Source organism: Apium graveolens, chromosome 8, assembly GCF_009905375.1.
Source record: "Apium graveolens cultivar Ventura chromosome 8, ASM990537v1, whole genome shotgun sequence".
Taxonomy (NCBI): Eukaryota; Viridiplantae; Streptophyta; class Magnoliopsida; order Apiales; family Apiaceae; genus Apium; species Apium graveolens.
This window is the reverse complement of record NC_133654.1, coordinates 20,428,226-20,500,314: the sequence shown is the minus strand read 5'-3', so window position 1 is coordinate 20,500,314 and position 72,089 is coordinate 20,428,226. Positions and strand designations below refer to the sequence as shown.

Here is a 72,089-nt window from a genome sequence, read left to right as displayed (position 1 = left end):
ATGATATTTTCGACGATCCGAAATTATTCGAATATTTTCCGAAAATCAGAATGTATTGTAAATCAGGTTCTATGATTTTTAAATCATAAATAAATCCTTTAATAAATAACAAATAATTAAATATTAATCAGTAAATAATTAAACCTCGAATGAGTTTACTTGAAAAGAATATTTAAACAATATTTCTCAACTAATTTATGTTTACGTAATATAATAATCTTTCATATTTAATAGAGTTTGAAATAAATAAACATTGGAGAATAATTCTCCCAAAATAAATGAATAGTTAATAAATATTTCTTAATCGAACGATAAAGTATAGTTGAGGGAATACGATCTTTGGAAATCATTTTAAAAGTTCGAGGTATTTAATATATCGTAAGTGGACGTTGAGTCCTTCAAATCATACTATTATAGACTTTTAATTGTCCTAATAATATCACCGGAATGATTCTCGGATTTTCATCTTAAAATCCCGACCGACTCTCGGTCTTATAATTATACGTCACGCTTAAAGCGGAATTAAATATTTTATGATATATACTTATCGTACAACATCGCAACATTATGTGAAAAATTCAATTATTGTGTATCATGGCAAGCGTGGTATTTATGCAATGATAATAAAACAATCCTTTCACAACACAAAAGTAAGTGGAGTTGGGTTCATAAACTTGCCTGGGTATCTCGAGGTGGAAGATGATCTAGGTTCCGCTCGGAAATCTATAACCATAAACACAATTCATTTCGTTAGGTCCCGTTCTAATTTACGGCGACTCGCACTCACGTGCTACTTATTACGCACCCTCTCATCTTATTTTACCCTTATTATTACTTTAAGTCCTTATTCACATTATGATCGCTTCCTTTTTCTAAGTAACTTAAGTTCATTTTCATTTTCGCCGTCGGCTCCGCTTATGGATTCTACGGTTTCTAATCGCGCGATCTCGTCTCTGATATTTTTAAAAAATGGAAAAATAATTATTTTCACTTGAAATTTTTATGGAAGTTAGGAACTCAAAATAATACTCTCTGTAAAAATTTCATGATTTATGAACATTCTTAAGTCGATCCTTTATATTTTCAAAGTTCGTAATTCGTAGCAGTTTTTGTCGTGTAAATCACTTTTAGTAAAACGGCCATAAATTTTGATCCGTAAATTGGAATCAAGCGATTCAAGCGCCTAAACGATCCTTATAACATTTTCTATCATAAGAAAGGGTTATTTTTCAAGAAACTACAGTTTAAATCTTTGGGACTTTCTGCAGAAACTTAAAGTTATGATTTGTTCGTTTTAGCGAGATTACGGTTACGATCGGAGTTTTATTTATACCTTAAATCTTTATACTACCACCAACAATCAACATATCATCATCAATACACTAACTACTCTCAAGAACATCATTTTCTTGAGGCAACAAAAATAAACCTTAAATCTACTTAGCTAAACATCAAGATTTCAACAATACCACCACTAAAACTAGGTTTACAACTACATACAAAAAGGATCTTGAACTTAAATCTTAAATAAAGTTGGGTCAAAGATTTTTACCTTTCTTGAGAGCTTGAGATGTGTTCTTGATGATGGTGAAGTCTTGGGAGTGCTTAGTATGGTTTTTGGAACCTAAAACAACCATTGAAATCAAGAAACCAAATAAGAGTTACTATTCATACTATTCATTCTCAACTTTCTTGATTTTATTTCATCCATCAAACCTTGATAAAAAGAGCTCAAAGATTTATCTTACCTTAGTTTGGTTGTTAGGAAGCTTGAGAATTAATGGGTAAAGATTTGATTTTGATTTCTTGGCATGAAGAAGAAAAGCCGAATGGGAGGTTTTAGAGAGATAGAGTGTGTTTTTATGCTTGCTTCCTTGGTTGCTTCTTGGAAATGAGGTTGTGATATCTTATATTGATTTGTTATTCTCTAGTTTAGATCCTAGGATTTTATTCTTGTTACAAATCTTGGGGACCAATCCAACTAGCTTCCTAGTTTACAAGCTAAGCCACTTGTTAAGCTCCCTTTAGCTCACTATTTGCTTAGCCTTGGTTGATCATCCTACACCTTAGCTCACTATTTTATAAAGTAACCATGGTTACGTTCTTACCATGGTTAGTTAGTGCGTTACATCTATTTAATCGTTTACGCGTTCGCTCGGTCGCTTAAATGTTTTCGTATTACTTCCTCGTAAATGGTTCGCGACGTAATTCATTTCGTATTTATTTCTTATAATTTAAATTACCATACTTGGATATAAATCCGTAGGGTTTTAAATTCTTAATTATATTGTGATTCCTGTAATCCTCGATGATTCATAAATATGGTCGTTTTTTCAAAGTTTGTTTTCTTCGAAAACTAATAGCGTTTATATACACTCATTTGGTACGTATAATCATAATATCAACTCCGAAACTCATTTTCTCATGCACTACATAGTGTGGGCTAAAAAGTTTTCTCCGTCCGTCAGAGTTACTATACATTAAACGTTTTACAAGGTCTCAAAAATTCGAGTTATTACACGTATGGAGATTATACATAAAATGTGGATATTGAAGAGAGTGGGTGTAGGAGATGAAATAGAGTTGTAATCCAAGTAGAATTGTGTAAGTGTGTGTATATATAGATAATGATTATCTCCCCATTTTATCTTGTTTAACCATCCTCATATAGCTCACACGGTTGCTACAATTAAGCCACATCCTTGCTGCTTGTTGGAAAATAGGAGATGTAGTTTAACCTCCCTCCTATTTGTAAGGGTTGTTATTTGACTTAATTTAGCTGATGTTTCGTTCCTATCCGTCTGCCCCGCTCCCATCGTGTCGACTGTTCCCATCGGTTCCTTTTCTGTCAGCAAAAACTCTTTATGCCGCAGTCGTCATGTTTAATAATCTTCATGTCCTGACGAGTGAAAATCCGGTACCAACAGATACGAACCGCACTTTACCCACCTCACTTCGTTCCTTTTATACGCTTAAGCGCACCAAGGTTATCATCACCGTCCTTTCCCTTGTCAGCGTCTTCATCTTGTCCGGATCTTTTTCCTATGCCTCCATAAATAGTTTCTGGAATATCTTTCTGGCTGATCTCAATATTACCTTCATCTTCACTAACACTTTCATCAGACAGCTGTATATCTTCTTTATTAGCATCAACCGTGTGCTATCCTTGGCAATAGAATCATTTGTAGGAGGTACTAGTTGCCTCCCAAGAGCAGCCATGTCATCTCCAAGAATTCCATTCCTCTTCTAAAGATCTGTTGCTTCATCTGAATTGGGCTTTGTTATGTGTGGAATTTCACGATGTGACAGGAAAGCTTCACAGAAAGGGCATGACGAGATGCCAGGACGGGAACTCGAGGAAGCTGTCATGAATGACACCAGCAAAAAGAGCAGACGACTGAGAGTATAACTTTGTCCAGCAAATCCCGATTTATGTGGAGGAAGACTAGGTAAGCCTATCTGTATCAGTAACAGCCACGATTTGAAATGGAGAGAAAGAAGGAGAAGTTGGAGAAAAAGGAGGAAACTTTAAGGATAAGAGAAGAGAAAGATAGTAAGATCAACACAAGATCCAATCAACAAAAAACAAACACACCAACCTCGAGAAGAAGAAGAACAACCACAAGTGATTCAACATCGAAAAAAAACCACGAGCTAAACACTAATGTCAATCTCAGTTATTCATGTAATTCATATTCGAGTAGTATAAGATTCAAGATCATGTATCCATAATTATCATTCTAGTGAAACTCATTTTGGTTGGGTACATATCCCCACCCGCGGTTTTTTCCCGTTCTCGGGTTTTCCGCGTCAACAATTCTTTGTGTTGTTTACCTTATTTTTCATTAGAAACATATTAACGTTCATAGTAGAATACGATAGTCAAACTTAGCATTTAACCCATAAAATCCAGCGAAAACAATTGGTGTCGTCTGTGGGAAACTTGCTAACGATTTGATTAACACATTACAATGGAAAGCGGCAGAGAACAAGTCACGAACCAAGAAGGAGAAGCTGAGAATAGCAGAGATACGACTGTGACATTGAAACAGTTGCAAGAAGAAATGGAGAAGATGTGTTCGGAAAATGAAGCATTGAAGAAGGAACTCGCTATGCCGAAATCGAGAACCAAGACTACGACAAAGAAAACCATCCCAAGCGTAATTAGACGTTTGGACATGGGTGAAGCAGAAGATTACAACCAAAATGGAGGGCCAACAAATGGAACAGACAATGTTATTGGCGTAGAAGATATGAAGGATGTACCAAATAACGAAGATGACATGGAAAGGAGACGTGACGAGCAACGATATGATGATCGTGATGATCGACAAGGAGAGACTGACAGGAGAAGATCGCGTCATAAAAGAACAAGATCCAAAATCAAGTCACAAAAGAATTTAGAAAGGAACTATAAGAAATTAGGGATTTGATTGAAAGGATACCTGGTGTCCCAAAACCGTTGGAAAAGGCAACCCCAACAAGCTACGCTGATTCCCCTTTTCATGATAACATCGCTTTGGTAGAAATACCAAAACGTTTCACAGTACCACAAATGAGGCCATATGATGGAACTAGTGATCCCCTGGAGCACGTTGCACAATACAAACAACGAATGTTCACAGTACCAATTACACGAGACTTGAAAGAGGCCTGTATGTGTAAGGGTTTTGGTTCAACACTATCGGGACCAGCTTTGCAATGGTTCGTGAACCTTCCACAAGGAAGCATCAATACATTCGATGATCTGATAGATGTATTCAACTTATAGTTTACAAGCAGTCGGGTGTTCGAGAAGACAACCAGTGATTTGTACAAAATTGTCCAACGAAGTAGGGAGCCTTTGCGTGATTACCTGATGAGATTCAACAGGGAGAAGGTGACCATCACCAATTGTGACATCCCTATAGCTATCGAAGCATTCAGGCGGGGATTAGAACGAGAATCTCCACTCTATGAAGAACTGACAAAGTACCTGTGTCAAATAATGGATGATGTGCAAGCCAAAGCCATGGCACAAGTAAGATTGGAGGAAGACAGAATGGAGGGGGATGAGAAGTACTACAAACCATCAAGAAAAATTACGACATCAAGGTCCAGAGATTACAAGTCATATACTAGATCAAACATAGCTGAAGTACATGTCAACTCGACACGAGAGTCTAATGAATGGAAGAGAGAGGAACGCAGTGACTAGAGAAAAGACCCCAACCTATCACCAACATATGACAGCTATGGCTTCACGATCACACCTTCATCCATGATTAAGGAGTTTACCAAGTTGGGAGGAGTGGTAAAATGGCCAGTAAAAAGCAACAAACCTAAAGCCAACCCGAATTTTAAACTATGGTGCGACTACCGTGGAGATTACGGACACAAGGCTAATGATTGTGTGGCCTTGCGTAAAGAACTACAATTTCTGACGAGGAAGGGGTATCTTACGGAATTCATGACGTCAAAGAAGACATCTTATGTTGGAAAGGACGTGTCTCCGAGAAGTAACAACGTGACGCCACTAAGACAGCCACCGCCTCCACCACATCACAAGGTGATCAACTTCATCTCAGGAGGGTCAGAAATATGCGGAGCAACATATTCACAGGCTAAGAGAGTATCTAGAGAAACAGATATATGAGTCACACAAGTGGGGGTTAGTAATGACAATCTTCCATCCTTAATGTTTGATGAATCAGACAAAAAGAACATACGAGAACCACAACAAGACGGACAAGTCCTCTCACTACCCGTGGGAAATTGCGTAATTAAAAGGATATTGGTGGATAATGGGAGTGCTTCCAACATCATGATGCTTAGCACGTTGACACAAATGGGGTTGGCAGAAAGCGACATGATCAAGAAGTCGACAACATTGGTTGGGTTTAGTGGTGAGACAAAACGCACATTGGGGGAGATAACGTTGCCAACATATGCCCAAGGGGTCAATCTCCTGGAAAAGTTTTGCATAATTGATGTGGACTCGAGTTACAACATAATCATGGAAAGACCATGGATACACAACTTGAAGGCGGTACCATCAACATATCATCAAGTATTAAAATTCCCAACGCCATGGGGAGCTCAAGAAATAAGGGGGCATCAAAACATGGCTCGGGACTGTTACATGACGTGTCTGAAGCCAACTGTCCAACATCAGGGAAACAAGACGCATGTAGCCATGGTAGCAGGGCCGGAGCAATTAGCTGAAGTAGATTTGACAGCAGGGGACAAGAAGGTATTAATTGGTGAAGACCTTTCTCCAATAATTGAAGCCAATTTGATAAATTTCTTAACCATGAGGCTGGACGCTTTTGCATGGGAACATGGTGACATAACGGGAATCGACCCAAATGTCATTACACACAAGTTAAATGTGGATCCTAGCTACACACCCGTCCAACAAAAATGAAGGAAGTTTGCAGCTGAGAGAAACAAGATAATAAATGAAGAGGTGGAAAGACTCATCAAGGCTGGCATGATTAAAGAAGTTGATTACCCTGAGTGGCTAGCAAATTTCGTCATCGTGCAAAAGAAAAATGGGAAATGGAGAGTTTGTGTCGATTACACAGATTTGAACAAGGTTTGTCCTAAAGACCTCTATCCATTGCCTCACATCAACACCATGGTGGATTCGACGGATGGTCACGAACTACTCACATTCCTGGACACGTCAAGTGGCTTCAATCAAATTCAAATGGAACCATCTGACTGTGAAAAGACCGCGTTTATAACGGACAGGGGGATATATTATTATTTGGCCATGCCATTTGGATTAAGGAATGTTGGGGCTACATTTCAAAGACTTGTCAACAAAATGTTTAAAGATCAAATAGGATAGACGATGGAAGTGTACATTGATGACATGGTCGTCAAGTCCGTTAACGCAGAAAATCATGTACGTGATCTTTAAGAAGTATTCGGCATATTAAGGTCATACAACATGAAGCTGAACCCATCCAAATGTAAATTTTCCGTGTCATCGGGAAAGTTCCTTGGACATATGGTGACGAGGAGAGGAATTGAAGCAAGTCCATTGTTAGATATATTTGATAATATCATGGCTAATATGATTTATGTTTAGTTTTCAGATCTTACTTAAACAGGATAAATCAGTACTTACTGGAAGTCAGGACTTAAGGATATCAGTACTTATATTATCAGGAGATAATCATCAGAAGATGGATATCAGAACTTAAGTGCTGAAGGACGTTCAGATAAAGATAGTAGCTGATTAAAGGAAAGAAGATCGAGATAAACATAAGAAGAGATATGCATGAAGAAGGAGTTCTATGAAGAATAGAATACTTGGAAGAAAAGATATCTGATTGATATATTTTAGGAAGCAGAAGTATATTCCATATCAATTAGCAATTATCTTGTAATTGTGTATTATATAAACACAGACATAGGGTTTACACTATAAGTGTTATCATATTCGAGAAGATTATTCATTGTAACCCTAGCAGCTCTCGTGATAATTATTCATCACTGAGAGGTAACAGTTCCATACTGTAACAGAGTTTATTGTTTCAATAAAGTTTGTTTTCTGTTACTTGAGATATTAAAGTTCGATTTGATTGTACTTTACACTGTATTCACCCCCTCTACAGTGTGTGTGACCTAACAAGTGGTATCAGAGCAGATCTGTTAACGCACATACAGTTTAAGATCCAAACACAATCATGTCTGACACAGAAACTCCAACTAAGCCTACCAAAACTGAAGAACCAACAAAGACACAAATTTAAAGTCGGTATGAGACCATCAGAGTTCCCATACTGAGACCATCTGAATATCCCATATGGAAGGTGAGGATGACCATGTTCCTGGAAGCAACAGATCCAGAATATCTTGATAGAATCAAGGAAGGGCCTCACAAACCAACCAAGCTCGCTGTTGCAGTTGCAGGTGAAGCAGCAAAGACCGTACCAAAGGAGAAGAGTGATTACACTGCTGAAGATATCGCATCAATTGCTAAGTATGCTAAGGTACGACACTTACTGCATAGTGCCATTGATAATGTAATGTCAAACAGGGTAATTAACTGCAAGACTGCTAAGGAGATATGGGATGCTCTGGAAACAAGGTGTCAGGGAACTGATACAATTAAGAAGAACAGGAAGACAATACTCACTCAAGAGTATGAACACTTTGACTCAAAGTCTAATGAGTCATTGACTGATTTATATGATAGATTTGTCAAACTCTTGAATGATTTGTCATTGGTTGATAAGGAGTATGATCTTGAAGATTCAAACCTTAAATTCCTGTTAGCTCTTCCTGAATGCTGGGATTTCAAGGCAACAACAATAAGAGACAACTACAATCTTGATGAAACAACTCTTGATGAAAATTATGGAATGCTCAAGACTCATGAACTTGAGATGGAACAAAGAAGCAAGAGGAAAGGAGGAAAGTCAAGGACAGTTGCTCTTAAGGCTGAAGAAGAATCCACCAAAGCAGCTACCTCAAGGAAAGACAAGGGTAAAGCTCTTCTCATAAAATATGATACTGAGTCATCAAGTTCTGAAAGTGATGATGACTCAGATTCTGAAAGCTTGCCTGAGACTGATGCTGATGAGGAGATGATGAAGTTGTGTGCTCTTATGGTGAAAGGGATCACAAAGATTGCATACATAAAGTTCAGGAAGGGAAAGAAGTTTTCCAGGAAAGGCACAAGTTCTGATAAGAAGAATTTCAGAAGATCTGAGGGCAGAGGAGGAAAGTCTGATAGAGGAGATTATACCAATGTCAAATGCTATAACTGTGGTGAGAAAGGCCACATATCTCCTGATTGCAAGAGAGTGAAGGGTGACAAAGGCAAGGCTCTTGTCACAAAGAAGAAAAGCTGGACAGACACCTCAGACTCTGAAAGTGAGGAGAATTATGCTTTGATGGCAAATGCTGATAAAGAAAGTGCTGAGAGCAGTTCTGAAGCTGCTGAAACAAAGGTACCTCAGACTACTTATGCTTTTCATACTTATGATATTAATGAGTTGAGAAGATATCTTAAAACCATGTTTGTTAGTTATAGAGATCAAACTTTAACATGTGAAAGATTAACTTCTGAAAATCTTGCTTTTAAGAAAAGAAATGATTTCTTAGAAAAAGAGTTAGTTATGTTCCATCAAACTCAGAAGGATAGAGATGATGCTTTTTATGTTAGGGATGAAGTGCTAAAAATGAATGAATCTCTAAAAACTGAGTTAGAAAAGGAAAGAGAGATTATCAGGACTTGGACTAACTCTGGCAGAACAACTCAAAATTTGCTAAGTAGTGAAAATTGGAAAGAGGGCTTAGGTTATGGAGAGGATAAGAATGATAAAGGAACTGTAGAAATTAAGCCTGTTGTTGTTAAGCAAAAGCCAAAGTTAAAACCTGCTAAGTTTGTAACTGTAAAGTCTGATAATGAGAAATCAGAAGTTAAAGTGTAATTAACTTCTGACAAACTAAAACAGGAAAAGAAAGCTGAAGTAAACATAGGCTTAATGACTATGAAGCAGCTAAAGCATAAGCTGAAAGATGTTAAGAATGCAAACAAGGTAAAATCACCTAGGAAAAATAGGAATGGAAAGGAAGGTGTGAATAAAAGCAATGATTATAAGCCTGTTCCTGATGCTCCTAGGAAAACGTGTCATAACTGTGGAAGTTCTAACCATCTGGCTTCTTTTTGCAGGAAGAATAAGAACATAAACTCCTTACCTTCAAAATCAGGAGTTAAGAGTCAGTCTGTTAGATATAAACCACAAAATCCTTGTTTTCATTGTGGTAGTTTATGGAATTCCATTTATACTTGTAAGGAATATCATAGTTTGTACTATGATTATTATCAAATAAAACCTTCTTTGAAGAAAGTTTCCATTGTTCCTTCTAGTGTAAATTCTGATTCAAAGTCTGACAGTATAAGTTCTGATAAGAATAATGTTAACATAAACTCTGATACTAAATCCGCTGCAAATGTTAACAAACTTGATAAGGCCAAAGGATCCAAACAAGTCTGGGTCCTTAAAACTAATCATTAGTGGTCTTTGTGATTGCAGGGCAACAGGAAAAATATTCTAGTTATGGACGGTGGATGTTCAGGACATATGACTGGAAATAAGGCCCTGCTATCAGACTTTGTGGAGAAAGCTGGCCCAAGTGTTTCTTATGGAGATGGCAACATTGGAAAAACATTGGGATATGGCAATATCAATCTTGGGAATGTCATCATTAAAGAAGTAGCTCTGGTCTCAGGACTTAAACACAATCTGCTGAGTATAAGTCAAATCTGTGACAGAGGTTATCATGTTGATTTCTTTGAAGAACACTGTGAAGTTGTGAGTAAATCTAAAGGCAAAGTTATTCTGAAAGGATACAGGTGTGGTAACATTTATGAAGGTAAGCTTTCAACAAGTACTGATGGTTCTGCAATCTGTCTGATGAGTAGAGCATCAATTGAAGAAAGCTGGAATTGGCACAAGAAACTCTCTCATTTAAATTTCAACAATATAAATGAACTGGTCAAGAAAGATCTTGTGAGAGGACTGCCAAATTCAGTATTTGCTCCTAATGGCCTGTGTGATTCTTGTCAGAAGGCCAAACAAAGAAAATCTTCATTTAAGAGCAAGACTGAATCATCAATTCTTGAGCCTTATCATCTACTACATGTTGATCTATTTGGTCCAGTGAATGTCATGTCTATTGCAAAGAAGAAATATGCGTTGGTCATAGTGGATGAGTTCACCAGATACAAATGGGTGTATTTCTTGCACACAAAAAGTGAAATTGCATCTATCTTGATTGATCATGTCAAACATCTGGATAAATTGGTCAAAGATTCAGTGAAAATCATAAGGAGTGATAATGGCACTGAGTTCAAGAATTTGATAATGGAAGAGTTCTGCAAAAACCATGGAATTAAGTAGGAATTTTCTGCTCCTGGAACTCCACAGCAAAATGGAGTTGTTGAAAGGAAGAATAGAACTCTCATTGAAGCTGCACGTACAATGCTTGAAGAAGCAAAGCTTCCAACCTATTTCTGGGCTGAAGCTGTGCAGACTGCTTGTTTTACTCAAAATGCAACACTCATTAACAAACAAGGAAAAACACCATATGAGATGGTGAAGAAAAAGAAGCCAAATCTGAAGTACTTTCATGTATTTGGATGCAAGTGTTTTGTTCTCAAGACTCATCCTAAACAGCTATCCAAATTTGATCTAAAAGCTGATGAAGGAATCTTTGTTGGATATCCAATTTCCACAAAAGCCTTCAGAGTCTATAATTTGAGAACAAGAGTGGTCATGGAATCTATCAACGTCTCTTTTGATGACAAGAAGATTACTGGTCTTGAAGATTTTATTGATCATGATCAGCTGAGATTTGAAAATGAAGACTCAAATTATGATACTGAAAATCCTGACAGTCTAAGTCCTGAGACTGTAAACTCTGATGTTATTGAAACTGTGGTAACTACGCCAAAGGAAGATGCACCTATACAGGGGGAGCATACTCAAGAACAAATCACATCTCAAGAAGCATCAGAACATACATCTAGCTCTTCAAGTTCTGATTCCTCAAGTTCTGATAAGCCAAGTTCTGATAGTTCTGAAAATCTAAATTCTGAAGAATCCAACTCAGAGAACATAGTTTCAGGGGGAGCATCGGAAAATGAAAATGAAGACAGCATGGATCATGGGGGAGCATCCAGTTCTAGAGAAAAACTTCCATCTGCAAGGAAGTGGACTAAATCACATACACCTGATTTGATAATTGGAAATCCTGATGCAGGTGTCAGAACTAGAACAGGTACTTCAAACGAATGTCTTTACAATTCTTTTCTCTCTCAGACTGAGCCAAAGAAAGTGGAAGAAGCTCTTCAAGATGCTGATTGGGTGCAAGCAATGCAGGAAGAGTTAAGTGAATTTGAAAGAAACAAAGTCTGGACCCTAGTGCCAAGACCAAAGAATAGATCTATTGTTGGTACAAAGTGGGTATTCAGAAACAAAACTGACAGTGATGGCATAATTACAAGGAATAAGGCAAGGCTGGTTGCAAAAGGATATTCTCAACAGGAGGGAATTGATTAAGATGAAACATTTGCACCAGTTGCTAGGTTAGAAGCCATAAGGATATTTTTGGCTTATGCTGCTCACAAAAAGTTTACTGTCTTTCAAATGGATGTGAAAAGTGCTTTTCTCAATGGAGAATTGGAAGAGGAAGTATATGTTGAACAACCTCCAGGCTTTGTAGATTCCAACCATCCAGATTATGTCTACAGGCTTGATAAAGCACTTTATGGACTTAAGCAAGCTCCTAGAGCATGGTATGAGACCTTAGCTCAGTTTCTTCTGGAAAGTGGATTTAACAGAGGAACTATAGACAAAACATTGTTCTACCTCAACCATGGAAAGGACTTACTTCTGGTCCAGATTTATGTTGATGATATCATTTTTGGGTCTACAAATGACAGACTTTGCAAGAAATTTGCCAAACTGATGCAGTCAAGGTATCAGATGAGTATGATGGGGGAACTTAGCTATTTTTTGGGGCTTCAAGTCAAGCAGAATGAAGAAGGCACTTTTATTTGTCAAACTAAGTACACCAGAAATTTGCTAAAAAAATTTGGAATGCAAGATTGTTCAAGAACATCCACTCCCATGGCCACTGCAATAAAACTGGATAAGGATACTGGTAAATCAGTAGATATTACTGATTACAGAGGTATGATTGGCTCTCTACTCTATCTAACTGCAAGTAGACCTGATATCATGTATGCTACCTGTCTTTGTGCAAGATTTCAAGCAGATCCAAGAGAACCGCACCTAACAGCTGTGAAAAGAATTTTCAAATATCTTAAGGGAACAGCTGATCTGGGATTGTGGTATCCTAGAGAATCAGATTTTAAACTAATAGGTTACTCAGATGCAGATTTTGCAGGTTGCAAAATTGACAGGAAAAGCACAAGTGGAAGCTGCCAATTTCTTAGAGGCAGATTGGTTTCTTGGTTTAGCAAGAAACAAAAGTCAATTTCCACATCAACTGCAGAAGCAGAGTATATTGTTGTAGGAAGTTGTTGTGCACAGATTCTTTGGATGAAGAATCAGTTACTGGATTATGGGTTAACATATTTCAAAATCCCTATTTACTGTGATAATCAAAGTGCTATTGCTATGACAGGTAATCCAGTTCAACACTCTATGATAAAGCACATCAGCATCAGGTACCACTTCATCAGGGAACATGTGGATGAAGGTACAGTGGAATTGCACTTTGTTCCAACAGATCAACAACTAGCAGATATCTTCACAAAACCATTGTGTGAAGCTACTTTTACAAGATTGGTAAATGAACTTGGAATGGTTTCAGGTTCTTTCTCTAAATCTACTTAGTTTTGTTCTGATGCATCAGACTTTATGATCAGTATTTACAGAATTTAATCTCTTTGTGTATTCTGTGATTAATTGAAAAATGTGTTTAAGTACTGATTGTTGTCTGATATATGTTTTTAAACTCTGATAGTGATATGTCTATTTAAGTAACTATTCAATCCTATGAGGATAACTGTGCTAGATGCTGACCTAGTAGTCTTCAATAAACAAGGGATCTCATGTAAGAAGTAATTATTTATGTGGAAATCTATTGACACAAGCAAATTCCGATAATTGAGCTTAGTTGAGTTTACTTTGTCTATCTTATTACTAAGTCACAAACTAGAATATTGTTTCTCATCTGTTAAGTTCTGATGCTAGTAAATCTGTTGAATGTACTAAGTGCTGATAAACCTCACTTATCAAAAGAAAAAGCAAACGAATCAAGGATTAAAATTCAGGTACTCCTTTGAGATCTAGAGTAAAAAATGTGGAAGGGACGACCCAAGTGCATGGCTGGTATTAAGTAAATATGCATTAGAAAAGCAAAATATTTTCTTGGTGACTTTTCAAACTCTATGATTACTGGAGAAATACTCTGATAATAGCATAAATTCTGATAAGCAGTCGTGACTCACTTACACTGAGAAGCCACTGTAAAAAAAGGGAATTTAAAAAGATGCACAAAATTAGCACAAAATAGTTGAGGTGGACTCAAGCATGAACTCATTCAATAGTAGGTTTCAGAATAATGACAGCTCTTTAGCAAACTTTTACTTATGCCTTATTTCTAAGATGTACTGAAGTGAATCAGACTTTACTCTTTGTCTGATATTTAGCTTAATGCACACACTAACCACTCCATATGAATGATGAAAATCACTGTGGTGATCTATGTTGTTTTAGATGAACAGTCATTGTGTCATATTGCACAAATTCTGAGGACAAGTTCTGATTGCATGTTCTGATGATTAAGTTCTGAAGAAAATAAAATCAGAATTTGTGTGAGTACTTACTAAAATAGGCATTCCTTTTTCGAGTTAAGAAATTATGTTCTGATGACTATTAAGTTCTGATATAAGCCTAAGTTCTGATATTAACGTCTGATTCTTTACTTGACTTATTTGTGGATAAAATTTGGAAACAGTCTTAGTTTAAACCAGAATACGTTGAATTGGAAGATTAACAGTCACTATAATTAGGGATAGTGGTACTCGTACATGAACAGTCAACTTTTACTTGCTTCTTGTGCGAATTAAATCATGTTTTCCTTTTCCAATGAATGTTTTTCTTTTTCCAAGTCTGGGGAGACGAGGTAGAATTAATTCTACCTGTAAGCATTAAATTTCTTTGCGTCTCCTGGCATTCTCTTGCCTATATAAGCAACCACTTCACATCAGCCTTCCCATCAAATCTTTTATCACAAACTCACCTTCATAATCCTTATATCAAAAACACCATGGTCAATTACAATATGTTTTTGAACTATGAAACATTCAACATGGAGCTGAGCTGTGCCGATTGGCAGTAGGAATGGCACGTTACTGCCATTCCTGATGAGATATAGAACTCCGTTCCCCAGGAGGTACTCACCCACCTCCTGTTCTTCTACATGGACTACCATCGCCATCTGGAGCGATTGGAGGAAGAAAGGCTGGAAGCTCTCCGCCAGCAAGAGCGAATCATTCGACTCGCTATTCTGTTTGTCGAGAGTAGGAAGAAGAAATGATTTATTTTCTTCTTCCTATTTTTCTTCATCATCAGCCTTGCCCTACTTCTTGAGCTAGGACAAAGGCTGTTGACGTTAGGTTTAGCAGCTTAGGAAAATCTTGTACAAGTTCTGATGTAATTTAAATTTCATGAATGTATTCTCTTGATATATTAATGAAATTTGTTTTTGTTTCAAGATCTTGTCTCTGAGATATTTTGTAATGCATTGATAAATCCTGATACATATTCATATTCTGATGACCATATAAATTTTGTTTTAACTTAAGTTCTGATTTTATTTTATCAGTACTTGCTCATCTGATTTATTATGGTCATTTTCACTCGAATTATTTTTTTTCAGAATATTGATGTTGCAGTGAAAAATAACTTGGTAAGTGGGAACGGTTTCAATTTTGAATTAAAACTATTTCACCTTGATTAATGGAATAACTTGGTAAGTGGAACGGTTTTTTTTCCTTGAAAAACTGCAAGTGGGTAAGTAATGACTACTGTTTTCTCGTGCCCATTAACTATTCGTTTTTACTGCATGTCTGATAGGTGTCCAACGGTTACATTTTTTTTTCAAAAGTATAAGTAAGACAGAGAGAGGATTTTTTTTTAATCTTTTATTTCCTTTCACACTTTTTCTCTCTATTTGCTTTTACTCTCTTTCTTCTTCTAACGTTGGTTTTTCATATAGACATTCTATCAAACACCTAACAGGCACTTATACATCTCGATTAATTTCATGGCACCTAAGGATTTAATCATTGATGGAGCTAAATTTGTTCCAAACAACTATGCTGCAATTCTTGATAATGCTGAAGCTCCGTCTGAATTGCATTTTGTGCAAGATCTTCTTGCACACAGTGAAATCGGGTATGCATTGACCCAACCTTCAGTATTCTCAAGCCAACAAGTTCTGACACTTTGGAGGACTGGAAACTTTGATAATGGTGGTCAAAATGGTACTCCTAGTATTGTTTTCGAAGTGGGTGATTCTCCTTATGCAGTCACTCCTGGTACAATACGCAAGGCTCTACATCTCCCAGAAGGATGTACTTTTTCAATTCCAGAGGAATCGGCTCTTCAGGAGTTAATGGCCAGTTTGGGGTATGAACAGAGTTTGGCAAATCTTGGGCAGTTGAAACGGGCTCATATCATAAGGGAATGGAGTTTCTTCTTCGACTGCATCACTAAAGCTTTTGGGAACAAGTGTTCGAATTTTGATGTCATCCCCATAATGAGTCAGCACATCTGGTATGCCATTATAAACTAAACTCATTTTGATTTTGCAACAGCTATAATAGGTTTTATTGGGGATAGGATGACAGAGGATAGGAATGTTGTCTACTTTGCTAGATTCTGTCAACTTATATATACTTTTTGAACTGATGAACCTCACTTAGTCAGTACCTTAACTCCACCTTTTAAGGTTGCAAAACGATACTTTAATGACCTGGTAAATGCTGATACTAAGAAATCAGTGGTTAGACCTTTACAGATTCCTCAGTCTGTAAAACAGATCTTAGTAAATGCTGATACTGATTCCTATAGATCTGTTTATCCTGATGTCCAACCAACAACCACCTCCCACACACCACAACAACCATCAGAACATACCACTCATTCTACTCAACCAACCCTCAGGCAATATATCAAATCCTATCTCTCCACTTCACAGACAGTTCAACCCTCATCCTCAGCACCTACTGTGAAGCCTTCATCTTCCAAGCCTAAGAGGACAAAGACTGTTCCTCAAACACCTCAAAAGAGAAGGAGGATTGCTTTGAGAGATGAGTCAGACAGTGAGGAACAGGTTTCTACATCAGAACATGTTGTCAAAGAAGCTGAGAAAGGGACTTCTCAGAAGGATTCTGGAATTGGGGGATCTAGGCTTCTTAAGAGGCTTAGAAGAATGATTATTCCTGAAACTCCCAAGGAATCCATACCTACAAAGAGATACAAGAAACAGAGGGCAAAAAGGCCAGTTTCAGATGATGAAGAAGCAGCAGCTAAGGAAGGGGATCAGGAATCTCTGATCTCACAAGAAAAGGAATCTGCTCCAGTCACTACTTCTCCATCAACTCCAATTCAGGAAGCTGTTACTGAAAAGGCCAACACACCATATGTGTCTCCTGTTCAAAAATCTGTATCTCCTGTTAATACAGGCACAAGTGCTGATATTGATATTCAGACCTTGGTTGTGCCTGAAGTAATTCTCTTAGAAGCTCCAACAGCAACTAATTTATCAACAACACCTGTTACTGATGCTGCTCAAACTCCAGAATTATCTACTACACCTTCTCTGCATCTAGATGCTGATGATCAGAATATAGGTGAGCATCAGGATATGACTGTTGATCAAGACTTAGAACCAGATCAGCAATTAGAGGATGTCGAAGCCTCCATTGCTACTCACACTGTTGTTCTATCAGAAGACTCTGATTCTGTAAGTTCTGATGCTGCAAATGCTGGAGATACTGGTGATGCTGCTCCAGATGCTGATAAGCAGGTCCTTCAGGACATGCCCCTCAACAGACTGTTCTTAAAACTGAAATTGTTAGGAAGTTTGTTACAAGAGAAGCACCAGTGCCTTGGAGTGAAACTCCTGCAGGACAGGAGTGGACTAAGGAATGGAACTCAGTTACCTGTGCTCCTTCTGCACAGAATCTGGCTGAGCACTTGACAAAAGCTGATGAAATGTTAAATACTTATGATTTCAAAACACAGCTTAGAGTCACTGCATTGAGTACTAAACATTTACAAGGTCTTCATTCAAATACTCATGCAGAGTTACATCTCTTAAGGGAAGAATTAATGAAGCAAGAACAAGTTCAGAAGATTGACAAGAAAAAATTCTTCCAACCTACCTTTGACATGATTGCTTATATTGAGAAGACTCAAGAGACACAACAAGCTCAGATTGATGATATTCTGAAAAATCAAGCTTCTCAGCAATCTCAACTTACTGAAATTCAAGCCTCAGTAAAATTGCTTGTCTCTCTTCTACTACCTGCTGATGCCAAAAAGGGGGAGAAAGTAATTAAGTCCAAATGCAAGACTGACAAGACACTGAAAGGGAAGGATGATGAAAAGGATGATCAAGGAAACTCTGGAATGGGTAGAGGTCATAGTCAAGGTACAGGTTTGTCATCAAGAAAAGCTGAAATCACAAGTCACAGGACAAGTTCTGATACTGGGAAAAGAATTAGTTTTGCTACTGGTAAAAGGATAAGTTCTGATGAACTTTTAGATCTTGATGAAAAAATGTCAAGACAGTTATTTCTTCAGGAAAATCCAGGAATGGACTTAGAGAGTTTAATGGAAGAAGAAGTCAGACTTAAATCAGAGAAAGTCACATCTAAATCTGAAGTTTCTGGTAAAAAGACACTTCCAAAACTCAAAGGCATTGTGATAAAAGAAAGGAAAAATACTGAAGCAACATTGGCTAAATCACAACCGCAGATAGATCCAAGATCCAAGGGTAAAGAAAAGGTTGGTGAACCTATCAAGGTTTATGTGCCTCCTGAGACTGAAGAAATCACTGATGAAAAGGATGATCTTGCTCTGACTTCAAGAAAAGTTCTTAAAACAACCTCTGACATGGCTCAAGTTGTTCAGACTCAAGAGACAGTAAGTTCTGATATTCCAAAGAAGCAAGTAACCTCTGACACAGCTCAAGTTAACTTGATATCAGAAGATAGATCAAAGACACTTCTACCAGGATTCACTAAAGCAAAACAGACTCAACCTTTGAAGACTGCTGCAAGTGGTTTTGAAGCAAGAGTAGTTACTGGAAAGGAAGCAAGAGATAAAACTGGATTGGGAAGTGCTGATGAAAGAAGAATACAGAACACTGCCAATGATCCAACTTCCTTGAGTGAACCAGGTATTGGAGCAACTCCTGAGAGATTGAATCAACTAGAATCTGTACAAATGGTTTACCATACTTACTTGAAAGAACACATCTTGTTGTACTTCATGACAGATGGTAGGGTTTATCATATAAGGCAAAATGCCATTCCATTGAAGTATTTTGAAGAATTGGAGCATGTATTATTCTTACTTCAAGTGGATGATAGATTGACAGGAAGTGCTGCAAACTATTTGAAGGATCAGATTCAGAGACAGAAAAGGCTTTATTCTGTTAAGTCTGACAACACATATGTTCCAAAGTACAGAGACCACAAGGGTGATATAGTTGAAATGAAGCCCAACACTGCTCAAATTATAACTACCTTTCTGGGTTACAGGGCTGTGGAATTCAATCTTGAGTCTGATAAAGCTTATTTGATCATACTAGATCAGGATATAAGAAAAGCAAAGATTAATGATCTCAGGGCTGCAATCTTTCAAATTGGTGAAGATAATGCAGAGCTTAAAGATGCTAAAAGGAGGATGATTGATGAACTTACATATGCTGAGAGATGTTTGTTGAAGAACTATCTCAGAACAACTCCTAACATCAGAGAGATCAGAAGATGAAGCCAAGTCAAGATCTACAACTGCTTAAATTCTGATATTTGTACAGACTGAAGTTGTTATCAGAAGTTAAATATTGGTAAAGCTTTAAGGACTGTAAGTTGTAGTTATCTAGTCTAATTCTCATGCATGTGTACTTAATGTTTTTGACATCATCAAATATCTATTAAACTTGTATATTATGCTAATTTTCAAGTTGGGGGAGATTGTTAGATATATTTGATAATGTCATGGCTAATATGATTTATGTTTAGTTTTCAGATCTTACTTAAACAGGATAAATCAGTACTTACTAAGTCAGGACTTAAGGATATCAGTACTTATATTATCAGGAGATAATCATCAGAAGATGGATATCAGAACTTAAGTGCTGAAGGACGTTCAGATAAAGATAGTAGTTGATTAAAGGAAAGAAGATCGAGATAAACATAAGAAGAGATATGCATAAAGAAGGAGTTCTATGAAGAATAGAATACTTGGAAGAAAAGATATCTAATTGATATATTTTAGGAAGCAGAAGTATATTCCATATCAATTAGTGATTATCTTGTAACTGTGTAGTATATAAACACAGACATAGGGTTTACACTATAAGTGTTATCATATTTGAGAAGATTATTCATTGTAACCCTAGCAGCTCTCGTGATAATTATTCATCACTGAGAGGTAACAGTTCCATACTGTAACAGAGTTTATTGTTTCAATAAAGTTTGTTTTCTGTTACTTGAGATATTAAAGTTCGATTTGATTATACTTTACACTGTATTCATCCCCTCTACAGTGTGTGACAACAAATTAAGGCGATCTTCGAGTTGAAAAGCCCATCGAACGTCAAAGACGTACGAAAATTGACGGGATGAGTTGTAGCCTTGAACAGGTTTATTTCATGTTCGTTGGACAGGTGCAAGCTATTTTATGACGTGTTGAGAAAGAATAAAGGATTCTTATGGTCTGAAAAACATGAGATTGCTTTAAGTAACTTGAAGAGGTATCTGACTACTCCACCACTTCTGTCCAAACCCACTCGAGGAGAGGATTTGTATGTGTATCTGTCTGTAACTGATCATGCAGTAAGTGGCGTTCTTGTCAAATAAAATGAAGGAGTCCAGTCGCCTGTGTATTATGTCAGCAAGAGTTTAGTAGATGCAGAAACAAGGTACAGATCTCTTGAAAAAATAGTACTTGCATTAGCCATGACTTCCATTAAGTTGAGACATTATTTTGAGTCACATAAGATACACGTCATGACGAACTTCCCTTTGGGGAATGTGTTAAGTAAACCTGACTTGATGGGGAGAATGGCAAAATGGGCAATACGACAAGTACTTATAACATAATGTATGACACGAGAACTGCAATCAAGTCGCAAGCTTTAGCCGATTTTTTGGCTGATTTCAGTCCAAGCCAAATGACGGATGCTGAACAGGAATTTCAGCAAGTCCTTTCAAGAGTAGATATGAAGCCTTGGACATTGTATATAGATGGGGCATCCAATATAAATGGAACGGGATTAGGGCTTGTCCTCAAATCGCCATAGGGGGATATGATAGCCCAATCGATATGTTGTAACTTCAAAGGCACGAACAATGAAGCTGAATATGAGGCACTAATCATGGGACTCACAATCGCCAAAGACATGAAGATCAAAAACAATGATGTCAATTGTGATTCATTACTTATTGTCAATCATGTCAAGGGATCCTATGAAGCCAAAGATTCTAAAATGGTTGTTTACCTCGACATTAATCAACTATCTCGACAACTTCAACATACAACAAGTCCCAAGGAAGAATAATGTGCAAGCTGATGCATTGGCTAGAATGGGAGCTGTGTTCAAAAACTTAGACCTCAACAACATCCCAGTAATCCACATCGTGAAACCCGCTATGGAAATATTAGCTTTTGGGACAGAAACGATGACTCTTGATCAACGCAATGATGACACCAGTGAGGATGCAGACAACTGGATAAAGAGGTTCAAGGATTACTTACAATTTGGAACACTGCCAGCCAACAACAATGAAGCAAGGGTTCTTAGGATGAAGGCGTCAAGGTTCACGATTATAAATGGGGAGTTGTTCAAAAAATCTTCCACGGGGCTGCTACAAAGATGTTTGTAAAAGCATGAATCAGACATGGTGCTAAGGGATGCACACGAAGGTGAATGCGGGAATCATACTAATGGAAGAAATCTGTCTTTGAAAATTTTACGCTTGGGTTACTATTGGACGACACTAAGATAAGATGCCCTAGACTATGTAAAAAAATGTGACGCTTGTCAACGACATGCACCTGTCATACATCAACCATCTGAGCAGCTTCACACGTCCATTCCATCTTGGCCTTTCATGAAATGGGGAATGGACATTGTGGGAAAAATGTCACCAGCACCAGGACAGAAGGTGTTTATGTTAGCTATGACTGATTATTTCTCAAAATGGATTGAGACGGAGGCATTCAAGCAAATAACGTCGAAGGAAGTGATTTCATTCATTAAAAGAAATATTCTATGCAAGTTTGGCGTACCATCTGAAATCATTTGTGATAATAGATCACAATTCATCAGTGACAAGATAGAAGCATTTTGCAAACGTTAGAACATTGATTTGATTAAGTCGACGCCAAGATACCCTCAAGCCAATGGACAAGCTGAGTCAAGCAACAAGATTATAATCAAAACTTAAAAAGACGGTTGACGACTTGCAAAGGAATGTGGGCTGAAGAGTTGCCTTGGGTGTTGTGGTCGGATAGAACAACCCTAAAGACGTCTACAGGACAGACACCATATAGTCTAGTCTATGGCACCGAAGTTGTGTTACCAACAGAGGTCATGATACTGATGGCAAGATATGGACTCTTGACAAATGATGTGAATAATGTAGAATTATCACATGACAAAGACATAGTAGATGAGCTGAAGGAAATGGCAAAGATTAGAGTGGCTGCTTATCAATAAAGAGTGGCCAATGTCTACAATAAATATGTTCACGTAAGGATTTTCCGTGTTGGTGACATGGTACTGAGAAAAACATTCCAGAACACGATGAACATGACGGCAGGGAAGTTTGTTGACACTTGGGAAGGCCCTTACTTCATAGATGTTGTCGTGGGACGTGGGACTTACCGACTGTCCAGTATGGATGGAACGCAGATACCAAGAGCCTGGAATGCTTCGCACCTAAAACTTTATCATGTGTAAAGTTTTCTATCTCATCTTTTCAAATTTCTGTTTTTAGAAGTCGTGAATCAATAAGTCGATTAGGACATAGTTAGTATTCGATTAGTCATTTGTGTTTGGCATGACATTGTGTGCTACTTGGTGTCATTTGCTTTTAGTAAATCATTTATGCAAGATCAATTCTATGATTCAATTCACTGCAGATTACTTTATTATGCAATGTGATTATGCTCTTGGATTGAGAATTATTTAGGTAATATATATAAGTTTATGCTTGTAGATTCTATTTGCGTTTGCACTTTAATTTTATAAAATTTTACAACATCACTCTACAGTTGCGTAAAATTAAATTCTCAAAGGGCTGATCACCCAGTTATAAATCTTTGCTGATTTGCAAGTGTCGTATGCACTTGACAAATTCAGTTGACGATAAGAGCGCTATAACGTCCCTTATGAAAATTACAATATTAAACTACAATATTTACATGCCTATATGACATTCTACGAATTTATAAATGTAATAATTTGGTGTGTTTCAAGAGGGAATAAGGCCTTTTAACCACCCTAAGAGTGCATGCACCAACGTATGTTAACGAAATGACGTGTTAACGATTCTTATCAACCAAAGTATACAATTTTACAGTGAAAAATGATGACATATATTAACATTTGCAATTACTTGGAGAACAATGAACAATGATAAACTAAAACAACAAGTTAGGATGATTCTTTTTCCTAAGAGACCATGCATCGAAATTCTATGAGACGAACATGTATCAAAGATATCTACATGTGACCTTGACGACGAGATTCAATCAACGTCAAATGATCTAACCAAATGAAAAGATCTGAAACTAAATGAAATGAAAAACCCAGGATAATAACGATTTAACAGATGCAAAAGTTATGATTAAAATATGACAAAATAACACAGAATTCCCCGTCTGAAAGACGAAACAAGAATTCAATGTAGCAACTTAAGAACCAAAGTACGAAACAAAAGTCCATAAAGCAAAAATCATTAAACAAAGCAGCAATGTTAAAATTACTCCTCATCATGACTATCATCTTTAAGGGACTTCATCTCAGTGTCTTCATTGGGAGTCACAAACTCGTCTAGAGGGAAGGCATCGTCGGGAAAGTCTTTATTATAGATCTTCACGGTCTCAAGCATGTCCCAGGTCTTCCACTCTCCTCTATGAAACTCCAACATAGTGTCAACCATAGTCCTCATAATCTGCTGGTGTACAACCTTTTCAGCATCAGAACGCATGTTCTGTTCAAGGGATTGCACCTTAATGGCAAATTCATCAAATTCCCTCTGAAGATCATTCATAACAGTCAACCTCTCTTTGGAAACTCTCTCTGCAGCTTCCAACTTCTTGACACAGGACTGATGTTCCTCATTAAGCTCCTTAGCCTTCTGCATCTTGTGATTATAGACCTCACGGGCAACCAACACGCTTTGGAGGGTCTACATGAAACAAGGAGAAGCATGAGTCTATAGATATCTACAGAGAGTATAGAACAAAGAGAAAATGAATACAGATCTAAAAGAGTAAAAGCAGACTTATGTGAAAGGAGTAGCCTGCTGCGTTGTCAAGAATGTCTTCAAGATCCTTAGCAGAGAGTTCCTCCATTGATTGAGGGAGCACCATGTCATCAAGTAAGTGTGCGAAGGTGTGGGGGTCGGCACGAACAGAGTAACTTCGAGTCAGGAGTGGCATCAGAGCTAATGGTAGTCACAGATGGGTTGACACGAACCTTCTTAGTCAAAGGGCTAATTGGGGGACTGAATAAAGGGCTAGACAACATTGAAGCCTTGGATGACTCAGTCTCAGTAGACGTTTCCTCACGGGATCTCTTATTGAATAAATTTTTACCAGAAATCAAAAAAGGCTTAATAGTTGGGGGCTTAAATTCTACAATTAGAAAACATGGTTCAATCAGGGATAACAAGAAAGTCCACACAGATAAAGCCAACAAGACGTACATCAAGAAAGAAAGGAAACGACATATACCTTTGGTGTATTTCCGTCCTGTGCTCATCCCAGCTTCTTGGTCACTTTTGGGGCTCTCCAAAGTCTCGGAAGACAGACTCTGGATTGACGCAGAAGGCTTGACAGCAGCAGATATGACCAGTTTTCCTCTAGTCCTATGCGCAATATTCCTGGACCCGACTTTCTTCAAAATACTACCTTCACCTCCCTGTAATTTCTTCATATTGGCCACAAACTCCTCGACATTGACCTTACCAGCGTTCCGAATTGGACGTCCAAGATAGTTAGGCCAAAGCCTCTCAGAAACATGCAGAGACCGGATCTTGTCCACAATGGCCTTAGTGGCGGTATCATTATCATCAAATTCAAATTCACAATCTATGAGAATAAACAATATATATAAGCACCTCAACAAATTAAGTCTACGATTAAAACACCTAATTACGAAGGGATAAGCATCATATAGTGCTAACGGTGGTGAGACATGAAGGGTTTTTAGCACATAAACGCAACGAAAACGTAAATTTAAATCTTAAAAAAAAACGAAACCCTCCGCAGGATCCATGCGAAAAATAATATTTAATTCGTAGTTCAGTATGTTTACCTTAAGAAGCTTTACGTTAATGGAAAGATGGAGGTCTTTAATGGCGATCCAAAAATGATGAACGGAGATCCTTAGCAGCTACTCCTCAAGTGTGAAGCACTCCACCGGTATCCACCAAGAAAACGATGTAATGAAGGAGGAGGAGATGGAGAGAATTAGGGTTTTGTAAATCTTTTTGGTTGAGGCAAAAATAGGGTCTATAATAGTATATTTATAGGCAAAATTTTCAGCTGAAAATTTTCCCATAAAATATTATTATTATTAACCCTTTATTATTCTCACTAATAATTAAAACACCTTTTAATTATTAATCCTTTTTCTAAACACTTTAGAAATAATTCTCTCACTTGATTTAATTTCCAAAAATTAAATTCTTAATTAATAATATTAAGAACTTTTTCTTAATTAATTTATAATCAATTAAATCTCATTTAATCAATTATTAAATTTGCCAATTAATTATTTATTTCATAAATAAATAATTATCAGCCATTATTAATTAATTTCTCCACCATTAAATCATTCTCTTTTATGGTGTGACCCTGTAGGTTCAATATTAAGTCATTACTAGAAATAAATAATAATAAAACTATTTATCATTATTTATATAAATTCTCTAATTCATTAAATATGATTAATTAATTAATCATATTTATTCTACATCGTGAGGGATACTTCTCAGCATATCGCGACTATCCGGATAATACGAATTCACTGCTTAGAATACCAAGAACCTATTCAGTGAGTAGTTACCGTACAATTAATTTCTTCTACCCTGCAATGTAACGATTAAATACAAGGCATGGAACTTGTGTCAAGCCTATCTTATTTAATCACTTGTTTTCCCATTCACTATGCTTAGTTCTATTTAATGTAAATTAGAAACTCCTTTCTAATTTCATTCACTCTGGCTAGAGATTCCTGAACTAACATAAGTGGATCAGCATTGAACATTCTCTTCCTATACTGGAAGGGGTAGATCCTTTATTGATCATACACTATCTTCGTGTACAAATTTCTATACCCGGTAGAGCCCTTATAATTGTCCCTTGAGACTAAGAACTAAACCAAAGCATAGTTCAGTGTACACAAGATGACTATAATGACCCCAAGTCTAAGGATACTTGTACAACGATCACTATGTGAACAACTGCTGACACGTGAGTGAACTCCATCAGTTGTTCAGCTGTGTGAGTCATGTTCCGTGAACTTATTCTATAATAAGCACCTACATACTAGATATAGTGTCACCACACAAATGTCTATGAGAACAGACATCCTTCATAATGAAGCATGCATAGTATGTACCGATCTTTGCGGGTTATTAATTACCAGTTAGTAATCCTACGACCAGGAACTATTTAAGTTTAGAGTTATCATCTTTTAGGTCTCATTATTATGATCTCATCACAATCCATAAAAAGCTTTACTCTAAACTGTGGTATATCTTATTTAAATATTTAAATAGATAGAGCCCGCAATAAAAATAAAACAAGTCTTTTATTAATATCAATGAAATCAAAACAGATTACATAAAAGTTATTCTTAAATCCTCATACATGATTGGACTTAGGACATATCTCTTTCAATCTCCCACTTGTACTAAAGCCAATCAGTCTGGTATCTAATACCCATCTTGTCTTTATGACGATCAAAGTGACTCTGAGAAAGTGGCTTTGTGAGTGGGTCTGCTACGTTGTTATGTGTGCCAACTCTCTCGACGTTGACATCTCCTCTATTTTCTACTCAGATTCACCACCAAAAACAAGAAAAATGTCCTGAGTCCTTCGCAAGTACTTAAGGATGTTTTTCACTGCTTTCCAGTGGTCTTCACCTGGATTGGACTGATATCTGCTCGTCACACTAATTGAATAAGCAACATCAGGCCTTGTACACAACATCGCGTACATGATAGATCCTATTGTTGAAGCATAAGGAATCTTACTCATACGCTCTTTTTCCTCAGGTGTCTTAGGAGACATTTTTTTGAAAAGGGACACTCAATGGCTAATCGGTATGAGACCTCTTTTGGAGTTTTCCATGCTAAACCTTTTAAGCACTTTCTGGATGTATGTACCCTGGGTAAGACCTATCATTCTTCTAGATCTATCTCTATAGATCTTCATACCGAGAATGTAGGATGCTTCTCCCAAGTCCTTCATGGTGAAGTTCTTCGATAGCCATACTTTGACTGATTGTAGCATCGGTATATCATTTCCTATAAGAAGTATGTCATCCATATACAATACAAGAAATGTTACCGCGCTCCCACTAACCTTCTTGTAGACACATGGTTCATCTATATTTTTGATAAAACCAAACTCTTTGATTGTCTCATCAAAACGGATGTTCCATCTATGAGAAGCTTGCCTTAAACCATATATGGTTCGCAGCAGCTTACACACTAGGTGTTCATTTTCCTTGGAAAGAAAACCCTCTGGTTGTGTCATATACACTTCCTCCTCAAGTTCCCCATTGAGGAAGGCCGTTTTCACGTCCATTTGCCAGATCTCATAGTCGTAGTAAGCAGCAATCGCAAGCAAAATCCGAATTGATTTTAACAGGGCTACAGGCGAAAAAGTTTCATCAAAGTCAATCCCTTGCCTTTATTTGAATCCTTTTACCACGAGCCTGTCCTTATAGGTCTCCACCTGTCCATCTACTCCAGTCTTTCTTTTGTATACCCACTTTCACCCAATAGGCTTAACACCTTCAGGCGCCTCAACCAGAGTCCATACTTGATTGGTATACATAGATTCCATTTCGGATTCCATGGCACTATGCCATTTCTCTGAGTCAACACTACTCATAGCCTCATTATAGGTCATAGGGTTGTCATCATCAATGATTGACAACTCATTGTCATTCTCAATGACAAGGCCATAATACCTCTCAAGTTGGCGAGACACTCTCGCTGTCCTACGAATGGGATGTTCCACAGAAGGTTGTTCAGTCTGAACAGGTGTTTCCACTTGATCCGTAGTAGTTTGTGCTTCTTGAACTTCATCAAGTTCAATTTTGCTCCCACTGTTTCCTTCAAGGATAAACTCCTTTTCCAAGAAGGTAGCATGTCTGGAGACAAACACCCGATGATCGGTGTAAAAGTAATACCTTAAAATCTCTTTAGGATATCCCACAAAATTATATTTTACGGATCGAGATTCCAGCTTATCTGGGTCAACTTTCTTGACATAAGCTGGACATCCCCAAATCTTAACGTGGTTAAGACTCGGTTTCCTTTCTTTCCATATCTCATATGGTGTTTGAGGAACAGATTTGGAAGGCACCTTATTCAGTAAATATGCTGAGATTTCCAATGCATAACCCCATAGGATTACTGGAAGATTCGCATAGTTCATCATGGACCGAACCATGTCTAACAAAGTTCGATTTCTCCTTTCAGATACCCCATTTAACTGTGGAGTATATGGAGGAGTCCACTGGGAGACTATACCATTTTCTTTGAGATAATCTAGAAACTCTCAATTCAAGTATTCACCACCTCGATCTGATCGAAGAGTTATAATACTGTGTTTGGTTTGTTTCTCCACTTCATGTTTATATTCTTTGAACTTTTCAAAGGCTTATGACTTGTGTTTCATCAAATACACATATCCGAATCTAGATCTATCATCTATGAAAGTAATGAAGTACGAAAATCCACCCATGGCTTGCATAGACATTGGTCCACATACATCTGTGTGTACCAATCCTAGCAAATCTGCAGCCCTCTCTCCATGTCCACTAAATGGAGATTTGGTCATTTTACCCAATAGACAAGACTCGCATGTAGGATATGATTCAAAATCAAAGGGGTCAAGTAACCCTTCCTTATGCAATGTCCGCAGTCTATTTTCACTAATATGACCTAGCCTATAGTGCCATAAATAGGTCAGATTTTCATCATCTCGTTTTTTTTTATTAGTTTGTTCAATCTGAAGTAAATCATGCTCTACGTCACATACATACAGACCATTATTTAAAATGCCACTTCCAAAAAGAACATTATCTCTAAGGATAGAACATTCATTATTCTTAATAATAAATGAAAAACCATCCACATCCAACATAGGAATAGAAACAATATTCCTCACAATAGAGGGAATGTAATAACAATTATTCAAAATAATAGTCTTGCCCGTAGGCATATGTAAACTAAATGATCCTACAGATATGGCTGCAACCCTTGCTCCATTGCCCATACGTAGAATCACCTCATCTTTTTCAAGAGTCCTACTTCCCTTTAGTCCTTGCAACGAATTGCAAATATGAGAACCACGTGCGGTATCTAATACCCAAGTAGAAATTTGACCTAGTGACATATTAACTTCGATCATGAACATGCCTGAATCAAAAGCGGTAGTCTTACTACCCTTCTTCTTCTTCAATTCTGCAAGGTAAACCTTGTAGTTCCTCTTCCAGTGCCCCAACTTGTTACAGTGAAAACAAACAGCTAAATTAGGACCAGTCAACTTGTGAGCATCTAGTATGCTCCGGAGTGATAGTGCATAAGACATGACGAATATAGTAAATCTGTAAATGATAAACACATAACAACACTTAGCAAATATTCAATTTCATTTCAAAACACTATATGAATCGGGTCTTTATTCATAAGTGTCTCCCACTAGTTTATCTAATTTTTTCAACCCCCTAAGTGAAAATTAAGCATTCATAATGCTAGTGGGAATAGAGATCCTACATTCCATCACACAACCTCGGCTGTGGCACGAAACGTCATGTGATGTTCAATAGGCAGACAACTCTTATCAATTATATCTTATGTTATTCCCTAATATAAGTTTAGCCTCTTGAATAATTGAGTCACGGCTGTGGCACGACAAACTCAATATTCTAAGTCAAGTCTAACCCAACATTTTGTACAATTGAATCAGTCTCCAAGGCCCACGGCTGTAGCACGTACCGACCTTTAGATTCTAATTCAATGTACACATCTCTATGTAATAGACAAGTATTTCTTATTTTAAAATCAAAGCCCTCGGCTGTAGCACGAAACGACAATGATTTAAAAATAAGAACCACTTTCTACCATGTTGGAAGGCTATGACCGACACAAGCCCGTTGTGTCATTGGCCAATTACTACTTGATATTATTTAATTTTAGAAGGATTATATTATGTTACAATCATAATCATATTATAAAGAGATTCTTCCTTTTAAATTAAATATTTCAAATCAATAATCGATAATCAGATGATTCTCAGATCGGGTGAAGCATTGTCAAGAGGCGTCACTTAATAACCCTTTCTTACAGATAGAAATCTGTTGTTGACAGAATCATCCTTTCTCTCAATATTGAAAATTCATATTCAATTACGTGTTTCATAAACACAAGAATCTCGTGATCGTATTCATAATATTTATTGTTAAGGCAAGAAATGATTCATATTCTAGATTTTCTAGAGCACGCCTTATATTGATTTAAGTTCACATAAATCTATCATCGCGTGGTAAACATAGGCATATATCTCATATATAAAATTAAATAAACAAGTAAATGTAAAGTGCAATAAAGTAAATGTGTTTGGTTATGGCCCCATCCTATGTGATCTTTATCAATCTCATGATAAAGATCAAGGTCAATCTAATATGGTGATGGAAATAAATATAACTACTTATTACATAAGTCTTCTTCTTTGTTTAGACTTCTTGTATGCCTCGTCTTCTTCTTTGTATCACCTCCATTGGATAGCCTTCTTGAGTCTTCAATTACATTACATGATTGAAAGTAAAACTAATCTAATGAACTTACAAGAATAACTCGAGTTACATTCGAGATTTATGATTACAAAGATTGACGACATGCAAGTCGCATTTAAAACCAAAACCAAAACCATTACACTAAGGTCGAAAGGCCATAACCATCCACCATCCTCATACAACACATAAAAGCATGTTAAAATACATAATCTGATCTTAACATATCATATTATCCATGATCTAATCATAAAAAGAAAATATGACAAAAATCAGAAAAATCATAATCAAATCAGAAAAATAAGAATCACTGTTTACGGGCAGTAAACGACGTCAAACGCCTTATAGAAGAGTCGTTGATAGCTTTAGCTATTAGTTTTGTTCATACGCTCGTTTACCTATGGAATAGGGTATTCGTTTGCGTAAATCGGACACCACACCCAGATTTCAGCAAATCTGCAGCAGCCAATTCAGAATCCGTATCTAATATGATTCTCATAATTAGAACAAACATAAATCATGTATATATCGGTATATATACAGATTACATAATCATCTTATGATTATACAGCTCACATGAATATCATATATTCAAAACCATACATATATAAGCATATTATATCAACATCAAATCATGACGAATCACGTACATGCTCATATATCGAAAACAGTTAAACACATAAACGAATTAAAAACTTTTCGCAAGTAGCTCTGATGCCATTGAAGGGTTTTTAGCACATAAACGCAACGAAAACGTAAATTTAAATCTTAAAAAAAATGAAACCCTCCGCAGGATCCATGCGAAAAATAATATTTAATTCGTAGTTCAATATGGAGAAAATGACAATAATAGCTTCTTTTTAAAAATTTTAAATAAAAATAACCTCTTTTCAAACTGTTGGCCAATTATGGCCGATTTATTACATTATTACTAAATGTGTATTCTATTTAATTTGTTAATGTGTCCCAGAGCCTCGAAGTCCGTGCAAGTGGGGGTGGAGGGATGAAATTGAAGTACAGAATATGGTCACGTGGTGATGCCAGGTTACCTACTGGAGACCTATAGTTATGTTATAATAGTAATACGCATTTGATATATACATATTGAGTTTAATTAGCCTGATAAAAAATGCGTATTGTGTACTAAATATTGATTAATACTCCAACTTGAAATGCGTAATGATTAATACTCCAACTTCAAATGTGTATTGACAGTTACTCCGGTGTAATATGCGTATTCTTTCGGCCATAATTGGCCAAGTTTTTGAAACTGGCTATTTTGGTTATCCTAATACTCAAATTCGGCTATTTTTGTCACTCAGCCTTCAGTATGTTTACCTTAAGAAGCTTTACGTTAATGGAAAGATGGAGGTCTTTAATGGCGTTCCAAAAACGATGAACGGAGATCCTTAGCAGCTGCTCCTCAAGTGTGAAGCACTCCACCGGTATCCACCAAGAAAATGATGTAATAAAGGAGGAGGAGATGGAGAGAATTAGGGTTTTGTAAATCTTTTTGGTTGAGGCAAAAATAGGGTCTATAATAGTATATTTATAGGCAAAATTTTCATCTGAAAATTTTCCCATAAAATATATTATTATTAACCCTTTATTATTCTCACTAATAATTAAAACACATTTTAATTATTAATCCTTTTTCTAAACACTTTAGAAATAATTCTCTCACTTGATTTAATTTCCAAAAATTAAATTCTTAATTAATAATATTAAGAACTTTTTCTTAATTAATTTATAATCAATTAAATCTCATTTAATCAATTATTAAATTTACCAATTAATTATTTATTTCATAAATAAATAATTATCAACCATTATTAATTAATTTCTCCACCATTAAATCATTCTCTTTTATGGTGTGACCATGTAGGTTCAATATTAAGCCGGTATTAGAAATAAATAATAATAAAGCTATTTTATCATTATTTATATAAATTCTCTAATTCATTAAATATGATTAATTAATTAATCATATTTATTCTACATCGTGAGGGATACTTCTCAGCATATCGCGACTATCCGGATAATACGAATTCACTGCTTAGAATACCAAGAACCTATTCACTAAGTAGTTACCGTACAATTAATTCCTTCTACCCTGCAATGTCACGATTAAATACGAGGCATGGAACTTGTGTCAAGCCTATCTTATTTAATCACTTGCTTTCCCATTCACTATGCTTAGTTCTATTTAATGTAAATTAGAAACTCCTTTCTAATTTCATTCACTCTGGCCAGAGATTCCTGAACTAACATAAGTGGATCAGCATTGAACATTCTCTTCCTACACTGGAAGGGGTAGATCCTTTATTGATCATATACTATCTTCGTGTACAAATTCCTATACCCGGTAGAGCCCTTATAATTGTCCCTTGAGACTAAGAACTAAACCAAAGCATAGTTCAGTGTACACAAGATGACTATGATGACCTCAAGTCTAAGGATACTTGTACAATTATCACTATGTGAACAACTGCTGACACGTGAGTGAACTCCATCAGTTGTTCAGCTGTGTGAGTCATGTTCAGTGAACTTATTCTATAATAAGCACCTACATACTAGCTAAAGTGTCACCACACAAATGTCTATGAGAACAGACATCCTTCATAATGAAGCATGCATAGTATGTACCGATCTTTGCGGATTATTAATTACCAGTTAGTAATCCTACGACCAGGAACTATTTAAGTTTAGAGTTATCATCTTTTAGGTCTCATTATTATGATCTCACCATAATCCATAAAAAGTTTTACTCTAAACTGTGGTATATCTTATTTAAACATTTAAATAGATAGAGCCCGCAATAAAAATAAAACAAGTCTTTTATTAATATCAATGAAATCAAAACAGATTACATAAAAGTTATTCATAAATCCTCATACATGATTGAACTTAGAACATATCTCTTTCAAGACAAACATGAGAGATCCACAACATACAACACATACGGTGAATATAAGAATAATACAGTGAATTAAAAGAGAAGAAAAACTCGCGGAGAATAGTTGAGAGTCATACCTGAGTTGTTCCAACGTTCCAGAAGGTAATCAGCATCTTCACCCAGCGTTTTCTTCTGAGCAAACACATAATCTTTCTTCCAATTTATGTCATTGACGATTTCATTGTTGAGTATCAAGGGGTTTTCGGTATCTCTATTTGTGAAACCAACTTTGCAATTACTAAACTTCTTGAGGCTGTAAGAATGTTTCACGACGCCTACATCGATATTCAGTCCATGTTTCTCTTCAATAGCGTCAAGACACGCCAAAATTCTCCAAGCAGACGGAATCAATTGACCATGGGATATGTTCAATGCAGTCAACACACCAGCAATAAACTTAGAAAAAGGGAAAATGAGTCCAATGTCAAATGGGTAGTAGTAAAACCATACCCATCATTTCCTGAATGAATCAGCACGAACACTCGAGTCTGGGACGATAATATTGACGTCAGTGTGGAAAAGCAACTTCAACTCTTCAAACCGTTCTGATTTGATTAAACTGGGTTGGCTATCACAAGTATCAAGCAGATTGGTCATAATCCAATTAGGGTTTTCGAGAGAAGTTTTGGGGGACTCACTGTGACCTTCGGAATTACGAGCGGATTTTTTGGCCATGCTGAGGGAAGGGAAGTGTTTTCGATTTGAGGCAAGAGATGGAGAAAGATTGAACAATATGTGATGAATAATGTTATGGGAATAAGAGTTGTGAGAGTATATAGGGAAGAGGAAGAGAAAAGATAATCACAAGCAGGGGGTTTTTTGGAAAATGGAGAGCCAATGCATGCATATCCGCGTTGCAACACGGAGCGATTACCTAGGGGATGAAACGTCTTCCCAGATACTTCTAATTATGACAACATATTTTGTTTAACCAATATTCTAGCTAAAAGATTTTATAAATTTAATCTTTACATTTATAAAATCTGGGGCTATTGTTATGTGTGAAATTTCACGACGTGACAGGAAAGCTTCACAGAAAGGGTATGACGAGATGTCATGACGTGAACTCGAGGAAGCTGTCATGAACGACACCAGCAAAAAGAAGCAGACGACTGAGAGTATGACTTAGTCCAGCAAATCCCGATTTATGTGGAGGAAGACTAGGTAAGCCTATCTGTATCAGTAACAGCCACGATTTGAAATGGAGAGAAAGAAGGAGGAGTTGGAAAAAAAGGAGGAAATTTTGAGGATAAAAGAAGAGAAAGATAGCAAGATCAACACACGGTCCATTCAACAAAAAACAAACGCACCAACCTCGAGAAGAAGAAGAACAACCACAAGTGATTCAACATCGAAAACAAAACCACGAGCTAAACACTTATGTCAATTTCAGTTATTCATGTAATTCATATTCGAGTAGTATAAGATTCAAGATCATGTATCCATAATTATCATTCTAGTGAAACTCATTCTGGTTGGGTAAATATCCCCACCCGCGGTTTTTTCCCGTTATCAGGGTTTTCCGTGTCAATAATTCTTTGTGTTGTTTACCTTATTTTTCATTAGAAACACGTTAACGTTCGTAGTAGAATACGATAGTCAAACTTACCATTTAACCCATAAAATCCAGCAAAAACAGGCTTTAGATCCTTGTGCATCATATACTCTTGAAGAATAATGTGTGACCGACTATACTTTGCAGTAACACTCCTTTTAATACGCAGCATCTATCTCTATCAAACTTTTCTCAAGCTCTGCATATTTTATACACATTGTTTTTGCATTCCGTATCACTTAACAAATTTAGAGAGACAAGTCACCTATGAATCCTATACATGTGGATAGTTGAATATCTTCATGCCTTGTTCATAGACCTTAAAAGCATCCTCAAAGTACTTATGGTCTTCCAAGAGCATTGCGTAATTGATTATGATATGGGGTGTGGCGATTCTTAGATCTAGCAACCTCTCATACACAGCACGAGTTGACTCCTCTATTACAATTTTCCAATGCAATTTCAGTTTGCTCAGAGCGTGTAGATAAATTGTTTTTTCTCATCCAAAGTGTCCGCGCCTGGACTCATTTCCAATAAAGTACTCGGTTGTAGTCCGTATATAAGGATAACTCCTTTTTAACTATCTAAGCTCTTTATATGGCGTAGCTTCATTCTAGATGCACCTTCATCGGCAATTATAAGAGGTGGACAAACTCGACCATCACCAGTCCGTGCATCGCACTGGTTATAGGCTAGTATATATAATAAATTAAAAAATATAAATTGATACAGAATAGAAAATACTCTCTATACGAATCATCATGAGATATAGTTAAGTGTCATACTTCTACTATCATATGTAATTTTAGATCATAAAGAAAATCTCGGTACATTTTTAAGTTATTGTTTGAGTAATTAGTTACACATTCAATTAAGCAATAAGCTTACTTGCTTTTTTTTCTTCTTTTTTTTTGCCAAAAGCTTACTTGCTTTACTTTAAGGAAAATGCTAAGAAAAAAGCTAATTTCACCACTTCTCCGCAACTGTCTCATTTCTCCGATAAATTCCTGAAATGAAAAGAAAGCAACATGTAAATAGACAAACACAAAATTGAATGAGAAAAATGGATAAAATAAAGTTAAATTAAATAAAGTACAAGCCAATTACATGCCTCTTTTTTATAAAGTTAAATTTGTTACTCGTAGTTGACCTGTGTTAGACTACGAGACTACAAATAGCTTTGAAGAATGACGAGTTTCAATACTACGCCTATTTAAAAACACGATATATAAACCTTGCATATAAGGTCCCGAGAGTAATTCCACGTCTTCAAAACCGATAATATGACAATGGGCAAAATTTAAGTACATGGTCCTATTTTTTATGTTCAAAAATTGTAATACTTTTTCTTTCTTTAAAGGATTACAGTTGAGGGACAGTCAAACTATAGCCCGTAAAAAGAATTTAAATTCATTGGCTATACACATTTGCATATTATTATTATGGCGACCAGTCTCACTGGAGAAAAACATAAACAACACTGTATTTAAGGATCTGTTGGTCATACCATATAAGTCACTTATTGACTTATAAGCTCACGATTACTTATCGATTAGTGTTTGTGTACTTAATTTATAAGTCGGATTTTTAACTTATAAGTTGATAAATTGAATGTTGATAATAACGTACTTTTTCTCAACTTATTTTGATTTTTTATATTTTTATTAACTTTAATTTAAAAAATATTTTTTTAAATGTTAATCTAATCTAAAATTCATGGAATAATAAAATTATATTTAAAAATTATTTATTTTAATTTATTTAAATAAAAAAATTCTGACTTATAAGTAAATTATCCAAACACTTATATAACTTATAAGTATTTATCTATTTATCACTTATAAATTACTTATTTTAAGATTTTCCAAACGGACCCTTATTTTATCATTTTACTTAATAGAAACACACGTCAAATAGGAGAATCGTTGAACTCAAGAACGCGGCAATTTTAAAACGGGCAGCCTGAGAAAATTATCGAAAAAATGTAGTGATGAGAGAACACTAAAGGGAGGACACATGAGAGTGATTTTAAAAAGGAAAAGTGAGTACATTTTCAATCAAAAGTTTCCGGGAGATAGAAAGTACCTGTAGGAAAATTTGAATAGTACAAATGAGTATTCTAGTTATAGTGAGATAATAGCATATGTAGCTTCGGGGGAACGGGAATCTATTTTAGTACTCCCTCCGTCCTAATTAATTTTTTATATTTTTTTTTCTTGTCCCACCAATTTTTTTACATTACACAAACTTACCTAAAATAGTAAATTTTATACATTAAATCAACGTTATCATCTTTTATTTTATTATATTTAACCCACCCACATTTCCCTCCCTCTATAATCACAGTTAGGTCTGAGTAAAAAATCGAAAAAATCCGAATCCGTAACCGAAATCGCTAAAAACCGATAAAAATCAAACCGCAAAAACCGATCCGAAACCGAAAAATTAAAAACCGAAACCGAAAAATTAAAAACCGAAACCGATTCTTCGGTTTCGGTTATAAGTAGAAACCGAACCGCAAAAACCCGATCTGAGCCGATTATTTAAAATAAATAAATTATTATTGTTATTATTATTATATATAAACTTTAAATTAAATAAACACCAATATTTTGTATAAACAGAAAGTAAGCCGATAATTACTGTTTGGATATTTGGTGTTTAACCTTACACAGTAAACCAGGAGATTGATATTTTTATTAAAAGTTGGAGAATGGATTGCCATATTGTATGGCAGTGAGCTATCCTTATGACTCCCAGGTCTTTGTGAAATAATATAGCTGAAGAGTGAAGTGTATTAATCAAAATGAGGCACCTGTGCACCTTGTTTTTACATTATTTTTTGTTGCTGTTCTGCATGTCCTGCTAGGAATTATATATAATGTTTTAATTTTCTGCAGGTCGTACCAGCAATTGAGTAGATTTTAACGACATAGTTTAAATTTATTTATGCATTTTCTTCTCTTCTTTTTATAGTTTACAACTCATATCTATTTTATTAATTTTGTGTGATGCGGTTTTAAATCCGAAATCGATCCGATTATAACTGAACCGAAGTTTTTTAAATCGAAACCGAACCGACGGTTGCGGTTGCGGTTTCGGTTTCCGATTTTAAAAACCGAGGATACGCGGTTTCGGTTTCGCTTTTAACCTAAAATCGAACCGATCCGCCCCACACTCTGCCCTAATCACAGTCTAGTAGTAATTTAATATAGTCCACTTTCTTTTTTACTCATTTTCTTGGTTTCCGTGCAAATCATAAATGCTAGGAACTGAAATAGACTGAGCGAGTATATAAGTGATGGATTGAGAATTTTATATTTCATTAATATTGTTATTTATAAATTACCTTCTATTTTATAAAAGTTTAAATTACAATTAACACCTAACACATTGATTACAGATTCACTCAACCCCCTTGTATTATACAGTTGCTACTCGCTATTCACTGCTCTCTTCGGCCGTGAATTGTCTAACATTACTGAATCATATCATTGATTCCTTTCAGGGACGGAGCCAGAAATAGGTGAGTGGGGTGGCTAAATTTTTTTTGAAGTAACTAATATATATTTTAAATTTATTATATATTAAATAAATTAATAAATATTATTTTTAACAACTTTAATGTACATAATATACTTAAATTCGTGTATTTAAATTTATAATTAGTGTAAATATCATTAATTTTAATACTAAATTCATGAAATTTATATATTTTTGAGGGGGCGAAAATTTAAATATATAAAAAAATTATAAATTTTAATACTAATTTCACGAATATACGGGAGTTTGGGGTGGCGGTCGCACCTGCCGGCCACCCCCCGCCTCTGTCCCCGATTCCTTTGATTACCTTTTTATTTTATTAATATATTCGGTTTAAAATATTTAAATAATGTATATATTTGGTTTCGTTGCCAAATTCTAACCCTCTACTGTGAACTTATCTTCACGTGCAGTCGTGCAGATTTGCAAACCAACAACCCTATTAGCCTACAAAGTAAAACGTCAACTTTATCTTCAAACCGCAAGTAAAATTCATTTGTATCATTATTGATTAAAAGCGTTTGAAAAACATAATTTACTATTGGAGAATGTTTGGTGTGCAAAATGATGTATAAACTTTTGTATATAATGATAGGTGATATAACCTAATAAACCAGTTTATATATAAATTTATTTATACTGAAACTTAATTATTATAAATAGTTATTAATATATAATAAAAAATATAGTCAATTATACTTATTCAAACATACCTAATTTTTTAACCATTATAACCAATAAAATATTAAAATAAAAATAAAAATTATTCAAAATTAATGTGACTGCACGTGTTTTAGGCTAGTAAAACTTAATACTAGTTCGGTTGCATTAGACAAGACTAATGATCAAGTAAATAAATTTATGTAATTTAGCTCATATTCAAAAGTATTAATTGTTAAAAAAATTAATATTAATATATTTATAAAAAAGGCCAAATAGCCTATATTCGCTTGTAATAAACTTCATACGTAACTTCAAAAAAAAACTTCATAGTTAATAGTACCAGTATTCTAAAAGTTGTTGCTTAATTGAGATTAATCGACAATTAATCACTGTTCAATAAAAATTGAATTGATTAAGCGAAAATCGGGTCAAAAATCATTTTTTACGAAAATCGGTCAGAAATCGGAGAAAAACGGTAAAAAAATCGAGTTCTTTAGTCAAAAATCGGCTTTACTGGCAATTTTTTTAAAAAATATTTAGAAAATAAAAAAATATAAATTTGTAAAAATATTAAGAAAAATAATAATCTCGTATACATATTTATTTTTAAATGATTAAATAATAAACATTATTAATTTTTCATCAGATTGGCCTTATTTCATAAGTTGGACTTTAAGAATTATATTTACTTTAATAATATTTCATATTTCATATTTATTTATATAAATATTTATAAAAATTACATTTATAATCAAAAAAGTAAAATTAATTTTTATAAGTAAAAATAATATTATATTAGTTCTGATTAATGACCCCATTAATGATACAATTAATCATTCCGATTAATTTTCGATTGCTCAATTAATACCCTGGGCACCGACTAAGTCCGATTTCCTGTTTTTTACAACACACTTGTTACAAAAATAAATAAACTTAATAATTCGGCGCGTCGAACCAAAGTATACAGTGTATCATTAAATTAACAATTTGGCAACGGAAGTATATAACTGAAGGTGGAGCAAAAAAAATCGAATTAAAATTGAGACTGAAATAAAATCGGAGAAAATTAAAAAAAAATGAACTGGATAAAATCAAACTAAATCGAAACCGAAAAATAAAAAAATCTAACATATATATCCTCCACTCTTTAACATCGTCTGGGCATCTACTTAGGGATGGTCATCGGGTTATTTCGGGGTCGGAGAGTACTATCCCCGCCCCGTCGTCTCCGATCCCCGAACCAAAAATTGATCTCCGAACCCGCCCCGATCCCAGAACGGGGATTATTTTACTCTCTGTTCTCCGCCCCAAACAGGGAACAGGGATCCCCGCTGGGATTCGGGGAATTTCTTTTTCTTTTTTTATTTAATAAAAATTAAATTTTTAAATAATAATTTTTAATAAAAATTTACATAGGAATCATAATATATAGATTTTTTTTAAAATTTAATATTAAAATTTAACCTTAATTTTAATTAATATTTATTTATATTATAATAATACATATAATAATATTATTATAATAAAATAATATTACGATAAGTAAATTTAAATCATTTAGGAGATAAGAAATTGAAAATAATATTATATTCTATATATTTCAATATTTATTTGAGATATTTATATATAAACAATATTATTTTTATTAAAAATACGATTCGGGGTCGGGGATAGGGGCGGGGGAACACTAATCCCCGCCCCCACCCGATCCCCGAATTTTTTACACATATATTCCCGATTCCCGCTTCGTACCCGAAAAAATTCCAGATTTCCCGTCCTGTTCGGGGCGGGGATCGGATCGGGATCAGATGGGGGGAAATACTCATCCCTGCATTCTACTGCTGAATTAAAAAAAATTAGCAGGTAACAAGCTCCGGGTAATGCATAAATTGCAGAAATGGTGATGGTCTACCCCATTCTTACTATTTATGTTGAACTCGCACTGTTAGTATTAATTATTATTTCCGAATTACTCGTATTAATTTGTCTCGTTTGTACATTATTTTTTATTTTTATATATATTGATTTGTAAACAAAATTGAGATCATTATCCTGAATCAATTCAAATTTTTTAAACAGAATTTAAATTCGAGCCGACGATTGTTATTTTTAAATTTTAGAAATCAAAAATATATAGTTGTGATTCCGTTTTTTTAGAAACCCAGCACAACCGACTCATGTTTTCTTCGTTACGACTGTAGTATCTAACTATATATACTCCAAACACAGACACGCGCATACAATTATACCAATCCTAAAACCCTCCTGTCGGAAGAAAAACAAATCCTAAAACTCTAATTCCCCAACCTTGGCGCCTTTGTCTCCCTAACTCCCAGTCGTACGTGAATCCGACACTTTGTTTAATCTATTACAACCATATTGTGTATTTATTAAGTTATTTTGTCTTTTTTCGATCTTCTTATATATGTTTAGGGTAAAATTCCACGGTCACGGTTGGCTCCACGTGTTGGGAGCCAACAGAAAAAGACTTCCGCAATGAAACAGTGCGGAAGAATTTTTATAATTATTTAATAATATGTGCTTTAAATGTGTTTCTGATTTAATATATTTATAATTTAAAACAAAAATAATATTTATATTTTAAAACAATTATGTTATTTTTTAAAAATAAAGTACTTAATAAAATTTAAGAAATAGATTTATATTAAATTAAATATTGAATAAAATTTAAAATAAAAAAAGAACCACTTACCTTACTTACCATCATATTAGTTCGAGGGACGTATACCCGGGTTTTAAATTTGAATTTATAGTTTTAAATTTGAATTTATAGTTTTAAAAAATATAAAAATCAAACATAAAACTATAAATTCAAATTTATTTATCATCAAATTTAATAATGGAGATTTAAATGTTGAAGATAACATGAAACATTCAATATTAGAAATTTCAAATGAAATGATACAACTTACTAATAGACATTGTACTCCATTAATACTTATCAAGTGCTTAATATATGTTCTCAACAAAATAATATTTATTTATTTATTCACATACCTATATATTATAAAAAAACAAATTAAAATTAAGTATTATATGTTTAGACAATTTTTTTAAATATTTAATGTATTATTTTCAAAAAATAAGGCAAAATATACAATAATAATCAAAAAACTAATAATTTTTTGATATAAAAAATTTATGTAATATTGACAAGTAACATGAATGTTATTATGAATTTTAAAATTTTTTTACTAATTATTTTCTTCACCAAAAAAAAACAAAAAATAAACAATTATCAAAACTGCTTCCGCAATAAATCATAGCGTAAGCTTTTGCTTCCGCAATGAATCATTGCGGAAGTAACTAATGTTTTGACAATTTCTGCGCGTTTTAGCGCGTGGGTTGGCTGAAGCATTAAATACACCTTCCGCATTGAATCATTGCGGAAGTGTGCATTAAATTTACCTTACCAGCTTCGTTTTTTGCTTTATAAACTCAATTTCACCATTTTTCTCTATCATTTTTCAATTTGGAGCCAAAAAGAGGTAAGTTTTTTTTACTATGGCATCTCATTTATTTAATTATTCAAGTTCATCTAGTGAGCATGACGATTTTGATTATTTTATACCCGTTGGGAAAAATCCGGTTTATCGTAAACTTATTGTAGATGATGTTAATGAATTGATAGATGTTTATCATTATATATGTAAAAAAAATTTGGATATGGATGATGATGATATTGAGTATATGGAAAAAAAGAATATGGATGATGATGATATTGAGTATATGGAAAAAGAGAAATATCATAAAAAAGAAGAGGGAGATTTTAAGGGAAAAGGAAAAATGAATGATGATGATTTTTGTAGAAGAGAAACTGAATATAAGTGATGATGATGATGATGAAAATGATGATATGAGTTTTGACAAAAAAGGATACGGTTTTTCAAAATCAAATATGAATAGTGTTGTGCCTTGCGTTGGTATGTTTTTTAACACTTTGGATGAAGCCGAAAAATTTTATAGAGATTATGGTAGAAGTATTGGATTTGAGATTATTATTAGGAGTACTCATAGACATTCACGGGATAATGGTATCTCCTCTCGTTTGTATATTTGTCGTAAGGGTGGAAGACTAGGTTCTAGTACGAAATTGGATGTTGATGATGAAAGAAAGGAAAAAAGAAGGATTAGAGATGTAATTCCGAGAACAAATTGTAGTGCTCGAATGTGTGTCACTCATAGAGTTAAAAATGATAAATAGGAAGTAACTTTGGTTAAATTAGAGCATGATCATGATATGGTAACCTCGGATAAAGTACAATTCATGCAAAGGTCCAAAAATATAGATCCGGTTACCTGAGCATTGCTTGAGTTATTTGATAAATCGGGCATTGAAACCGCTAAAGCGATGAGATTTCTTGGTGAAACATGGGGTGGTGTGGAAAAACTTGGATTTTCTAATCAAGATATTCGTAACGTAATTCATGATATTCGACGACGGGTGTTCGATTCCGGTGATGCGGGGAGTGGGATGGCATTGCTACGACAATTGAAAGAAAAAAGTTTTGGAAACTTTTTCTATCGAGTTGATTTGGATGAAGAAAATAGAGTTAGAGGTTTGGTTTGGGTTGATCATCGATCATTGAACGCATACACGAATTTTGGAGATGTTATTTCATTTGACTCCACATATAGGACCAATAGGTATTGTATGCCGTTTATACCAATAACCGGGGTCAATCACCATTACCAAAATATCTTGTTCGGGTTTGCACTAATGCGGGATGAGACGGAGATTTCATATAAATGGGTTTTGAAGACATGGTTGGAAGCCGTCAGAAACAAACCTCCCCTCACTATTATTACGGATCAAGATATAGCATTGGGAAATGCTATTGCCGAGATTTTTCCGGATACCAAGCACATATTATGTTCGTGGCACATAAGTAATAAATTTCCCGAAAAATTGTCGGCTTTGTACACACAATATCCGGAATTTAAAGGGGATTTTAATGATTGTTTGTACAAGTCGTTGTCACCCACGGAATTTGTTGGTAAGTGGGAGGTTTTGGTTGATAAGTATGGACTCGAGGATCATGTTTGGCTAAATGATATGTATGCCATAAAAGATAAATGGATTCGTGCTTACACAAAACAACATTTCTCCGCCGGTATGACCACCACCTCAAGAAGCGAGTCCATGAATTCATTTTTTGACGAGTATGTGAAAGCTTCAACCAGGTTGAAAGAACTCATTGAGAATTCACAAAAGGCTTTGGAAACACAAATTCTTAATGAGGTTAAAGCCGACTACGAGACCGAGTATAAGGAAAGGAGATTGATATTTAATTCCCCCTTGGAAAATCATGTTTCTTCTATTTACACAAAAGAAATGTTTAGGCAATTTCAAAATGAGCTTAGAAAAAGCACATCTTATGTGGTAAATAGTTGCAAAGATGGTTCCAATTACATGTGGAAGTTGTATTTAGTTGAGAAGTATAATGTGCCGGAGAATCTTAGAAGAAGGTATCGGGTAATGGTTTCTTTGGAAGGAAATATTGATTGTGAATGTAAAAAATTTGAACATTCCGGGATGCTTTGCAAACATATCCTACGCTATCTTGACAAGAAACAAAAAACTATGATACCAACATTTTTTATCAAATCAAGATGGACGGCGAGCGCAAATAAAATTGATGGTTTTTCGCCTTATAATCCTCCCGTTCTTGTTGATGTTGGTGATTCAACAACGGCAAGGTATAGTGCTTTGTGTAAATCTTTTCAAGGTTTGGGTGCTCTTGGAAGTTGTTCAAATTCACGATACAATTACGTCATGGATTTGATTGAGAAAGGAAAATGTTACGTGATTGAAAAGTTTCGTGAAGAAGAAAATTATTCAAGAATGGAGGAGGAGTTCCAAGTTTACGATGAACATGATCCAATATTCAATCCTCCAATGTCACAAACAAAGGGAAGAAAGAAGGATTCGGCAAGGTATAAAAGTGGAATTGAGACGTCAACAACAAAGAAAAATTCAGGAAGGTCTAAAAGTGGTATTGAGACGTCAACTGAAAAAATCCGTTATTGCGGTTTTTGTGGTGTGGCCGGACATGATTTAGTAGTATATGTTTGATTACTATTCAGGCTGTTCTCGTCAAAGCGGCGAAATATAGGCATTCTTTTTTATACTATTCTTGTAGTTCTGCTTCTTGCTCTAAAAATGCATAAAGACTTGGAAAGAAAATAGGAGGCATTGTCTTAAAAATCCAAATAGAAATTTTAAATGATTTAATTTTATTTGAATATAGAAATTTAAATTAATGAAATGTAATATTTGAATTTGGAATGTCATATTTGAATTTGGCTTTTAAATATTATTTGGTATGTATTGGAGCTATAATTTACTTTTTTTCTAAGTACAAATTTTAAAAAATTAATAGCTGAAAAAACAGGGGAGTAATGCCTACTTCCGCAATGATTCATTGCGGAATGCCTTTCCTTCCGCAATGATTCATTGCGGAAGGTCCCCTGTTTCCCCTGTTTTCCCTATTTTTCCTTAGCTTCGAATTTTTAAGAAATTAATTCAATTTTAAATTTTTAAAAAAATTAAAATTAAATGGAAAAAGTCAGAAATGGTGAAAAAAAATTAGTGACAATATTTTTTGATAATTTCAGTCTCTCCTCTAATTTTTGATTATTTTTTAATAAAAGTCCATTTTTATATTTTTTCTTTATTTTTAATTCAAATTAATACAATTAAAGGAAAAAAATCAAAAAAAAAAGAAAAATGGTGAAAAACAATTTGTGACACTATTTTTTGATAATTTCAGTGTCTCCTCTAATTTTTGATTAATTTTTTAGAAAAGTCCATTTTTTTATTTTTTTTCTTTATTTTTAATTCGAATTAATACATATTATTAAAGGAAAAAAATAAAAAAAAAGGAAAAAAGTCAGAAATTGTGAAAAACAATTAGTGACACTATTTTTTGATAATTCCAGCGTCTCCTCTAATTTTTGATTAATTTTTAAGAAAAGTCCATTTTTTTATTTTTTCTTTATTTTTAATTCGAATTATTACATATTATTCAAGGAAACAATCAAAATAAAATGGAAAAAAATGAGAAATGGTGAAAAAAATACAGAAATTATTGTTTAAAATTTTCAGTGTTCCAGGCATTTTTTGCAATAATTGTAAGAGTTTTTATTATTTAATTCGAATTTATTCATATGTAGTGACCAAATTATAAAAAAATAAAACAAGGTGACCAAAGTGTGATTTTTGCAGAAGTTTCAAGCTTCCGCAATGATTCATTGCGGATGAGACTTGCTTCCTCAATGATTCATTGCGGAAGGGTACTGAAACCTGCAGACTGCAGGTTTTGCTGTTTCTGCAGCCTGCAGTTTTCTGCAATTCCTAGTTTTCCTGTCCCTGTTTCTACGCTACAAACTCAAGAATAAAAATACATAACCATTCCAACAAATCAAACACCAATCCAAATTAACCAATCCAACAAATCAAACACCAATCCTCATCGAAAATGATAAACATTCTAACCATTTATTCTAACATTCAAAAGCTAACCAAATCAAAAATCCAAACCAAATCCAAATCAAAAATGCAACTCAAATCCATACGAACAATTTAACCATTCTAAATAAGTTCATACCAACATGAACAATCGAAAAACTACTACAAGAACCAACATAAGTATACAAATACAAGTCCAATAAATCTTCTAAATTCAAGAAATAAATCATAAACCCAAATTTCTTTGGGTCAATCCCCATGCTGAAAGATGACGAGCACGCCCCCTACGCAATTCCCAAGTAATGCGATAACGAAATGTCTCTACATCATCATATGGATGCCAGACAGCGTGCTCCAATCTAATCCCATTAAGAATGGCATCCACATACTTGCATACATAGACGCCGCAGTCAACTCCAGTATCTTGCTTCGGCCGAGCCGTAACTTTAGCCATCTTCATGAATTTCTTTGTAAATCTCTGGGGGTCCAAGTAATTTAGCCAGCACGGGAGGACTTTCTCCTACAATTTCAAATAATTAGTAACAAATATGAAATAATTAAGCATGAATTCTTTTCTATAAGTCTTTATTATGCATTTTATCCTAAATATGCAAATAATAAATCAAATTAAGGTCTAAAAGACATGAATTCTTTTATATAAGTCTTTATTATGCATTCTATCCTAAATATGCAAATAATAAATCAAATTAAGGTCTAAAAGACATGAATTCTTTTCTATAAGTCTTTATTATGCATTTTATCCTAAATATGCAAATAATAAATCAAATTAAGGTCTAAAAGACATGAATTATTTTCTATAAGTCTTTATTATGCATTTTATCCTAAATATGCAAATAATAAATAAAATTAAGGGCTAAAAGACATGAATTCTTTTCTATAAGTCTTTATTATGCATTTTATCCTAAATATGCAAATAATAAATCAAATTAAGGTCTAAAAGACATGAATTCTTTTCTATAAGTCTTTATTATGCATTTTATCCTAAATATGCAAATAATAAATCAAATTAAGGTCTAAAAGACATGAATTCTTTTCTATAAGTCTTTATTATGTATTTTATCCTAAATATGCAAATAATAAATCAAATTAAGGTCTAAAAGACATGAATTCTTTTCTATAAGTCTTTATTATGCATTTTATCCTAAATATGCAAATAATAAATCAAATTAAGGTCTAAAAGACATGAATTCTTTTCTATAAGTCTTTATTATGCATTTTATCCTAAATATGCAAATAATAAATCAAATTAAGGGCTAAAAGACATGAATTCTTTTCTATAAGTCTTTATTATGCATTTTATCCTAAATAAGTATAAACTCTTTTTATAAGTCTAAATATGCAAAGATTAGAGGTTACCATGAAGTAATACTGAACGGAGTAAAGCATCTTGAAATTACAGAAGGGCCCATCCTAACGAAGTAGATCAACTAATAGAACTTTCATCTTGTTCAGGTCCACAATAAACAAGATCCAATGACCTCCAGTGCATGTAGGAAATAAAGCATAATCACATAACTGGATATCTGGCCCTTGAAATTGCCTATGGTAGGTCTTAAAGAAGTCAATATGTTCAGCAAGCTCCTCTCCTGTCTTCTTGTATGGATCCATCTGTAAAATAGACGTCAGTAACAACATAATTCAAGAAATAATAGACATTTGTAATTAAAGAGAGGTAAGTATTAGATGTTAGTACATTCAGATTTGTGCTAACATGCTTTGTCTGGAACATGAGGAAATTAGGAGCAATGAAAAACCTCTTTGCCGGCGAATGTAGATCCCCGTTTTGCCACATATACCTTTCTCGAATCCTTACCAACTCCATATAAGCATTGACAACATCATCCTCTAATTCATTCCCGGGTGTTAGGGTCTGCACTTGCTTCTTACTGAGGAACATGGTAATATCTGTGTGCCTTTCAAAAACATATGGCAGATCACCAGCCCACCAATGTGTAAAAATCCAGTCGATCTTTTGGTTCTTAATTGGCCTAGTCAAATCACCCCGTCTGTCCTCACCACCGCGCCTCTCCTTATCTTTATAAAAGTCTCCACTTCTGTCGATCTGCAAATACATGTCAAAACAATGAACACATGTAACATGGGTACCTAAATATGTCAAAATGCATTAATTCTTTTAAATTGTACCTCGAATATGGAGGCTAACTTAACAGGAACACTTGTAACATTACCACGAAAATCAAAAAATCCTCGTGTAACAGGAGTACCACTAGCAAGCTGTAATTAAATCAACAAACATCATGCAACCATTCAAGAGTAGTTATACATGATGAATTTTAACTCAACACTGAGAAATAAATGATACATCCATATCAACAAGATGAAAAATAATCGGGAGAGATGGTGTAGCAGAAGCACGTGTAGCACTATCAATCTGCAGTAAATATGAATCAGCAAAACAATTTAGTCCCATATAAGAAATACTAACTAAGTGGTGGTTGTGATTAAATATACTGATTAGTACCTGAACGCCGGGAGGATGAGTGACAGGAGTGGTCAGCTGTGTCAGAGGAGTACCAGTCTCAACCTCCTAAAATAATAAAATATAATAATCACACACAATGCACACAATGCACAAATGCAGTTTTAAAGAACCAAATTAATACACTACCTCAACACCGACTGGAACAGAGGTAGAAATGGGAGAGGATGTTGGAGGTGGAACAAATGTAGGAGGGGTAGCGGATGTAGGAGGTGGAACAGATGTGGGAGGGGGAGCCGATGTATGAGGGGTCTGCTGAGAGGGAGGAGGTGTTGTACTACCGACAGGATGGGTAGTATGAACATCAACAGTCTCACCCTACAATAACATGTTAATACATATCAATGCATTATTTAAGAAGAGAGTACCATATCAATGCATTATTTAAGAAATTTATCAAGGAGTACCTGGCGTAAGCGTTTCTGGGAGACATGAAGTGGGTCCTCGGAAGACTGTGCATCACTAGTCTCAGCCTGCGGTAACATTTACAACATTTCAATATATTATCAATTGTAAACAAGTTTATTGTGAAATTTCTGACAAATAAATAATACTACCTCGCGTGCACGTTTATGAGATACAGTGCCATGATCAGGTCTTTTAAAGGAGGGTCTATCAACCAAATGACCCCTCCACTCGGTCATGACTCGATCATATCGAGTCAAAAAATCAGGAATCGCCTCATAAAACCAGTCTCCAACATCATGACTGTGTACCACCTGAGCCAACCTCATAGCACTCTCCAACTAAAATATAAAAAAATGATAAATAATTAGGCATTTTATTCCTAAAAATTCAAGATTTAATCAATCCAAGGGGTAAAATGCATTAATTTTTTTTTTAAGTCCTAAATATGAAATAATTAGGCATTTTATTCCTAAAAATGCAAGATTTAACCAATTCAAGGGGTAAAATGCATTAATTCTTTTTTTAAGTCCTAAATATGAAATTATTAGGCATTTTATTCCTAAAAATGCAAGATTTAATCAATTTAAGGGGTAAAATTGCAAGAGTTAAGGAAGAGTTATAAAATATACCGCATCAACCATATTCTGTTGGTTATACCAATCACGAGGCCGTATCTTAGTGGCATGCTCAGCTACAAACGGTGCTATCTTCAATTTACTCACCCTCCTATACCAGTACATATACTCTGTCATCGGTACATAAGCCCCTTTTGTAATAATAGGCATACCCGTGTCAACAAAAGAATCCCACTCCAATATAAACTGTCTCAACAAAACAGTATGGTTATCCCGTTGCATATGGAACAACCTCTCCACACGTAGAAAACCGTGATCCACCGGCTCCTCAGGAATATGCTGCAGCATACCGAACTGTCTCGAAAACCCTGTCCGACATGACATACTCCACCATCTCAAAATGAATCATCGGTATGTGACCGAGTGCCGTATGCAACATATCCATCATGTTAGTATCATAATCATCGACACTATAATCAATCCTCCTATAAAACCTCCGATATGGCTGCCATGTCAACCAACTCATCTGAAAGCTATCAAAATCTCCCCGATAACCTCCTGTGTGATGGTGAGGGTTACTCCTCCTGTTAGCTACCGGTCTAGCCCACGCTGTAGCCCTCAGCAACACAAACCTCGTACGCGGTGCAATCTCCGGACGACCAGGCAATACCCTCTCCCAAGCCCACAACATCAACAACATAGCACGCCCGTTCAGACTGCCTGAAGACTTATGCACAGCCTTCGACAAACATCTATACAAGTAGCTCAGAACAGCAGCCCCCCAAGCATAATCGATAATATGATCAGTGTCCTGTATAAGCTGTAGATATCGAGGGTGCACCACATCCCGAGATGAGGTAGGAAATAATATACCTCCAATCAGTACAGAAGATATGCCCGGGTGTAAACTATAGGATCCTGCTGAAGAAACTCTGGACTCTGCTCCCCCTCTGGCCTAGAACCATATCTCGTGCGTAACTTGTGAAGAGTCACCCCGCCTCGACCATACATCTCAGCCCGCTCCTTCTCAGTCATCCTCAAATCCTCCCAGTTGGTCACCCAATACGGTTTCGGATTATCAAGCTCCGTATGGGTAACAACACGACCAATAATAGGCAGCCCCAAGATCATGTAAACATCCTCCAATGTAATGGTCATCTCACCGAATGTGAAGTGAAATAAGTTAGTCTCTGGCCTCCACCTCTCCACCAGTGCAGTGATCAAGCGAATATCATTCTGCGGAACAACCAAGGGGTTAACAAACACCCCGAAACCCCTGCCTGTAAGCTAATGTATCTGCTCCTCATCCAATACCCAGTTACCCATGTTAGCAGTCAACTGTCTAACATCGAGCGTCTCCCTCTCACCCCCATGCCATATAAGAGTACTAATGTGATCATCCTGCATGGTCAGCAATGATCGATCCATTGGCCCGCATTCCATATTCATTTTATCTGCAATTTTCAAAACAAGAATTATTTCAGTTTGATATTATAATGCACAAATAAGGGCAGAATAACAAGCAACTAAACAAATAACTGCACAAGCGACAAGCGAAACCAATTTATGGGTTCCAATTTATATAGAAATTCAAAACTTCTTATCAGCAATCTATCTACTCATCAGCATGGAAACATACAATTAAAACTAAAAAAAGTGAAAAGACGACAAGCGAAACCAATATAGGTCGAGATTCACTATAAGCATTTCCATTTCCAGATTCCGCATTAGACTGTGCAAACTAATATTAATTAAATGCACTACACTGCACAAGCTCAAATTATATGATCCAAAATGCAATTCTTATCAACGTACTTATAAGCACCAAAACATCCAACTAAAAATAAATTAACGAAAACACAATCATAACCTTAAATTTATTACTAAACCTTCCATTTTCAGGAACTACATTTCACCGCGCAATTCACTACAATTAACTAAACTTAAAAACTTCCCCCCTATATAAATTTAACCTAATTATTCGAATGAAATTCACAACTCAAAATTAAACCTAAACTAATTTCTCAACTAGTTTATTTGACCTAATTAATCATAACCATAATTGTTATAAAATCCAAAATTCAACCCAAATTCGAATTAAATCACCACAAATAATGAAGAACATAAAATTCGAACTAAAAAGAATCAAATCAACATATAATTCGAATTAAAAGCATAACATCAACATTTAATTCGAAATAATCCTAACCCTAATTGTTAAATAAACCTAAATTCGAATTAAATCACCAAAAAAATCAAGAACACAAAATTCGAACTAATAATCATCAAGTCAACATATAATTCGAAACAAATTTAAAAAAAATCAAGTACGTCATGTGTGTGTATAATTAAGAACAATCTTGTATGTGTTTATAGTCGTATATATACATACATCTCGTGTGTGTATACGGTGTGTATGTGTGTATACGGTGTGTGTGTGTATACGGTGAGAAAAACAAACCTCAGAAAATCGAGGAGGGAGAAGAATAATCAATCGCCTGAAAATAACCTTGAAATCGCCTGAAATCGGTGTGGTTGTGTGTGTTTTTAGTGTTTTAATCGAATGAAAACTGTTAACAGTCGCTGATTGGTTGTGTTTATCAGTTAACGACTTCCGCAATGATTCATTGCGGAAGTATTAATGGCAAAAGGGTAATTTCGATTTATCCGCAATAATTAATTGCGGAAGCCTCTTACCTTCCGCAATGATTCATTGCGGAAGTCAGGAGCCCTTACGCAATGAATCATTTTCATTGCGAAAATATGGGTTGGTTCCTAAATAGATCCCAGCCAACCATGGTTGGGGAAGGGCACCCATTTTAATTGCGGAAATATGGGTTGACTCCTAAATAGATCCCAGCCAATCATGGTTGGGGAAGGGCACCCATATGTTTATGTTTGAAGTTTACTCTTACATGTGAATATTCTTTATGATTTTTTGTATATATATTGCAAATGACCAGGTTTAGCTATACATTTCAATAGCTTCAGGTTTAGCTATACAATTCGATAGCTTCACCTATACAATACTGACTGACTAGACTAAGAAGAAACTTTAATGTTTCGTCTTTAATACTATAATATAATGATATATAGATATTTATAGGATGTGTTTTCTTTTCTTGATTGTGTTTTTTAGTGAAGGTATATAGAGAATATGTTGGGCATAAATCTCTTCCGGGTAGAGAAAGGGAACAACCCTGATGTTATCAGGGAATTGCAGCGTCGCAGGTTTAAAGATGCTCCCGTTGTTGATGAGGTCATTGCACTCAACCAAGAGGTCGGCCTGCATAAGTTCTCAATCTTGATTTTAGCTTTGTTTGAATATTGGTTTGGAATTCTTATAAGGTTTTGTGCATTGGGTGTTGACGTTTTATAAGGTTTTGTTATGTGGATGTGTAGGTCAATTTGAGCTGGATAATATACGTAAGGATTTCAACCAGATTAACAAGATAGTTGCAAAGCTCAAATTGTGAGTTTCTTTTTAATTATGTTCAAAATATAGAGATTGATATTTTTTCCCTTATGGATGCAGTTTCTTTTAAACATATTGATAGGCGCCTGAGTTCTGGATCGAGTTACGGGACCTTTTACAGTGAAGTCTTGGTCGATTCTTTCCCTTAAGGGGGTGTTATTCTTATTCTTCCTACCTCTCCCTATGTTTGCTTAATTGCAAAGAATAGGAAAATACTGAGAGCTCAGTTAGAGAGAGCTCACTGATCTCATTTGATATTTGATAAGGAATATTTTTCTCCCTTTTCTTATTTCTCAATGAACCTTTAAATACTTACAAGGAAAAAGCTAATAATCAACAGCTACTAGCAATAATTCTGCTTCTAACAAATAGCCTGAAAATCTGCATCAATTAGCAATAAATCTGCTACTTTTATGAAGCTAGAAATCTGTAATTAGCCCAACTAAAAATCTGCAATCAAACAGAGTCTTCTCCCATAATTCTAGCTTGCTTGTTTTGACTGCGTCTCTTGTAATAATGACGAAAAGGAACCACCTGGACACTTTGTTGTTGACCAGGTGTATTACTTGTAACATTACTCCTTTCCTCCAAAAAGCGTTTGACCTCAAGCGCGAATGTTGGATATTGTTTCTCAATAAGTTGAGCTGATTCCCATGACGCTTCAGAAGGAGATAAGCCATCCCAATGAATTAGAATATGATACTCTCCTGCAATAATCTTTTTGTCCAGTACAGCTTTTGGGCTTGGCAGAACTTCCCCTTGGTGAATATCTGGATACGTAGGTGATGTCTCATCAATAGATCCTTGAAATTTTTTTAAACAGGAGACATGAAAAACTGGATGTATTTTGACTGCTTGAGGAAGTTGAAGACGATAAGCTACAGTCCCAATTTTTGCTTGTATGGTAAATGGGCCATAATATCGAGGAGAGAGTTTTTTGTTCCTGTTAGACGCTAGAGATAGTTGCCGATAAGGTTGTAACTTCAGCAACACCAGATCACCGACTTCAAAGTGCACTTCTCTGTGAGATTTATCATAGTTATTCTTCATGATATCTTGAGCTTGCAATAGTCTATCACGAATTCCCGATACAATCTGGTCTCGAGTTTTGAGTTCCTTCTCCACAGCTTCCACTCGACTTAGCCCAGAACAATAATTTAGAAGGCGAGGTGGTGCTCTCCCATAAACGACTTCAAAAGGAGTTGTTTTCAGAGAAGAATGATAGCTAGTATTATAGCAATACTCAGCCCAAGAAATCCATTGCATCCACTTGCGGGGCTGATCACTGGTAAAACAGCGTAAGTAGACTTCAATGGTGCGATTAACGACTTCTGTTTGCCCGTCACTCTGTGGGTGATAGGCTGAACTAAAAGTTAACTTTGTTCCACTCAATTTGAAGAGTTCTGTCCAAAAGGAGCTTATAAAAATGACATCTCTATCACTCACAATTGTTTCTGGCAGGCCATGCAACTTGAATATATGATCGAAAAACATTTTTGCCACTGAGATTGCAGAATATGGGTGAGACATGGGAATAAAGTGCGCATACTTTGAAAAACGATCCACCACGACTAGCAAAACAGATTTCCCAAATGAAGGTGGCAAGGCATCAATGAAATCCATTGAAATATCAGCCCATACTTGCAAGGGAACTTGCAAAGGTTGTAGCAAACCAGCTGGTTGTAAATGCTCAGATTTGTTCTTTTGACAAATTGCACAACACCTGATGAAATCTTGGATATTTTTCTTCATTCCAGACCAATAAAAGTCAGATGCTATGCGAAATAGAGTCTTTTGGTATCCTTCGTGGCCTTGGTTATGCAGCGCTGAAATAACAACTTGGATGAGAGGGGAATTAGAATCCAAATATGCTCTCTTTTTGTAGAATATCAGTCCATTATTATATGACCATTGTGGTGGTAATTTTCCCAACTTGATATTGTTGATAATGGACTGCAATGGTTGGGTAGTTTCTACCTCCTCCATCAAGGCTTTGAAAAGTTCTAGTTGTGGCCCAGAAATTGCTGCAATCAGTCCGACATTGTCATCTCTTCGCGACAAGGCATCTGCCACTTGATTCTCCCTGCCTGCCTTATACTCCACTTGAAAATCGTAACCCAAGAGTTTGCTTATCCAGTGTTGTTGAGGGGATGTACTGATTCGTTGATCAAGTAGATACTTGAGACTGAAATGATCTGTACGGATTATGAATTTTCTTCCCCATAAATAAGGTCTCCAATGCCGAATAGCTTGTGAAAGCGCAATGAGTTCCTTTTCATAAGCCGGGAGCTTGATGTGTCGTTGAGCCATTGGTTTGCTGTAAAAGGCAATGGGTCTGCCTTCTTGTTGTAACACCGCCCCCATTCCATAATCAGAAGCATCACATTCAACAGAAAAGTCTTTTTCAAAATTGGGTAATGCCAATACCGGGGTCGTTGTCATGGCACGCTTTAAGTGTTCAAATGCAGCCATTGATTCTCTAGTCCAAGTGAAGGAGTTCTTCCGCAACATATTGGTTAAAGGTGCTGCAATCAAGCCATAATTATGTACGAACTTTCTGTAGTAACCGGTTAGGCCGAGGAATCCTCTAAGAGCTCGAATAGTTGTTGGTTTAGGCCATTGAGTCATAGCCTCAATCTTTTCAGCATCTGCCATCACTCCCTCTGCTGATATAATATGGCCGAGATAAGAGATCTTAGATTGAGCCAATGAGCATTTAGATTCCTTTAAAAACAACTCATTTTGTTGTAAGACAGAAAAAACCATTCGTAAATGGTTTAAATGGTCAGCCCATGTGCGGCTATAGACGAGTATGTCGTCGAAGAAAACAAGAACAAACTTACGAAGATAAGGCTGGAATACTTCATTCATTAAAGCTTGGAATGTAGAGGGCGCATTGGTAAGTCCAAATGGCAACACCAGAAACTCAAAATGCCCATGATGCGTCCGAAATGCTGTTTTCTCCACATCAGGTAGGTGCATGCGAACTTGGTGGTATCCAGATTTTAAATCCAGCTTTGAGAAGTATGTTGAGCCGTATAATTCTTCGAGAAGTTCATCAATGACTGGGATTGGGAATTTATCCTTAATTGTTTGAGCATTCAAGGCACGATAATCAACACAAAATCGCCACGAATTGTCCGCCTTCTTAACAAGCAAAACTGGAGAAGAATAAGGAGAATTGCTTGGTCTGATTATTCCCTGTTTTAGCATCTCTTCGCACTGCACTTCAATTTCTTCTTTCTGCATATGTGGGTAGCGGTAAGGTCTCACCACTACTGGGCCTGATCCGGGTTCCAATGATATTCTGTGATCACATGCACGAGGAGGGGGTAGACCAACTGGTGTCTTAAATATGCCATGAAATTCTGAGCACAATTGCTTCAAATTCAGCTCTCGTTCCGCTTCTAATTTCATAGTTGAGAGAGATGGTTCTGACTTTTGAGCGGGATCCATAAGACCATGCAACTCTACTTGTTTACCGTTCCAATTAAATTTCATCTTCATTGTTGCAAAATCCCAACATATTGGCCCCAATGTCTTGAGCCAATTGACACCTAATACAGCACCAAACCCACATAAAGGAAGTAAAAATAAATCAAAAGAAAATTTTTGATTACCCACTTGTATTGGAAGCTCTCTGCAAAATCCCGGGCTATTCAATTTCTCTCCATTTGCTACCATGACTCGAAGGTTTTCCTTGGGTTCAACTTTGATTTGAAGCTGATGCATTAGAGATTCGTTCACAAAACTATGAGTAGATCCTGAATCAATGAGGACCACCAAGGGGTGCCCATTTATGCTTCCCTCTACTTGCATCGTCTGATTGTTCAGTGTTCCTGAAATTGCGTGGAATGAGATTTTTGGGTCAGTTTCTGGTACACCTTCCTCGTCAAAACCTTCTAACCAAAACAACCGTTTACACTTGTGTCCAACTTCATATTGTTCATCACAGTTAAAACACAATCCCTTAGACCTGCGTTCCTCCATTTCTACTCGCGAGAGCCTTTTAATAAAAGGAGTTTTAGGACCTCCTGCACCATAAAAAGTGACATGACTTTTACGAGGTTGGGCAACATCTTCCTTCCCTTTTCCAGTACGCCGCTCATAAAGTCGGGCCAGGCTCATGGCTGTGGTCAAATCTGGTGGGTTGTGAAGCTCAACTTCAACTGCTATGGCTTCCCTCAAACCGCTAATGAATATCTCTTTCTCCTGTTCAGTGGTCAGAGATGTGGTTTGCGCAGAAAGTCTTTCAAATTGCCTCTGATATGCCTCAACTGTTTCTGTCTGTTTTAATTTAGATAGCTCTCCCAGTTTACTACTTCTGATTGGAGGCCCAAACCTCAAGTGACATTGGTTCTTGAAATCATCCCAAGATATATTTGGTCGATCTCTTTTTAGCTTCAGATACCACAATTGTGCATCTCCTTCAAGGTGGAACGAAGCCAGCACTACCTTGTCCTCTTCTATAGTCCTCTGATGGTGAAAAAAGTTATCACAGCAGCTTAGCCACACCAACGGATCAACAGTGCCATCATAACGAGGAAAATCTAGTTTTGTATATCTAGGCACGAAGTTGTTTCCATCTGTGTTGGTCTTGTCAGATTGATTTCTGGGTTCTCGAGGTGTTCGTTGGGAGCTTCCTCCAGTTGATTCTCGGTCATGTCCACGAGAATGCACGGTCTTCGCAAGTTGTTCCAGTTGAGCAGTCATGTGCTGATGTCTTGCTTGGTTGGCTGCTTGCTCTGATTTGTAGACATTAAGGAATTCCTCAAATTGTTGTTGCAAAGTGCGTTGTTCCCCCATAACTACTGGCTCTGATACCAATTTGATAGGCGCCTGAGTTCTGGATCGAGTTACGGGACCTTTTACAGTGAAGTCTTGGTCGATTCTTTCCCTTAAGGGGGTGTTATTCTTATTCTTCCTACCTCTCCCTATGTTTGCTTAATTGCAAAGAATAGGAAAATACTGAGAGCTCAGTTAGAGAGAGCTCACTGATCTCATTTGATATTTGATAAGGAATATTTTTCTCCCTTTTCTTATTTCTCAATGAACCTTTAAATACTTACAAGGAAAAAGCTAATAATCAACAGCTACTAGCAATAATTCTGCTTCTAACAAATAGCCTGAAAATCTGCATCAATTAGCAATAAATCTGCTACTTTTATGAAGCTAGAAATCTGTAATTAGCCCAACTAAAAATCTGCAATCAAACAGAGTCTTCTCCCATAATTCTAGCTTGCTTGTTTTGACTGCGTCTCTTGTAATAATGACGAAAAGGAACCACCTGGACACTTTGTTGTTGACCAGGTGTATTACTTGTAACACATATGTAATCTTTTTTCTGTGTTCTGATTTTGTGGATGTTACTGACTTTTAATATTACTTGGTTAAAGGAGGGTGAGGATGCAAGTGAAATTATTAAAAGCTTGAAGGCAAACAAGGATGCAATTGCAGTGAAAGAGGAAGAAGTTAAAAGATGCCCGTAAAGCTTTGTATTTGAAATTGAAGACAATTGGTAACCTTTTGCATGATACAGTCTCAATTAGCAACAACGAGGTATGTCAATTATCTGCACTCTCTGTATCAGGAAAATTCTATGTCATTTTTTCATAATTGTACAATTCTATAGGATGGTAATGCAATAATCCGATCGCTGGGTGAGACGCTTGGAGCAAAACCTAAAAAGTCATTATGCCCTTATTTAGTCATGACTCATGACAAAATAGTAACTATTACTCGGAGCCTATTATTTTAAGATGTATCAATGCTATTTGCATTTTATTACTAATTTCCCGTCTCTAAGTCAAGATCAACTGTACAATTAATCATACTTGCCTGCTTTTCTGTTTATAGGTTAGTGGCGAAGGAGACGACAAGTATATGATTGCAACAGCTGAGCAGCCACTTTCTGCTTATCACATAGATGACTGGTTTCATCCTTCTGATCTGCCAATAAGGTAAAAATAGTCTTCTCCAGACATGCACACACACAACATAGACATTTATGCTCGTACAATTACCCTTCACGTTCCTTGCTGCAAGTCAGAAAATTATAGTGCTTAAATTGTTCTGACATTTACTTATTTTGTAGATATGCTGGATATTCGGGTTGCTTTCGTACAGAAGCTGGTTCGCATGGTCGTGACACTCTTGGTATTTTCCGGAATCATAAGTTTGTTAAAGTGGAACAATTTTGCTTGACTAGTCCTGAAGGAAATGATTCCTGGGACATGTTTGAGGAAATGATTACAAACTGTGAAGAGTTCTACCAAATGGTACATTTTTTTTCTAGTCACATTTATGAAGTTGAAGTGTCCTCTTGTTCTATCTGTCATTTATATATTAACTTTTGGTTAGCTGCAAGTGCATTACTATCTAATTTATTTATCTGTGACTTATTTTTTTCGTTTTCCCATTGAATTTGTCAACTGTATGCGAAAGTTACAAGAGCATTGTACTGATTGTGGTATTGCTAAGTCCTGCTAATAGGGGGTTTTGATATTATTGCCTGATTAATATATTTCCAAAGAAACTCATTAAGTTTTATTCACAGATAAGAATTTCATACTGTATAGTGAATATTGAATCTGGTGCCTTAAACGAAGTGGCAGCAAAAAAATATGATTTATAAGCATGGTTCCCAGCATCCCAGATTTATAGGGAGCTTGTCTCGTGTTCAAATTGTACTGACTACCAATCCAGAGAATTAGAGATCAGATTTGTGCAAAAGAAGGTAGATTTTCTTTATCTTGTTTTCTATTGCAACAATGAATTTATTTTATGTATACATATAAGGTAAATAACAAAAGTACAGCCAAAGTGTAATTATTAGGGTTTTTACTATGAACCAAAAAATTAAAGAATTAGTATCCACAAGTTGATTTAAATGAAAAATCATTCCTTTGCCTTGGGTCAGTGGTTCAAATTGTAATGCAAAGAAGCTCCATATATGCAAAGCAACATAGAAGAGGGCTTTTCAAGATGGCTCTAAAGTTACATGATTTATGTCATTATACTGTTCTCTCTATTCGCTGGCAAGCTCAGATAATGAGAAAGGAATAGCAGCAAGATTTGTGTAGTTAACTGGTTTCCCCAAATTTTTTTATTTGTTGAAATGGAGCACATAGTACTCCTTAGGTGCCATGTGAGAAACGTCTCTTTTTTTTGTCTAGGTTTATTTCTTGATTTGAAACTTAGCACTTGTCTTCTCATTGATTCCAGGGGCGACAGCTCTTGAATGTATATCCAAAACTTATGGCAGTATTTAATTTGATTATTTAATAATCATTTTCCCGGTCAAGCTTCTAAGATCACCTATACTATGTATACAAAGACAAGATGGGATAATTTAAGTCCTCATTTAAATTTAGGATTGCCACAAGTATCAATTTTTTGTAAATAATTCATCAAAACTGTGCTGAGCAAAAATAATTGGTTTGTATCATTGGTTTGTTGATTGTTGCTTTTTGAACTTGTGGTTCGATTAGGAGTACTTTCTGTGGAAGGTATCCTTTCCCATTTTGTAGTTGTTGGTGAAATGGTAACTGCGCATATCTAAATACCTTTCAATTATTGGGTTGTAATTCTTTGAAATGCATTGTATGAGGTACATATTATATGCCTCAGTTCTGTGTTCTGGCTGCGGCTCTAACTAAAACACCATTTTTCCTTTTTCGGCAGAGCAATGATCAGAGAAAACAATACGTTCATATGTTGAATTGCACCCTTACAGCAACACAAAGGACAATGTGTTGCATTCTCGAGACTTACCAACGAGATGATGGAGTGGAAGTACCTGAGGTTCTGCGACCATACATGGGTGGGAAAACCTTCATTCCTTTCTTGGCAAAGGAACCAAGAGGGAAGAAATCAAAGGCATAACTTTATCTTATTGAACCATAAAGATTGGAAGGAAATACTGAAAGGTAATTATTATTTAAAGGGAATTAAACCATGAAGACTTTTTTTTTAGGTGTACCATGAAGACTTAAATATATATTTTTTATTGAAAATATTATACACGTATATAAATTGAATAATTGAATCCGGTTGTATTATTTAGTTTGGTTTTTAGCATAAAACTGAAACTGCAACTAAACCATTATTTTGGTTGGTTTTGGTTTCAGGAGTTCTATTTTTCAATTTTCAAGTTTTTATTCAATTTCATTTTTTTCATTATTTTTTTACCCGTCCCTGCATAAATGAGCCTATGCAAAGTTCTAAGAGAACCTTGCTTTCTAATGATTGAAAGAATCATATAATTTGCTCATGCGATTGAAATAACTGTAGAGCGTAGAGCTGGATTTGATCGAGCAAGCACCCCCCTGCTGCAGACTTAAGTGTGCAAATTTTTTTTTGGATCTGGACTTGAAGAGATATATAGTATCTCCATTAGTGTCTCAACTACTTGCAGAAATTGGTATTAGAACTTGTGGCACAAACGAATAACATCCTTTAAACTATTTGATACCATTTCTTGGTATTATATGTAGTGCAGAGATTTGCTCTACCGGAGGTTGCTATACAAAGATTGCTGGAATTTAAATTCTAGGGAAAGCAGCAAGTAAATTGGAAATTTATTTTGTCGTAAGGGCAGCACTTTTCTCGAATCCTATATACACATATAGCAGCAAGTAATCTCCTGCTTACATGTAGCAGCAACACTTTTCTCAAATCCTATATACACATATAGATGATGAAAAAGCAATAATCCTTCCATGATGTCTTCTACAATCTATAATATTTGCATATTATTAGGAATTAATCCTATGATATCTCAATCATAGTGAACTTAAATGTACCACTATAATCATTAAACTAATCCTTTAATGAAAACCAGCCAGGCATTTGGCCAGTAGAAGTGGAGCACTAGGCGGTAATTTTTTATTTATTTTTAGTTAAACACGCTCACACACCCACCCTTGACTAGATTCGAACATTCGACATCCCGCAAGAAAGCGAGCAAGGTATCTGACTGGTGCATCGTTTGACATTGCCTGGCCTGTATATACTAATGTGTCGAAAAGGTTCCCACTCAACAATTAGATGCAGCATCCCTCAACAATTGTATTTATATGTAAATTTATTTTCACTCAACTCGTGTTTCTACAGTGTGAAGATCAGCGTTGAGTTCCTTCTCTATCTCGTTGTAACCTTTTAACATTAGATCGTCCAGTTTCTTGAATAATCTAGGATGACGAGCCGGAAGAGAGTTTAATAGTGCAGCTATTTTTATGAAACTATGAACTTCTGTAAATGTTAAACCATCAGAAATTGCTTAGAATCTCGATTATCTAATTCAAATTACTATTTCCTGCTAGCTGTCGCTTTGGCTAAAAAATTGTTAATTGTATAGATGGCAGAGCAATTTAATCAGGATATATATCTTTCTGTCAAAATACCTTCTGGTATGTTTAGCATGATGTTTGATTTTAGGGTTGCTGGCTAAACGGATGCTGCTACGGATGAATTATAAATAACACTACGGAAACATGAAGAAAGACAGTGCCTTCTTCGTGGGATCAAGCTGCCCATTTTCTTTACAGTTCATATTATTTACCCAAATGATGTATTTTATTCTACATAGCATGATATTTTGTTTGTTAATTACACATATTAATTTTGAGTAACTAGGTTCTCCATCAATGCAAGCATCTGGTGCATCACGGAAGCTTCAGGTAGGTTGTCAGGGAAGTCAAGTTGAAGCTCAATCTAATGACGTTGAGGTATTGGATGATGATGTAACTGATAGAAGATCAATCTAATGACGTTGAGGTATTGGATGATGATGCAACTGATATTCAAATAAGAGGCTCTGATATCAAAACTACGAGCAAAACCTCGTGCAAAAACATTTCCTGCTCCAGAAAAGCTCAAGAGAGTATCTTCACCGATTGCTTCTGAGCACACAAGTCTTCAAATAAAACTCCGGAGGTCAAGAGGATCAAGAATCCATCACTACTAGTCTACTACGCTAGACTCTTCTATTATTGCTGCAAGTAAAAGAAGGTGGAGTTATTTCTCAACATTTAAAAAACTTGACAGTGGTGTAGTATAAGATTGTAATTTAAACTGCTCCTATATAATGTAATACAAATGCAGTCTTTTCAATTAATTTTCCTGGTTGCATTTAAGGTTCCAGATTGTTTTTAGAATCTTTTATTTCATCTAATCCTGTTACTCTGCATATTAATTTTCCAAGCAAGTACTGCGCCATTTGCAAACAGCCTCCGTTATGGCAGTTAATTCTTTGAAGAGCCTTTAAAGCAGAAGCTAGGATATCTGAATAAGCCATGAAGATCGAGATGATCAATGAAGCACCAATGATATACCTTACGTACAGTGGACACTCTTCGAGCGAGAGAGAGAGAGAGATTATTACTACCAAAAACCCAAAAATGAGGAGCCAACAATGCGGAATCTAAACGACCAAAATCAAGCGTGTGTTTGTGTCACAATATTAATTATTACTACCTCCGTCCCCCTCATTTATTTACAGTTTTTTTCACATACTTGACACACATTTTAAGGTAACAATAAAGTATATTTCCGTAATTTATTTTTAAAATTTTCTTTTATTGTATAAATGTTTCAACATTATATTTTTATTTAGAAAAAAAAATTAAAAAAAGATTTATATAACTACATTTAATAAAAATATTAAAGTGCGTGCCGAGGACCTATCCCCAATGTAAAGAATTGAGGATGAGGGAGTAAAAGTTTTGAGTTGGGGTCAAGTTCATTCCAAATTTTGGATTGGATTTCAGATAATTAGGTTTCAAACCGAATCCAAACTATTTAGGTATAACATGCAAATCCATATTAATAAAATCGGATTGAACAAAACTCGTCGCATAAAAAAAAAGGTTACCTATCGTATCATATACCATTGTAATCTTGAATAAATATTTTAGTCGGTACAATAAATGATGGAGATACATTAATTAAACAAATATATAAAAATCTTACCTTCAGTCGTTCAAGACTTGAACGGAGATCTCTATTATCACAGAGCACATTCTTCGTTGTCTAATACAAGAATTACTTTGATATAAGAATTGATATAAAGATATGATAAGCGACTTTTGCAATATAAGCCTTCATAAAATTTACAATTCTGTGCGTTGAACGGATATCGAAATTGGATATGGAATGATATATATATTAATCATTCATCGATGAGTCAAGATTAATTTCAAAGATTTATTTACAAACGATAAATCAATTAGATTTTGATTTCGATTTTGTGAACTTAGGCGGGGAAAGAGGAAAAGGGAAGCGATTGGAAATGAATAAGAACTTTGAATATGTACATGTATATATGTAAGAGTGTGTGTTATTTACTATATATATAGGGTTGAGTTCTATATATATATATATATTCAGTAGAGTAAAGTTCTATGGAGTCCACCTTTAATTGGAGTCCTCGGAGTCCATATATGTTCTGCAAGTAAAATATAGCTTAAAATATTGCAAAACATATTATTTTTCGACAAACATCACTATTCTATCAAAAATCTCGTAGATTGCATACATTTTACAAGCAGAACATTGCAAAAATATATATTCTACAAAACATGTTTAGTTTGCAGAACATAAATGTTCATGTTGCAGAACATATTGCAGAACATACATATTATACCGTAAATATATGAGATTTGCATGATTTTGTTGAAGTTATGCTATTTGTGTAACATGTTTTGCAAAATAACACGTTTTACAATATATTTTATTTGCAGAACGTAGATGGACTACGAGGACTCCGATAAAAAGGTGGACTCCATAGAACTCAGCCCTATATATATATATATATTATAGATTTATGAGTAGGCCCATATACTAAATAACCTAGCCCAAAGTCCAGTAATAAAAGAATCCATGTTCCAGTCCAGTACAAAAATTTACTTTACCTACAAATATTTTATTTGCATTTTATCTTACTCTATTGTATAGTTTATACATTGTGCATTCATTTTAAAACTTAGTTTGAGTGTCTTTATCTCTACTTTCTATAAGCTTTCATTCTCTGTAATTTTATTCCTGATACTAAATATTTCATGTTATATTAACTAATACTGAAGTCATCTGATAAACTTAAATTACCTGAAAAGGGAGCTGCTAATAAATTACACACTACCGAGAGAAAACTTGTTCGAATCTTAAATATTTGAGATCATTTTACAAAAATGATAGACGATATCAGGATAGTTCTAAATACACGTGTAAACCGATCAATCCAATCCGATCCGACACCACCCAACATATAACAGGTAGGGTAGGGTTCGAAATATTTTCTTAGGTTAATAGGTTAAGTTTTTAAAAACCCAAATTAATTCGGTTGGGTCATTTTATAACCTCTAACCCGACCGACCCAACCCGTGTTCACCCCTAACTCAAATATTGACAGGTTGGTTATCTTTTTTATCTTTAAAAATATTTCAATGATTTGTCATGTAATGAAACTCAAGATTACCGAATTCGATAACTCATAGAAGTCTGTTAGAAAACTGAACTTGTCTAGTCAGTTATAACAGATGTTTGGATTCGGTATTGCATACTTCTTTAGGCAGCAATGTTATAACAGATGTTTGGATTCGGTATTGCATACTTCTTTAGGCAGCAATGCAAAGTTGCAAACTTTTCAATTAGTGTCATAAACTTCTCGAATCACCTTTGTCTACTTCTCGAATCGGTAAATTCTCGAATCAGTTCATTTTGTACTTCTCGAATCAGTTCATTTTAAACTCTTCTGGACATGGTGAATTCTCGAATCAGTTCATTTTGTACTTCTCGAATTAGTTCATTTTAGACTCTTTTAGACAGTGACTTCTCGAATAGTTCAATCTGAACTTCTCGGTCATGATTTAGTGAGATCTTCACTTCATTACTGCAAATCCTTTATTCTGATGTCTTCATCATGAATTTTAGGTCATGGTCATACCAGATTTATTTCAAATATTACATTTATAATATTATAGGAGCTACAAACATTATCATGTTCTAAAATTGACTTTTCCAATGACCAGGATCCTTTAGTTAAAATGTCATATAATAAACTCGTAGAGTTTTCATGTGGATAAGTTTGCTTCTGATTATCAGGCATGACTCCATAACTAACAAGTTTATATTTACTGAAAAACCTAACACCGTTAAGAATAATTTAATGATACTTGACCTGATCCCCTTAAATGTGTCAAATAATAATTTAGCGACATATTTGGCAACCTTTAATATGTAGCCATTAACGTGCAAAATTATAAAAATAGGTCCAATAAAGTGCAATTTAATCTTAAAATTTCCTAATTCTAGCACCTTGCTCTTTATCTTCTCAGACCTGATTGCTTAAAATACTCCACAAGACTGGGTTGGAAGCTCTCATATTTTTATTGGATTAAGTTTCTTATATTACATATAAGGAAGCCCAACTAGTATTATTTTCGTATTCAAAATTAGTAGTTCATAATGTACTACGACTTTTTTTGCCATGGAAATTAAAGATTTTATTATTTATGTAAATCTTTACAAAGCACATAATAAAAAGCAGAGTGGACATTCCCCGCTTCCCAATTATGTTCGGTCATTGAACAACTATATCTCGCTAGATAATGAGCTACTATGTTCGCGGACCGCTTAACTAAACAAAGCACAACATTCTGGATTGTTAGGTTCTCCATTAGGTGCCTGCACTCATTCACAACTAAGAATAACTTGAGAAGGAACTGCGAATTAACTGAATTACCTGGAAATAGTCGGATTCGACTATAGCATTCGACACACTGTTATTTTTAGCCAACTAAAAGCTTCTCTAATGCCCAATACCTCTGCTAATTCTAGAGATGATTTATCGAGGGAACACTTTGACATGGCTTGAACAAGTTAAGCTGAATGATCACGAATGACAATGGTGTGGCATTAAAATTTGGTTCTCGAATACAGTTGCATCTACGTTCACAACAAGCCAATGATTGATTTAGTCCTCGAATAGAGCTGCATCTGCGTTCACCACAAGTAATCGACTGAGAACTACATGTAGAATCTATTTGATGCATCAAAACAAGCCAAAGATGCATAATCAAAAAGCCCTAATTTTTGACAAAAACCCTAAAATTCGAAATTAAAATTTACAAATCCTTCGATTGATTTGATGATATGAACATATTGAACTCTTCAAGAGCTTCACAACGACTGTAAACATGATAGGTTTCGCTTTCCAGGTCATCCCAAAATAATCAATTAATTTTAAGAACAAAAATTGAACCCCTACCCTAATTTCAGAAAATATATTTGATTTTCTAGATTATTATGAAAATTCTAATAAAAAAAATAAAAAAATGCTTTTCAACTATTTATAATACCACGAAAATTATATCAGTAAAATCAATTAAGGATATTTCTATCCTTTAAATAAAACAATTAGGCTCAAAAATAATATTTATGGTAAATACCTTGAAAATTAACATTTTCAAATAAATACAATATTTATGCCAAAATTCCCCCAAAATTATGAATGCTTCAAAAATGCAAAAATAATGGATATTTGAAATACCCATGATTTTATAAAAATGAAAATATTAATTTTGTGGGTTTTGACGCCTCGGTAAGGGCCTGGTCCAATCATTATTTGGAAAAAAACAAAATATTTTCTAAATTAACAATAAACCCCGAAAATAAATATAAAATATGCAAATGCACGTAGAACGAGATAAAACATGTACCACAAAATAAACGCACTTTAACACGCGTCCAGACCGCGTATAATTCATAGTTAAATGCATTTTAAACACGTAACAAATATCCGAAAAATACTATGGTTCTTACAGGACCACACACAAATCTACTGCATGTTAAATCATGGCAAGCAGCATTTTAAATAATAATAAACACATAATTATTCATTTAACACGTAATAAAATAGTCGGTAATTACTATATTAAAATATTTTCACAACTCACCCATGACCAAGGTGAACCTGGATAAAATACGAAATATACTTTTAGACGTAGATAAAATACCCACTCGATCCCTAAAATTTTAAAACGAACTCTGTTAGATATATTTGATAATGTCATGGCTAATATGTTTTATGTTTAGCTTTCAGATCTTACTTGAACAGGATAAATCAGTACTTAACTGTTGATCAATACTTATACTGGAAGTCAGGACTTAAGGATATCAGTACTTATGTTATCAGGAGATAATCATCAAAAGATAAATATCAGAACTTAAGTGCTGAAGGACAATCAGATAAGGACAGTAGCTGATTAAAGGAAAGAAGATCAAGATAAACATAAGAAGAGATATGCATGAAGAAGGAATTCCGTAAAGAATGGAATACTTGGAAGAAAAGATATCTGATTGATATATTTTAGGAAGCAGAATTATATTCCATATCAATTAGCGATTATCTTGTAACTGTGTAGTATATAAACACAGACATAGGGTTTACACTATAAGTGTTATCATTATTAGAGAAGATTATTCATTGTAACCCTAGCAGCTCTCGTGATATTTGTTCATCACTGAGAGGTAACAGTTCTATACACTGTATTCACCCCTCTACAGTGTGTGTGTGACCTAACAATTGGTATCAGAGCCTATCTGTTAACATACATACAGTTAAAGATCCAAACACAATCATGTTGGACACAGAAACTCCAACTAAGCCTACCAAAACTGAGGAATCACCAAAGACACAAATTCAGAGTCGGTATGAGACCATCAGAGTTCCCATACTGAGACCATCTGAATATCCCATATGGAAGGTAAGGATGACCATGTTCCTGAAAGCAACAGATCCAGAATACCTTTATAGAATCAAGGAAGGCCCTCACAAACCAACCAAGCTCGCTGTTGCAGTTGCAGGTGAAACAGCAAAGACCGTACCAAAAGAGAAGAGTGATTATACTGCTGAAGACATAACATCAATTGCTAAGGATGCTAAGGTACGACACTTACTGCATAGTGCCATTGATAATGTAATGTCAAACAGGGTAATCAACTGCAAGACTGCTAAGGAAATATGGGATGCTCTGGAAACAAGGTGTCAGGGAACTGACACAATTAAGAAGAACAGGAAGACAATACTCACTCAAGAGTATGAACACTTTGACTCAAAGACTAATGAGTCATTGAATGATTTATATGATAGATTTGTCAAACTTTTGAATGATTTGTCATTGGTTGATAAAGAGTATTATCTTGAAGATTCAAACCTTAAGTTCCTGTTAGCTCTTCCCGAATGCTGGGATTTGAAGGCAACGACAATAAGAGACAATTACAATCTTGATGAAACAACTCTTGACGAAATCTATGGAATGCTCAAGACTCATGAGCTGGAGATGGAACAAAGAAGCAAGAGGAAAGGAGGAAAGTCAAGGACAGTTGCTCTTAAGGCTGAAGAAGAATTCCCCAAAGCAGCTTCCTCAAAGAAAGACAAGGGTAAAGCTCTTTTCATAAAGTCTGATACTGAGTCATCAAGTTCTGAGAGTGATGATGACTCAGATTCTGAAAGCTTGCCTGAGACTGATGCTGATGAGGAGATGATGAAGCTGTGTGCTCTTATGGTTAAAGGAATCACAAAGATTGCATACAGGAAGTTCAGGAAGGGAAAGAAGTTTTCCAGGAAAGGCATAAGTTCTGATAAAAAGAATTTCAGAAGATCTGAAGGCAGAGGAGGAAAGTCTGACAGAGGAGATTACACCAATGTTAAATGCTATAACTGTGGTGAGAAAGGCCACATATCTCCTGACTGCAAGAAGGTAAAGGGTGACAAAGGTAAGGCTCTTGTCACAAAGCAGAAAAGCTGGACAGACACCTCAGACTCTGAAAGTGAGGAAAACTATGCATCGATGGCAAATGCTGATAAAGAAAGTGCTGAGAGCAGTTCTGAAGCTGCTGAAACAAAGGTACCTCAGACTACTTATGCTTTTCATACTGATGATATTAATGAGTTGAGAAGATATCTTAAAACCATGTTTGTTAGTTATAGAGATCAAACTTTAACATGTGAAAGATTAACTTCTGAAAATCTTGCATTTAAGAAAAGAAATAATTTCTTAGAAAAAGAGTTAGTCATGTTCCATCAAACTCAGAAGGATAGAGATGATGCTTTTTATGTTAGGAATGAAGTGCTAAAATTAAATGAATCTCTAAAAACTGAGTTAGAAAAGGAAAGAGAGATTATCAGGACTTGGACTAACTCTGGCAAAACAACTCAAAATTTGCTAAGTAGTGGAAACTGGAAAGAGGGCTTAGGTTATGGAGAAGATAAGAAAGATAAAGGAACTGAAGAAATTAAGTCTGTTGATAAGCAAAAGGCAAAGTTAAAACCTGTTAAGTTTGTAACTGTAAAGTCTGAAAATGAAAAATCAGAAGTTACAAAGGAATCAACTTCTGACAAACTAAAACAGGAAAAGACAGCTGAAGTGAACATAGGCTTAATGACAAAGAAGCAGCTTAAGCATAAGCTGAAAGATGTCAAGAATGCAAACAAGGTAAAATCACCTAGGAAAAATAGGAATGGAAAGGAAGGTGTGAATAAAAGCAATGATTATAAACCAGTTCCTGATGCTCCTAGGAAAACATGTCATAACTGTGGAAGTTCTAACCATCTGGCTTCTTTTTGCAGGAAGAATAAGAATATTAACTCCTTACCTTCAAAATCAGGAGTTAAGAGTCAGTCTGTTAGATACAAACCACAAAATCCTTGTTTTCATTGTGGTAGTTTATGGCATTCCATTTATACTTGTAAGGAATATCATAGTTTGTACTATGATTATTATCAAATAAAACCTTCTTTGAAGAAAGTTTCCATTGTTCCTTCTAGTGTAAATTCTGATTCAAAGTCTGATAGTGTAAG

The 72,089-nt window shown here is 35.3% G+C and overlaps 5 protein-coding genes across 7 annotated transcripts; all 5 read left to right on the top strand.

Moving 5' to 3' along the window:
- The first annotated feature begins 5,677 nt into the window (after window positions 1-5,677).
- LOC141679363 (uncharacterized) lies at window positions 5,678-6,406 on the top strand. The gene has a single exon (XM_074485864.1). It carries the CDS (start codon window positions 5,678-5,680, stop codon window positions 6,404-6,406), a length of 729 nt encoding a protein of 242 aa, XP_074341965.1.
- A 14,823-nt stretch (window positions 6,407-21,229) lies between these two features.
- LOC141679362 (uncharacterized) lies at window positions 21,230-21,661 on the top strand. Its single transcript, XM_074485863.1, has one exon. It carries the CDS (start codon window positions 21,230-21,232, stop codon window positions 21,659-21,661), a length of 432 nt encoding a protein of 143 aa, XP_074341964.1.
- A 240-nt stretch (window positions 21,662-21,901) lies between these two features.
- LOC141679361 (uncharacterized) lies at window positions 21,902-22,497 on the top strand. The gene is made up of 2 exons (XM_074485862.1): window positions 21,902-22,133; window positions 22,250-22,497. The coding sequence occupies exons 1-2, from the start codon at window positions 21,902-21,904 to the stop codon at window positions 22,495-22,497; spliced, it is 480 nt and encodes a 159-aa protein (XP_074341963.1).
- Window positions 22,498-44,130: 21,633 nt separating this feature from the next.
- LOC141679360 (protein FAR1-RELATED SEQUENCE 5-like) lies at window positions 44,131-45,855 on the top strand. Its single transcript, XM_074485861.1, has one exon. It carries the CDS (start codon window positions 44,131-44,133, stop codon window positions 45,853-45,855), a length of 1,725 nt encoding a protein of 574 aa, XP_074341962.1.
- Window positions 45,856-53,693: 7,838 nt separating this feature from the next.
- On the top strand, window positions 53,694-64,348 carry LOC141679081 (serine--tRNA ligase, cytoplasmic-like). 3 transcript variants are annotated; one of them, XM_074485566.1, is made up of 7 exons: window positions 53,697-54,034; window positions 54,157-54,226; window positions 59,626-59,788; window positions 60,086-60,189; window positions 60,324-60,507; window positions 61,913-62,157; window positions 63,866-64,348. In XM_074485566.1, exons 4-6 carry the CDS (start codon window positions 60,113-60,115, stop codon window positions 62,111-62,113), a joined length of 462 nt encoding a protein of 153 aa, XP_074341667.1. In that variant the 5' UTR covers window positions 53,697-54,034; window positions 54,157-54,226; window positions 59,626-59,788; window positions 60,086-60,112; the 3' UTR covers window positions 62,114-62,157; window positions 63,866-64,348. The 3 variants fall into 3 exon arrangements, 2 of the variants coding, with proteins under 2 accessions (XP_074341667.1, XP_074341666.1); XM_074485565.1 differs by having other exon boundaries at window positions 63,668-64,348; XR_012558024.1 differs by having other exon boundaries at window positions 53,694-54,034; window positions 60,324-60,965; window positions 61,913-64,348.
- Window positions 64,349-72,089: the final 7,741 nt, after the last annotated feature.

Coding starts and splice junctions, on each gene's coding strand:
- LOC141679363 (XM_074485864.1), top strand. CDS start 5,678: ATGTTTGATGAATCAGACAAAAAGAACATACGAGAACCACAACAAGAC.
- LOC141679362 (XM_074485863.1), top strand. CDS start 21,230: ATGTCAAGGGATCCTATGAAGCCAAAGATTCTAAAATGGTTGTTTACC.
- LOC141679361 (XM_074485862.1), top strand. CDS start 21,902: ATGGACATTGTGGGAAAAATGTCACCAGCACCAGGACAGAAGGTGTTT. Junction 22,134..22,249: donor GATAGAAGCATTTTGCAAAC/GTTAGAACATTG, acceptor CGACTTGCAAAG/GAATGTGGGCTGAAGAGTTG.
- LOC141679360 (XM_074485861.1), top strand. CDS start 44,131: ATGAGATTTCTTGGTGAAACATGGGGTGGTGTGGAAAAACTTGGATTT.
- LOC141679081 (XM_074485566.1), top strand. CDS start 60,113: ATGATTGCAACAGCTGAGCAGCCACTTTCTGCTTATCACATAGATGAC. Junction 60,190..60,323: donor CCTTCTGATCTGCCAATAAG/GTAAAAATAGTC, acceptor CTTATTTTGTAG/ATATGCTGGATATTCGGGTT. Junction 60,508..61,912: donor GTGAAGAGTTCTACCAAATG/GTACATTTTTTT, acceptor CTTTTTCGGCAG/AGCAATGATCAGAGAAAACA.